The following is a 71,779-nucleotide window of genomic DNA, read 5'->3' on the forward strand; positions in this document are numbered from 1 at the left end:
TTTGTCAAAATGACAGGAAGTATAATCAAAATTTTGAAACTAAATTGAACCTAAATGACCTTGAGAAGCTAACAACTGAAGACAAGATAAGGATGGATGACCAAGACGAGCATGCCATAAATCAAGTGAGGGGGTGGCAGTGGTAGCAGCTGTAGAAACAACTTGTGAAGGAATCTTCAAGTCGTGAACCTCAAACATGCGACCAACCTTATGGCTTGTCCTAAGCACTTGACCTGTCCGAGGATCCTGCACATCTACACCATGATTAGTAAATAGAAGATCTATGCCTAATTCACAAAGTTGACCAACAAAAAGCAAATTGAGGGATGACTTTGGGATATGAATAGTGTCACTAAGGGATAAACAAGGAGAAGAGATTGTTCCTTTACGACTAACAGGCATAGGAGTTCCATCAACAGTGTAAATGATGATGGGGTGTTCTAAGGGTGCCTTATTAGACAATTGAGATTCATTAGGAGTCATATGGTTACAACATACAGTATAAAAAAACTAAGATTGTTTACTTGAGGTGACAGAAAGGACAGTGGAAGTTCGGGATAAAACCTGTTGAATTACTGTAGTAGAAAGTTGTTCCCACATAGTAGAAGTTTGAGAATAAAAATAAAAAATAGACTAACCTATCTCTTGACGCATTTGATAAAACTTTGATTCAATGTGAAACTCTAGGCTTGAATCATTAGTGCAATTATAGCAATCGGCCAGAAATTTCCAAGCAGCCTCAGCAGTCTTAAGACGAGGAAGAAGATTATGAATGGAGGGAATAAAGGTATTGATAAACCAAGACAAGATCTTGCTTTAAATACTTTCCCATTCCTTGAGGCGTTCTTCATAATCATCAACTGTAACAACAGTCTTGGAGGCATCTTCAGCAGTTGTGGCTTTGGACTGAGGTTTTGATACCGGCTTAGGAATTGAACCAGTCACATATCTCCACAGTTTACGACCCTTGAGAAAGACAGTCATATTCTGAGACCATGCATGATAACTAGTAGGACCATACAACATAATGATGATAGGACGTATGATATTTCGTTCGTTTTGTTGAGCCATAATGAAGAAAATGACCAAAAAGTGGGATTTAGAGACCTCAAATGCAGAAATGGAGCCCAAAATCGGAATCTACACGAAAAACTGCGCAAGATAGGCCTTCTTGAAAATTTTTGACTTTGGTAAAAAAGTCAACGCAAAAGTCAATGATCAACAATAATGGTCAACGGTCAAAGTCAACCGCTGACGTGTGCTAACGTAGGTGGATGACATGAGATGTTGACGTAAGTAGGATGACGTCAGCTTAGGGCTGATGTGGTAGACACTGGTAGCCTTAGGCGCGTGGCACACATGGTGTGCATGAAGGAGCATGGCGGCTCGAAGTTTGGCGCATGAGGAGCGTGTTCACTTTTGGTGGCGTGTGGAGTGCGTGTTCGATAGTTAGAAACTTTAGGCCGCACGTGTAGGCACGTGTAAAATCCTTTCCGGCTGTTCTTGGTTGGGTTTTGCTCGGGATTGGCTGTTCTGTCACTCTATATCTTTGCTTTGGCAGTTGGATGAACAAAACAATGAGATCCGAGAGTTGCAGGGATTGTGGGCGTGACGGTAGTGACTCACTTCTGACAATGACTACTGGATAAAGGCGAGGGTAGCGGAAGTATGCCGGAGATTTCCATAGGAACCAAAAAGTCAGAGGAATGGCTCTGATACCCTGTTAACAATATAAAGAGAGAGACTGAATAGTCTGTATATTGATGTGTGTATAATAATGTACAATAGAAAGTCTTATATAGGCTAGGTATGTGTGCAGTACAAGTAATATGAGTAAACTACAAGTACAGTATACTAGGTTAAGCCCAATGGACTAATCTAGTCTAAACTATACACTAACAGTTCTCACCGCGAGTAACACATGGCAAGAACACCCATCTTCACCCCTTCGCCGTTGACCCCCACCGCCACGATCAGAGGTGAATCATATTTATTCCACTTCAAGTGTCGTGATTTCTTGGGTTCTCGACTGCTGCGATTGGGGTTTTTTATTGGGTTTAAGATGGTGTATGTAAACAACTAAATTTCTTGAACTTGTTGTGGAATTTCTTTGTATTTTTGAGTTTCAACTTCTTGAATTGTAGGTGAGTTTGTATCCTGTAATTATTGAGTTGTTGTGGATGAGTGAATATGGGAATATATGCACTGTGAGTTTGTGAAGTCTAAGCTTGTGTGTTTTGATGGATTGTTGGGGTGTTCGCAGATTTTGGATGTGTGTTTGGATTGCAAGATGATGAAAGAAAATCATCAGTTTTAGATTCATTTTGTTTTCAGAATTGTGGGTTTTTTTTTTTTTTTTTTTTTTACATAGCATTTTGTAATTATTAAAATGATGGGTAGGCATTTTTTATTGTTAATAAAAAAAATTTTAATATTATTTTTTAATCCATGTCAACGTCAAGCTTGCCAAATGTGCACACTGTTTGCCACATAAGTAATTTCCGTTAGTGAGTTAACGGTAGGGGCCAGATTAACTGCAATTTAAAAATATCGGGACCAAATTAATTGTTACGAAAATGTAGGGATCAAATTGACTGCGACGCTAAAATGTATGGACCAAAATAGTGTTTTTGCCTAATATAAATTGTGGTAGAAACAGAATTAGTAAATATAAAAATTTTGAAAAAAAAAAAAGAAAAAAAGAAAAAGGACTAACTTTTCTTGAAAACCCCTCCAAATATATGTCTAAATAACTATTATCCATCAAGGACGAGTGGTCTAGTAGCAAATGTTCTGTTGTGGATATTTTAACCCCCTAAAAAAAAAAAAAAGAAAGTTTACTCCCATGTGGTTTGGATTTTGGAACACCTTGGATTTGAATATTTTGGGAAGTTGGTTCTCAAATGCCAATTGACTGATACTACTAAACATGGCAAAACGGGTCGGAATTTTCTAACCCGACCCGAACCCGATTTTTTTTACCTTAAGCAAAAATGGGTTGACTCGTGACCCGACCTGACCCGAGACCCGACCCAAACCCGAACCATTTTTTTTTAAAAATTTTTTTATTGGGTAAAAAAAAAATAGTAAAATTAAGACAATATTGGTTTAATTGTTTGTTGTGAGCTTTAAGGAAACAATTGATACATTTACATAACTATATGTAAATTAATTGAAAGATAAATGGTTGAGCATTCTGTAATGAGTAAAGATTTTTAAATATCAAATAGTAAAGTACATGCCAAGATAATCTAATTATAGTAGAGTTAAAAATATAGATTTAAAATTGTAGACATGTGTGAGAAACATTCACAAGTGTGGAAATAGTGAAGCCAAAAATATCAAATTAGCATAAATTATGAATGCTTAGACCTATTTTTTTAACAATTTATGTCCAAAATAGATGGCTTTTCAAAATAAATTATGATATTTCTTAGTGTGTGTTGCTTAACAATGATATGATATTCATAAAAGAGACCATGCATAAATAAGTAAGCAATCAAACTTTAATGTATATCTCAATTGAAATAGAGTGCCAACCACAATTGATAATAGATTATAAAATTAATTTTGAAGATAGTAAATTTCTTATATGTTTTTATTCTTTATTAAATGGGTTATCCAATAAGTCATTTGTAATTTTGTTTTATATTTTGAAATGTTGATATTGTGTATAAATAAAACTTGTGTATTTGTTTTACTTATCTTTGTATTAATGTTAGGATTTTTATAATTTTAAAATTATTGAAAAAGTATTAATGAGTTTAATTGAGTTCATTCTTAATATAAGTGGTGAATTCAAAATAATGCATTTTACATCAAGTAATTAGTTGCATAACTTTCCAAATGGCAAATACATGTTGTTTTCTTTATAAAAATAAAAAAAAAATCATGTGAAAAATACGGGTCAACCCGACCCGACCCGTAACCCGATTGACCCGAATCCATTTTTAACCCGTTTAAAATGACCTGTTTTTGATCTGTGACCCGTTTGACCCGTAATCTGATTGACCCGACCCGAACCCGACCCGCCCCGCCCGTTTTGCCATGTCTAGATACTACTGAAACTTTAGTGGGGCTGGGATTAAAGTGCGAGAGTTCTCTTGGAATATTATAGTGTCTACAAAAGGAATAAAATGAGTCTAAATGCAAATGAGTGTGCTGATATTTATTTACAAATTTGTAGCCCTTTTTTTGTGTGGTAGAAACCGAATATCATTAAGCTAAGTAGAAACAGCAGTTATAGGCCTAAAATAAAAGCATGTCATAATATAAACCAATGTTATCATAAAATAAAAGTATACATAGGTCCATAGATGGACTATCCAAAAACAAAAGATCCTGACTTGATCCGAATCCCTTCCTAGCCATTGCATTCACGTATTTGTTTGCTTCACAGAAACAATGATTCATCCTCACTTGAGGAGTTTCATAGCGCTAGAAACAAATTATTATACATCAACCCAAGAGTAACAACTTTACCCAAATGTCATATATATATATATATATATTATATAAGATAGAAATTATATTCTACTTAATCTAAGTGTATATATGGATAAAACTCCCTCTTAAAAATTAATACATATGAAAGAGGGTGTGCCATATTATATTATGATGCAATTACCCATTAGGCCATTACTACCACGTACAAACATCTTCTACTTGATTGCACCATAATTAACCGTGATTACATGCATTATGACACCCACAAAACAGGAAGGAAAAAAAAATGGCATGTTATAATTAATGCTAATGAAAAATTGTTATTGCATATTACAAAGTGTACACATCATTTACGTTACACTTGAAAAACGTTTATTCAAAACAAAATTTCAATTATAAATTTAAAATTGTAAAATCATAACTTGAAAACACAATTTTACGATTTAACTTAAATTATGATTTGCTTTCAATTGAAATGTCGAACACACTGAAATTTTTTTTTTTAATAACCTCTTTTTTTATATTATTATTATTATTATTATTATTATGTCAAAATTAATCATAGACGCCAGCTCTCTATAAATAGCTCTGTAGAGCTCATTTCCTCAGAATTCTGATCCCCAGAGAGAAACACCACTCACCAGTCACCACTGCAGAGCAAAGCAAAGAAAAGAAAATGGAGACTAAACCAACAGAGATCAGTAGCTCAAAGATGTTTGGAGGGTACAACAAGAGGTACAAGCATTTCAGCCCCACTCTGGGCTGTTCCATGACCTTCTACATCTACTTCCCTCCTTCTCCTTCCTCTTCTTCCAAATTCCCTGTAAGTCCTCAACCTCCTTCTTCTCTTGTTTTTTCTCCATTTCCTCACATACTCATTTCCAATTTTTCCCTTTTAAGATAAATTATACCCAAAATTAATTTCTGGGTTTTGATTTCCATGCCAATGTTGTACTACATTATGTGATGAATTTATACATCTAAGAATATTTACTTGCCATACGGTGTAAATTATTATGTGGGTGTTTGAAATTTGTGGGTGATCAAACTTGGATGCTTACCTTAACAATCAATATTGTAGTTCAGGGTTTGGCGTGTCCGACACGGTGGACACTCCTGCATGCGTATCCTAAGTGTGTTGGGGAAAAATATTTTTTAATTTAAATAATCCTTTGACTTTAGACATGTTTTTAATGATTTTGATAGTTCTTATTTATTTTAATAGCTTAAAATAAACATAAAATATGCTTATAAATGAATAGAATCGACCTTAAAAACACTTAATTAATTGTTGTACCCCTACCATGTCGTGTCCAAAATTTTCAAGAACTGCCATGTCTGGTGTTGTGTTCGTGTCAGTATCTGTCTCCATGCTTCTTAGCTTATGGAATCTTGTTAGTGTTTTGTGTTCTATTGTTGGTGCAAATGTTGCATGCTTCTTTGTTCATGAAATACGTCTTCACTATAATTTAACTGGTAATTGGTGATTGATGGAGTTTGGATAACTGGTTTTTGATTGAAAATTAGGTGGTGATTTTGATTTTGTTCCCATGCTGTAGCCGTACCTGATTTAAGTTACTGAAGTTATAGCCAAGTTTTTAGAACATTGCTTTATTAGAAAAAGGAAATTAGAAATTTTGTCAAGTTTTGTGTGAAGTTTCTAATTATTTATGTGGATTTTTGGTTGAAACAAATAGATAAATCAAAACTGTTGACTTATCCATGTTTTTTTAATCATTGATCTGAGTTTGTGGCTATATTTACTTTAGTTTAAACAAGATTCATCGTGAATCTTGATAACACTAAGTAGTCGTCAAATCCGGAAAATGATTATTAATCCTCTAATGAGCCTTGTTAATTTGCAACTTCAATCAGCTCCCAAAATACCATTATTTACTGGAGGCTAAAAAATGTGACACATATGGTAAAATTGATTTTTTTTTTTTTAAAGAAAAAAAAAAGAAAAAAGAAAAGAAAAGAAAACTCACCAAATTGTGTCAGCAAAGAGCAATACTTGAGGTGTGTTATTGCACTCTCACATATTATAATTTTTATATAAAGTTACACGTGTACCTGTCGGTCTTGAACCCACAAACTCACCCTCCACATAGCACTTGCAAGGGGAGGAGGTGCTAGTTGAGCTAGATCTCATTGTTCACTACATATTATAGTTAGAAAGCACTTCTGAACCCCACCCTCTCCCTCTAAAATAATGTTCTTAAACATATTTGCAATAAATTTATCAACTTTCTTACTCTTATATACCAATGTAGTATTTGAGGGCTCTAGAATGTATGATAATTACAATTTAAAGGTCTTTCTTTCATCAATGAGCAGGTACTTTACTGGCTCTCTGGCCTTACGTGCACAGATGAGAACTTTATAGTCAAGTCAGGAGCTCAACGTGCTGCTTCAAGTGAGGGTGTTGCTTTGATTGCCCCTGATACATCCCCAAGTAAGTCAGCAACCCATATAGAATCAATCTTTGGGTTATTATTTTTAGACACCAGTTTTACACATTTAGAACTTAAAACCCATGATGTATTTGTTTTGCTTGATGCTATAAGAGTCTCGTGCAACCCATGAAGCAGTGATATGGATATGGGACATGGATACAATATAATATGGACAAAGCAATATGTCAATTCTTGAAAGTTTAGGATATATGGATGGCAGGGATGCAAAATATTTTAAAATATACATTATCTTAGGTTTTTTTTTTTTTTTTTTTTTTTTTTTTTTAAAAGATAATTAAATTTAAAAAAAAAAATCAAAATGCACAAAATATGTGTAAATGATGAAACTAATATAGAGATATAAATAATAAAATGGGGGGAAAAAACTTGATCTATGATCCATATTTGATATAGGAATATATAATTCTGAAGGTCTCTAGCTTTCTAAAACACTAGATCTTGTCTTTTACATTTAAACCCATTTTTATTAATAAATTAAACTTCTACCCCCAAAACCTATCCATGCCCTTTTTTTTTTTGGGTGCTAGCATAGGTGTTCATAGCTCTTCAAGCACCTGATTATCATGCCATATTTATCCCTTCCAATATCCTAGAAAATCTATTTAAGATGTGTACGAGGTGGTTAATCTGAGAAATGTGTCCATCCTCAGTTATGGTGGCTATTTTGAAGTATCCATGCTTTTTAGTGTGCAACTAAGACAGTTACCAAAAAGACTAGAGTAGGCTAAGTGTCTGTTTGGCTAGAGCTTATAAAACCTCACCTTTTCTTACTTTTTCAAAATACAAGTATGCTTTTAACACACTTTCAGCAAATAGCTAAATAAGTTGTTCCCAAACAAACACTAAGTGAAAGCTGAGTGGAACTGTTTTAACATCTGCTGTATTCAAGTATTTGACAAGCCTGTGATATACATCATAAATTCTTTCTTGTATTATGTAACTTGAATAAGCTTTTCACATTATTGTTAATACATCTCTATCTTATAACTACAGAGTGAAATGCTTGAATTTATGAAGAATGGTGTATTTACAATTTGGAATATAGCTTTCCATCCCAATATTTTACGATTTTTATCCAAAATAGCTGAAGTTTGTCGCCTTGTTGGCTTATCATGCCAACTAGCCATAGGTTTTATATTCCCTTATTTTTCTCTCTCTATAGGGACTCTTTCAATTTTCAAAGAATTGGGAAAGCTTGTTAGCTGATTAGCATGCCATGGCTAATGATATAACATATGTACTTTAATTTCTAAGTTTATTTTTTAATAATCTAATCAAATCATGAATCCAAGGATGTGTTTGTTTTGTTTTTGGAAAATTTCTGGTTGAGTTATTGCCTTTGATGTTTCCTAACCAGAAGGTAAAATCTCGTTGACAATTTTTTTTATTGATAAATTAGCACACAATGGATCTTTAACTCATGACCTCACCCTCCACCTAGAACTTATAAGGGGAGGAGGGTAGTTGAGCTAGAGCTCATCAGCAAAATCTATTTGACATTGTTTCAAACTAGACTGCATTCAATGCAAGTATTGGGCTTAGGAAACTCACGGTCTGTGTTATCTTCTCTGTGAGGGGTTGAACTCTCTTGAGGTCTACAATCTGAATTTTTTCGTTTATAATTACAAAGAATTAGAATCAGACTTTATGCTCATGTTCATCTTGTTTCTGTTCAAATTTCTTGTTTCTGAATTCAAAAGAATCCTTTAAAAACAGGTAGACTAGTTTGTCAAATGGAAAATACACACACACACACACTGAGAGTCTGGTAAAGCAAATGTACAGTATGATAAACAACCAAAATAGTCATTTTAATTAAGGTGTAATGTTTCTGTCCAAAAGTTAGCTCTTATAACACTAAGCTTGGGCTTACAATGGCAACCGACTCTGCTTTGTGGCTCAATCTTTTGAACGATTTATCTGCCATATATAGCATTATATAGCATACGAGTGAAAGATATAGTAATTGTGTTAGGAAACATAATGCTCAAGTAATCCAACACTTGGTGAGTATGACAACATTACCAATTGAAAAAAAAAAAAAAAAAAAAAAAACCCTCAATGAGCATGAACAAATTTATTCACTGTTGTAACCAAGCCTATGCAGTACTAATTTTCTTAAAATTATTTTTTTCCTCCCGCTCTTATTGTTAAGATGTCAAATTTTGATTTTAAACTGCCTTATGACTAGTAGTTGCATTCCAGGATGTTCAATGCTAACTGTTTCTTACATGATATTCCTTATTACAGGAGGCCTGAATGTAGAAGGAGAGGCAGACAGCTGGGATTTTGGTGTAGGTATGCAACATCAGGCCATCAAATTTTGTTTTCTGAATTCTCAAATCTTTTTGAAAAATTTAACCATCTGAATTGTCAGATAAATGCCATGGGTTTGACCCATTTGAATATTCAATTTTGGAGTACCATATTATGAACTGTGGGGTAGTTCTTTTATGTTTTCGTGAATGGGGCAGTCCTCAATCATGATGACATGACAGAGATGTTTGATTTCATATATCTTCTATCTAAAGAAGTGTGGTAGTAAGTAAATTGAGTATGACACCTATGCTATAATTGTTTTCAGTAGGTGGCTTGTATCATTAGTTACTATTCTTTAACTATTCATATGTTGTTCTGCATATATAACAAGTAAAACAAGCATATCATTGTCTAACTACTTGTAATTTTACTGTTCACAATACAGCACTACAGTGGTTCATATGGATGTGAGAAATTAGTTTTATTTGTACAATTATTGTGAACTTTGGTGCATGCCTTAGTGTAAATTTGGATGAGTCTCTCTTGAGGATTGTTGCTTTTGTTGTTACTATTATCATTATTGTTCATTCTTGTTGATAAGGACAATTTGGTAGCGTTTTCCTGACACATTACATGATGGAGTTTAACTGATGCTGGTTGGTGCTTCATTTTCATTGACAAATTTTGCATTAAGTACATTGCTAAGTCAATTTTATCAAATAATGTATCAAAGGTTACTGCATATGAATACCCTCTAAATAGTAGGGATTGCAAGTTCTGTTAGAGAGTAGGTTAGCCTCTATTCTTATCCCCCTCCCCCTCCCCCTTTTCCCCCTGTAATAACATTACTAAATTTTACGCTGGCCATCAGCCTACTGCTATCCTCCTTTTTCCTGGGCGTAGGATCAGAAAAACATATCACACTTAAGTACAGACACTGGTGGAGTTGAATTAGTCTTTAATTGCAGTATTTAATTTAGTTTTTCTTGAGCAGGTGCTGGATTTTATCTGAATGCTACACAAGAGAAGTGGAAGAACTGGCGTATGTATGACTATGTTGTCAAAGAATTGCCAAAACTTTTAAGTGAAAATTTCCCACAGCTTGATACCTCACGGGCATCTATATTTGGTCATTCTATGGGTGGGCATGGTGCTTTAACAATCTACCTTAAAAACCTGGACAAGTATAAGGTAATAGATGATAATATTTACTTCTATGCACTTGAAGGTCTTAAGATTTCTACAAATTAAGAGAGTTCTGAAATTGACCATTTTCTTTCAACATGGAAACCTCTTGCAATCACTTTGGCTTTTGATTTCTTCCTTTCCTTCACTCATTTTTCAGTCGGTGTCTGCTTATTCTCCGATTGTGAATCCTATAAACTGTCCCTGGGGCCAGAAGGCTTTCACAAATTATCTAGGCAGCAACAAAGCCGATTGGGAGGTAATTTCTAAGAAATTTTCAGAAATCACAGCAAAGTTATAACATCACGGTGCCTTAGTTGTAACAAATGAGTTTTAGAAAATGCAGGAATATGATGCCACTTTCCTGATTTCGAAGTTCCATGATGTATCTGCTACCATTCTGATTGATCAGGTAGGAGGTCATATTCTTAAGTTAATTTCACATGCATATATAAATCTGTCTTTTAAACTTTCCCACTTTAAGTTGACAATCGAATGAGTAGGTGATTATAGCATGCTGATATCAATTACCAAGGTCAATGATAAGCTAAAGTAGCATTTTTTAAGTAGTAATAATTTGATGTGGTGTTGTTAATTTTGTGTTGTTTGTCACTTTGATTCCGTGTATAGAGGATGGTTTCAGCAATTTCCTTATATGTAAATGTAATTTTCAGTTTTCTCGTATATGACTAGCCATGAAAAACAGTCTTAAAGCAATTTATGCTTTTAGGTGACTGATACTTGGCAATCTATGCTAAATAAAGCACCCTATAGTTACTTTTTCTACTTATTGATTACACTCTTTAACATCTAAAATTTAAAAGTAAAGAATGCAATGAGTCTTTTAACAGATATGGTTGATAAGATTTGTTTATGCATTTTTGTAATTTGTATAAAGGATTGCTACCTTGCATGACAAGAAAGTAAAATTTTTGGAAGAAATTAAGACAATAAACCATTCCTAGTAGGATCTCACTAAAGTTCTTTTGTAACTCTTTTACCCTGTGTTTGGATGGAGAGAGATGGAGGGAGAGGAGAGGGGATTGGAGGGGAAGGTGATAGGAGTATACTCTTTCCTCATCTTCCTTAGCTCCAAATGTACCCTTAGGCCTCGTTTGAGAGGAGGGAATGGAATAGAGTGAAATGGAAAGGAATTAAAAGATTAATTTTAGAATATTTTTCTCTTCCCTTGTTTGGGAGTTTTAATGGAGAGCATGGAAAGCCTATTCCTTTGTTTGGGAATTTAAGTGAGAAAGAATGGAATGAGTAAGAGTGTACATTCCTCTCTATTCCCTTAAAATTTCAAATTTTCATTCCCCTCAAAATTGGAAGAATTGGGAGGAATGAGAGGGAATTGAATTAGATTTAATGATTTTTTTACTATAACTTCCAAAATACTCCTATATATTCAACCCTTTATTTTAAAATTAGGGTCTAATAGTAATATTGTCATAAAATGATTCCATTCCTTCCATGTTGCTCCCAAATAAATTTACTTATATTCCATTCATTTTCATTCCTTTATTTTAAAACATCCAATCAAGATTACTTAATTCCATTCTTTTTCATTCATTTCCCTTAAATACATTCCATTCCATTCCCTTATGATCATTCCATTTCATTCCTTTATGAACTCCCAAACGGAGCCTTAGAGAGTGGATGAGGTGAATAATGTGTACATGACACGTAAATTGAAATATTTCTGTGGATGCATTTAGATTTACCATTTGCAAATATATTATCATACTCTCTTGTTGCTGCTTTCTTTGCTACACATTTGTCCTCTATGTAGCCTAAATGTTGTGACTTCTCTGCCTTTAGAAAAAAGGAGCAATTGGGTTTAAACCATATGGGGAAAGAAAAAAAAGGAAAAAATAAAAAGGGGAGCTGTTTTCAAATCCAATATACATGATGGATATTGTGGCCATTCATTTTACTGTTTATCGCCAAATTTGTGCAGGGGGATGATGACAAATTCTTGCACGATCAACTCCTGCCCCACAAGTTTGAAGAGGCATGCAAGAATGCTAATGTTCCACTCCTTCTGAGATTGCAACCTGGTTACGATCACTCTTACTATTTTATTGCCACCTTCATTGATGATCACATCCGCCACCATGCTCAAGCTCTGTCCCTTAAATGAAGCTTACAGTTTTCGAGAATCTAGAACCATAAAAACTGTTGTCCTGGACTATGGGCACTAGATTCTCATAAAAACTGTCGGCCTTGACGATTGTCGCACTTCAGCTTTTATTTAAGTGGTTTTGATTTTCCCATGGAAATATTTAGTATACATGCACTGGTAAACATGCTGGTACTTGAGATATGTGATAAACATGGTGTGACTTATGCCTCTGTGATAATATGATATATAATTATGTGATAAACATGGTGTGACTTATGCCTCTCTGATAATACTATAGCTAAATGTTCCATATCCAGTGACTCCCAACTCCTTGGAGAAATTTCTACCCCATCCATTCACTGAAGTAGGTAAAATATAGGCAAAAATAACTTTACACCAGTAACTTTGTTTAATTGTCATTTTAGTTCATTAACTTTGATTATGCGGTCACTTTAGTCGTTCTATCTATTGCTGTTAAAAAGTTGGCGCTAACTACCTTCAAATAATGGTGTTTTGCATTTTCAACATTATAAAATAATTTTAGAGATTATGTTATTAATTTATTTAAACCAAGAAAATATAAATTTCAAACTTTGAGTTGTTCAAAGTCAATGGACTAAAAGAAAAATTTTTAAATGAAAATTTATCAAAGTTAGTGGACTAAAATGAAAATTTGTTAAACATAATGGACTAAATTGAAAATTGATTACTGTTATAGAATGTATCGAATGATGCGTAAGAGCATTTGCATTAATCAATGCAAAATAGTAAAGGTATCAATTTTACACATTCAACCTCTAAAATCACCCATGTTAGTCAAGTTAAAAATGTGTAAATTATTACTATGCACCATTGGCACGATAGTTAGTCTACAAGTATAAGTACTTGTAGAGTGTAGGGGTGACAAAGGTCAGGGTTTAAATCTTCAAAAAAAGAGGTTTTCATATATACACACTTAGATTAAATTAGAGTAAAATTTATAATTTATAACAAAAACAAAAAGAAAGGTGTAAATTTGCAATGTTACAACAGTAACTATGTAAATTTATATTGACACTATTCACTTTGCATATAATTTTTTATTTTTTTCTTTATGTATTCTGAGATTGAAAGAAGAGAATGAATGATGATTATTGTGTGTAAAGAAAGAGAAACAATTTTAAAAAATTAAGAAAATTTGATATTTTAATGTAATGTAAAATAAAATAGATAATCTGATATAGGGTATTTTGAAAAGTAAGTATATAAAATAGAAAAAGTAGGATCTTATGTTAAAATAGACAAAACTGCTCTAAAATATACTTCTAGTTCAGATGTTATGTTAAATTTTCATGAAAACAAGGGTGCTGAAAAAATTTAGTTTGTTGCTCTTGTAATTAAAGAGGGAACGACGTAAATTTTAGATTTGAGCTGCTGGTCTACTTTTATTGAGGCGTGCTGGGTTTTAAAAACATGTTTAAGATAATGCAAGCATGGTTGTGAGGTATTAAGTGCTTGACAAATTTCCGTTAAACAATGCTAGAAGATCATAATCTGTTATGATGGTAACAAAACCTGTGAACTGCACTAATTTGGCAAATTGTTCTAGAGGTAGAGTCACCTATGATTGAAAATCCAATTAGGCCTGGCTAAGCCAATCCAAGGGTTTCCTAGTGTTAATTCATAATAATAACAAGTCTTAATCCCAAATTTTTGGAGTCGGCTATAAATCCTCAACAATTAGTTAGAGTCGGCTGTGTAGCCTACATGTATTCTTTCCTCTCAATTTATTGTACATGAAGTTATTCTCTCTATTACTTCCTCAATTGAAAAGTCTTCTTCTTTTTATTTTAAACTACTAATACTTACGTTATTTTGGATCTTCCTTGCTTTAATTAGTAACAGATATTTGCTATTGCCTTAAGTGAACAGCCAACTCAGCAAAGCTACGATTAAAAAATAAAACTCTAAAGAGCCTATTACTTTTAGATAAACTATAATACACAGATAAACATTTTTCCCTTAAACCCCCAAATCCATTGAAAGATGTCAATTCAGCTACGAGAGCCATGACAACTCAATAAAGCTATTGTTAATGTCTTGTGTTAGTTATATGAAACTTTAGATCCCATCTTTATAATATGTTCTTACTTAAAGGGACCAGGAAAACTTCTTTACACTGTATAATGGCATATTGAAAGCTTATGCTCTGGTTTCCGTTAGAATATAATTTCTTGATTTGCCAAGTTTAAGTCACATACCAAGTCTTCAGAAGGGCTTATAGATGATCCGACTCGGGCGCACACACACACATGAGAGAGAGAGAGAGAGAGAGAGAGAGAGAGAGAGAGAAGGCTATGAGATTTCTGTCACTAAACCAACATTTCAAAATGGGGCTGACTACAACATCAAGACTATATAGCTTGTGCAGCCAAAATAATTAGAGAGAGAGAGAACCCATCTATACATGCCCCAACCCTCTTATGTATATAGCCAGTAATCTACAACCTAATCCGTACAAATAGTATATACAATCCTCTGGCTCCACCTGCCTTTGCCGGTTGCTTCTTTCATCTCGCAGCAGCCATAGGCCAGGAAAAAAAACCCTCATTGCTGGTTAAAAAAAGCTACATTGTAATCACCCATTGGATGTACCCACAGCTTGATTGATCAATGCAAGTCTTCTATATTTCATTGAACTATCAAGTGAACGAGTTGGTATGCTGTGAGATATCTTGCCCTGCTCTGAAACCACCAGATCCTAACTCATTCACAGGTAGATAATGGGTCTGTTCTGAAACTACCGTGGGTGTGCCGGTAAATGCTGGTTGAAGATTTTCATTTACACTCTTCGTTGGTCTCTTCGGCCTTTTGGGCTTCTGTGCTTGTGGATCAGAATTTTGAAGGGGGTCATCTAACTCGTAGTCCATTGGTGAAGTCACATTTTGAGGATTCCTTTGCTTTGATGGAGCTTGTTTGTCAGAAGCAGCCCTTCTCTGCACAAAGACATTAACGTAAACAACACTGAATGCCAAGTTTAGAAAAGCTTCCACATATATTTGTGGACAAATGTCCTACGGTGTCAATTTTACCAAAAACATTATTTATAAGAACCAAGGTTCATAATGCTACTCATGAGATTAATTTTAATAAACTGGGTGCATAATTTGCCACCTGAGGAGTTGAGCAGATCCACAGATATGCATATCATCGTTCAGGGGACAGAGTAGTTACTAGACAAACCAGGCCTATTTATTATTTTTATTATCATTCCATTGATAAAGTTATATGGAATGTTGTTCACTACAGTTTTATGAAATGTATTAATGGTTGAGAATTGAACCCATGAACTTTTTCTAATTGTCAAACCCATGTAATAGAACACAATGCAGGCATTGGTAAACCACCACAGTACACAAAGATCTAATAATTTTGTTTCGCTAATATTCTAACAAGTAGTAATTAATAAGGAATGATTTGATTGGATAAATAGAACTAGAACTAAACATAAGATACATAGACAAGTGACAAAGAATTTCAGTACCTTTTTGTTACTGGATTTTGCTTTCTCTGGATCTGGAGAGGGCTCAGGTCCTGTACCCTGAGATCCAGCATTTGTTAGGTCTTCCAAAGATGCGTCACCTTCTGCATCTACCCGAATACCCTTCGTTGATTGTTTTTTCTTTTGTCTATCCTTAACCTGGCCAGAGAAAAGATAATTAAAATTTCTGAAAATAGTTCCAGTAGCTGTTTGACTTTGGTCTCCAAAATCTTTTGTTTTTTTTTTCCAAGTAAAGAAAGAGTAGGTGTAAAACCACGTCTACTAACACATTTTAAGAACTGTTTTTTCCAGGAGAAAAAATCTGCATAGCCTATTTTCAGGGAACATAAAAAATGATGTGTTTTTATTCTCAACATACAGTCTCTTGAAAAGGAAGTCAAACAGGAACCTTTGGTGTGTGTGTGTGTGTGTGTGTGTGTTTACAAGAAAAGCATAAGAGACACTAATCTCCTGCAAAGTGGATTTTAAGTTGGAATAGAACAATAGACAGACAGATAACCAGATTTTAAACCCACCTGTAATGGAATTTCTCTCAATTTCTGCTCCAGCTGGGCATCATCCAGAAGTAAGGATACAACATCCTCAGGGGCCAATAGATCACCCTGAACATGACCACCCGTCATAACAAGTTGCTGCACAGTATTCTTCTGACTTGCTCTTTGAAGAATCTTCTCTTCAACTGTCTCTTTACAAATAAGTCGGTAAACAGTAACCTACACCATGAAATCATTAGTATTTCAAATTAAATTAGAGAATCTAAAACAATTTAAAATTTTGAGAAACCAACATTTGTGTCCAAGTGGATGTGTGCATTTGTGGGCGAGAGAGAGAGATGGACAAACAACAACAAACACATAAGGAAGCAAGGAATCCCTAAAGCCAAGAAATAAATGGCTTTGCTTGGAGGCTCTCAAGCCATCCATATGCCTGTAGCATTCTGAAAAGGAAAAACTAAACTAAAGCAATAAAAATGGAACTAACATCTTTTGTTTGACCCAACCGATGAGCTCTATCCATTGCCTGTAAATCCAAAGTTGGATTCCAATCACTTTCATAAAATATGACAGTGTCAGCCGCTGTCAAGTTAATGCCAAGTCCACCAGCTCTTGTGCTCAACAAGAATACAAAAATATCATTCCTGCAACAACATAAATAAAAATCTTAGTAACAAACTCTTACACCTCACATATATATAATATATGATAAGAACAAGCAACCAAAGACAGAGAAAGAGCAACTTTAAAATTCCGTTCAAAAAATCAGTATGTTTATGAAATCATACCGATGCTGGAAATCTCTGACCATATCTCGACGATCAGTTATAGTGGAGGATCCATCGAGTCTAAGGTATCTATATTTCCTATAGTTCATGTAGTCCTGCACGTAAATGAAAGATTCAAGAACAACAAAACAGAATGTCCAGAGAAGATTGCTAAGCCATTAAAAAAGACAAGTGAAGTAGTGAACTACAGTGCTATTGTGGTAAGATTTCCAATCTGCCAAGCTGGCTTGCAAAATCAATTTATAGACCTGATAATGATTTGAAATTTGTTTCTCATCTCAGATCCTCTTTAAAGTTTATTTTGCTAACCGATATCAAACCAAGGCAAGTCAAACCCAGGTTACCACGAACTTATCTCTTTAACTCATAAGTGAATTATTAAGTAAACTTTTTGTATCATAACTAAACATAAGCATTGCAACACAAATGCAAAGGCTCATCCATAACACTGATGCCAATTTGTATTAGGACTGAACAAAGTTTTCCTCCAAACTGGGTTGGAGGAATCTCCTCCAACCCATTACATGGCAGCTAATATGACCCCCCACGTATTAAATCACATGATTTATAAAATCATTTAAAAACGTCACATGACTATTTAAGTAGGTCATGTGACTAAAGTACGCATGGATAGTTTTTTAAGTCTCACGTAGTGGGTTGAAGGAAATTTCCTCCAAAGGACAACTCTGTCTATTAGGACCTGCCAATATCATGATTTTGACAAAATCTTAAACATGTTAGGACTGATCAGAAATAGTACTGATTTGGCTAAACTTGGGACAGCTTCATGTTAGCTGCAGAAAAAGGTTCAAAGATTAAAGAACTAAAACTACCTCAAGAATATTCAGCATCTTTGTCATTTGGGCAAACAAGAGAACACGGTGATTGTCTGCCCGCAATCGTTTCAACAATATATCAAGTGTTTGAAGCTTCCCAGAGTCCTATTCAGATGTAACATAACCAAACACTTCAGCAATTAAGTTCAACACAAAAGAAAACAATATTCACTAAATAACAAAAAGGACACCAGGAAAGAAAAAGCTTACAGTGAGCAACTTTGCCGGGTCAAAGCTTCTCGTTGGTGGAGAAGATCCCAAAATCTTGTATGTCAACTGAAGAGCAGGTTGTGAAACTGGTAGTTCAGAATCAATCTCTTGAATCAAATGATGAGGAGGACCAACTGGCTTTCTGGGTCCATTACAGTCAGATGTGCGTGCAAACCCAATAAACATCCTCTTTATCCAGGGGTCATGTAGTTCTTCAGACATTTTGTAGGCAAAGTTTCTATCAGAGCAGTGAGCACCAACCTATATAGGGAAAATAAAAATTGGAGATGAAATTTTTTTTTTAATATGATAAATGATTTTTTTTGAATAGTAAATAAAGAGTACAAAACAAATACTTGAAAAACATACTGGTGGAGCTCTAACTCTCGGGATATATGTGTATGCTGAATGAAGAGGCCTACTATTGGATAGAAACCTGTCCTCATGAGGGACAACTAAAGCCTCAAATGGAGCATCTCCAGGCCCCGTTGCATATTTACTTCGCAGTAAGTTTGTATTAGATCTTGATGGCATCAGTAACATCCGCGCAACTGCTCTCACTTTCCCCCTCTCAAGGTAACTGCATTCGGGGTCATCATCCATGGTTTCCATAAGTGATTCTATGAGTCCATCCAAGAAGTGCTGGTCCCATCTCATTACAGAAAACAGTAGTCGCTCCATAAAAGAGCTAGTAGCCAAAAATGTAACCTCAGACGGGGACAGATCCATCAAACGTGTAAAACCAAAAGTTCTTCTTTCAAAAGATAATCCATCTGAATTATCCTCTCGCAGGAATATAGATCGATAGACATTTTCGGGGGAGTATATATTGAAGAGTCTGTGAAAAGATTCTCTGCAGACACCACGCCCAACTGCTGTGAAAAGAGTTTCCGAACTATGGGTAATTTCTTCATGAACTAGTTTCGGTATCTGAGAAAATACAAAAGGAAAGTTAGATCCATAACAGAATGAGCTCAAGTCCCTATTTATCAAAAAAGAAAAAGAAAAAAAAAGAGGTCAAGTTCCTTATTCTCATAAACTAAAGCAGAGAATGAAGCTGGAGCGTGCATTCTCATCACATTGGAAGAGTCAAAATATCCCTTGGGTGGCTGTGGTGCCCACCAAAATTTGAATTCCCATTTACAGCACACACACACGCACATATTTAGAGGCCTGCCAAAGGCTGGGATTCGAAAAAATTGAATTGCCCACCCCTCTCCCCCCCATTCCCCCACAAAAAAATATTTGAGCTCACCAAATGGCCTCCTAGAAAAAAATATTAGCCTGCTGGCCTAACTCAAAAAAAATACAAAACAATCTGCCCTTATCAACAAAAAAGAATCATTAATTTTAATTTTTTTAATTTTTTTTGTACATGTGTCATGTCTATAGCCAAACACATAAAGCAAGTGCAAACGCATGAAGTATTCACTTATTTTATTAAAAATAAATAAATAAATAAATAAAGAAGAAGAAGAAGAAGAAGAAGCAAAGCAACTTTCCTCACTTTTAAAGCTATAAGAGAAACCTAAGAATTGAGTATTTAGTAAGGTTGGCATTTTCATGACAGTGAACCTTAATGTTTTGGTAGTATATATAACAAACAAAAACATTAATGTAAGGCAGAAAAAGCTTTAAGAACGTACCTTGTATGTTATAGGATTGTGACCTCCTGCATAGTGCACGTCCTCCAACTCCCCAAAGGGAGGGGGCAGAAGAGAATTTGGGATCTCCCCAAAGTGGAGGTATGTTCTTCCCTCATTCCTTTCAAACAACTCTGGATGATTACACACCTACCATTGCACCATTGGAACACATGTCATGGACAACTAGTAAAAAGAAATATTCCACATGACAGACAAAATGCATTAAACTCCACAACTTCTTGCCCCCACAGAGTTGATAAGTTATACTTTTTAAATGAAGAAGGGGAACCAAACAGAATGCCAATAGAATTGAGAATATACCTTTCTCAGCTGAATGACAATATTCATTAAATTTAGTATTTTCTTCTCATTAAGATGCCCACGATTGCCCTCAAACAACTCGGCAAGAGATATCTTGTTCTTAATAGCCTGATAAAAAGCTTGCTGGCGAGAACTCAACTTGCAATGCACTGTAACCTCAGTTTTCCTGGTCAGCTCAGAAATTACATCTGTTTTAACTCTTCGCAGCATAAAAGGCTTTAGAATTGAATGCTGTAAGAAAAAAGGCAACCAAAATACAAGTTAGAAAGATATAGTTATATTAATATCAAAGGTCAAAAGTGAAGGCAGAAGAGATCATGATCTAAAAAGAAACTGAGAATTATTGTAGTTATTTTAAATAGCATACATATATGTTAAGGATGGTACGTGGCAGCAAGTAGACAAAAAAACTTTATTGCTCACTCTCACAATGACAATACTGAAAAAGGCAAACTCACCAATCTGTTAAGCTGGTGCTCATTCAAAGTACCCCCGTGCTCTGCATGGTTCTCGATTCTGATAGAACGCAGTAAAAGATCATTGATAGGAAAATATTATAATTCTGTAGACTGCAGGCTACACTCACCGAAAAGATGAACCAACCAAAGAAAAAATGCTTACCCTTTTGAAAACCACTCATTAAATTGTTCGTGGCTGTCAAATAAGGTTGGCATAATAAAATGCAAAAGGGCCCACAACTCTGCCATATTATTCTGGATAGGTGTACCAGTCAGCAGCAATCGGTTCCGACAATTGAAGCTAAGCAGTGTCTTCCATCTTATACTGCCGAGTCGAATATCCAATGAATTAATGATGAGAATATAAAGGATTAGAAACATAAACTATTCACCAGAAAGATGATTCATGAAACTTTAGGAGGGCTGTAATGGCTAAAACTGAATTCTTATGTGATACTGTAGACATGTCGATACTGCAATACTAAAAAGATACAATTTATCTGGATGACGTTTTATATTGAATCTTAATTTCTCTTAACAAAATAATTCTAATAATAACATCAACATCAACAAGAATGATGATGATAAAAAAAAAAGCACATTGAAATAAAAAGAACAGAATGGATATGAAATGAAAACTAAAGTAACAACAGGTATCAATTTATTAAAAGAAATAAAAGCAGAGTTCAAAAAAGGAAAGGAAAGATCAGATGGATGAGAAAACTTGTTCTTTATGTGACTACATATTTAATAAACGAATGCTGAATAAATAAATGATTTCAGTAGATTCTTGGGTTTGTTTCAATTTTTTTATGGTACTACTCTAGATGGCAGGCTTTGATGCGATGGCAAGTGCCTTCAACCAAAATCGACAAGTTGCAAGATTGAATCTAGAAGTTAGTCTCCAAAAAGAAAATTTTGGAGGTAAGATTGCCTGCCAATCACCTCTCCCAAACCCGCAAAAGTGGGAGTCTTGTGCATTAGGTATGACGCCTTTTTTTTTTATAGGTACTAGGTATGACCCTTTTTTTTAATGGTATTACTCTCTTCCCACTATATGTCCATTTTATTACATACACACAAAATAAGATAACTCCCCACGGTTGACTCTTTAGTAGGATGCAAGAAACAAAATGATAGCAACAAAGACCAAAGAATAAAAACATCTCAAAAGAATAAAGCCACTACAACAACAAAGAAATAAGTTAGAACCTGTTCGAACTTTTGATTGCCTGGGCTTCATCTAACACCATGTATTGCCATTTCACACGCCGAAAGTACTTCTCATCAGACACTAACAGCTGGTAGCTGGTAATGAGAATGTGAAATCCAGCTTCCCTGGCAAGAGAAAGAAGCTCATATAAAATAAAAATTAAAAAAACGATATAATGCACTTCATTTATGAAAAAAATCAGGTTAATGGATTTAAAAAAAAATATTAAATTAAATAATGGCAAATGTTTTGACCGCTCAGCTATCCAGATAAGAAGCATTAAGAGCTGACAAGGCAAAACAAAAAGTTCAAATACTCTAGAAGACATGGACTATACGGAGGAAGCTAGTTTATCATCTGTTTACTATTAATATTTCTTTATCGGTGTTAAAAAAAAATTAAAAAGGAACTAATGTTGCTTTTGGAGAAGGCATGAGGTATATTCAAGATATGCATATTTGATAGTTGTTTAACCATGTCCTCAAACGAAGTGTTTTTCTTCCTCAATTCTCCACACTCCAAACTGAAGCAATCGAAAAGGAGGATATTTCAGAAGACTTATTTTCTCAATCTTTGCCTTCAAATATACCAGATATACCAACTCATAAGCATGTCAGACACCATTTCAGGCATCAACATCAAGCTGTTCCAGATTTCCTTATAAGCTTACTCATTTCAGTGGTAAAGAATCTCATGTCTATGCTCAAATACATGCTTTAACAAGAAAATTATCAAATATATACATACACCTTTTTTTTTGAGAAAATATATACATACATATAAATACTTTAACAAGTTTCTTTACAAAAATATAAAATTTAACAAAACATGGCACCATCTAAGGCACTTAAACACATCCAAAAGCCAGCATATCATCATCATTTGTTCTTGAGAAAGTAAAATAACAACTGTGAAATAGAAAATAACCTGCGGTACAGGTCCTTGGGTTTGATCTTTTTCCTAAGTACAGTTCGATCTTGAAGCCCACCCCAATATGGAAGAGTTTTCAAGTCAGGGCAGAAACGATTAATTTCATCATTCCAGTTATTCAATACAGAAGCTGGAGCAACAACCAAAAAAGGGCCCCATATATTTTTTTCCTGAATGGGACAAGCAACAACAGTTACTATAAAGAAAATCTATATGTACAAAACACTAGGCTCAATACTTACCTCTGCCAAATGAGCCAAAAATGCCATGGCCTGGATGGTCTTTCCAAGGCCCATCTCATCAGCAAGTATGCCATTTAAACCCTGAAAGAAAAGAAGCCAAAAGAAATGAACTCAAGCTTGCAGCCACTCTTAATTACCATTTTTTTGAGGGACAAGGGATCTCCTAGATTAACAATCAAGAGAAAGATATTAAATTATTAATGTAGAAATTGCCAAACAACCTGCTCATAACAATTAACTAGCCACTGAAGGCCTTTTAGCTGATATTCTTTAAGGGAACCTTTAAACATCTGCGGTGTCTGAACTGTTGATGTTACAGGCATTGTAGTGCTGTAAATATAAAATATAAATTTTGTTAATTGACAAGAAACGCTTTTCCCCAAGTGCTTAATAAGGATGAGAGAAGTTCGGGGGAAGGAAAGAAAAGAATAACTTACGGGTTATGTAAATCTATGTTACTAGCTCCTGCAACCTCAGGTGGATAAGTCTCAGATTCAGAAGCCTGTCGCAGTCTCAAACATTCATTATCAAATGCACTTGTTAACTTTTTCTGCTTAGAAACTGCATCTTGAGCAGCTCTCAAGGCTTCCTTCTTCAATTCAGCCTCCTCAGGATCTACTTCCTCATCAGGTACAGCATCTGAAGAGCTCAGAACTACTTCTTCGTCATTTAGATTTTCATCTCCCACAGGCAAAACTTCAGAGGGCTGTGCATTTGACTTGTTTTGCATAAAATGACTGTAGAGTTCTGTTTGTTGTATAAGAAAATTGAGCCTTTGCTGTTGTCTCTTTGCTTCTCGTAGCTCTTGTTCGCGCCTCAGAGCTTCAGCAGCTTCTCTCTCCTCTCTTTTCCTTACTTCTGCCTGCAAGCAAAGAGATTGAATATTACTGACTCTTTGAATTAAATTATTCACTTGAAGTATTTATTTGAAATCAAAATAACCATAAATTATGATCTTTTTTTTTTTGACACATAGATGATCTTCCAACATATTCATAAGATAGGTATTCATTTTTTTTCCCTTTGATTATGCATAAATGGAACTCAATGACTCATAGGCAATTACACCTCTGACCTCACCCTCAACCCCTTATTTATGGGAGGAGAAGATGCCACTTGGTTCAAAGACAGCAGAGAATGAAAGAGTTTCAGTCGTAAATTTTTACTAGTATGCAGTGCCATAACACCAAAACACTCTTGTTAAGTATCAAACAGAGACCTAAAAGACAGCTACAGATTTCTATTCACAACTGACAGCCTTAATCTCCTTTTATTCAAGGACTCTGAAGATTCCCCTCCAGCTTAATAGTTAATTAAGATAAGATAACATATTAATCATTTTGAGATATGGGAAAATTTAGTCAACAAAGTGAGGATTGGCAGGATATTTACAGAACCTACGACGTAATTTGTATACATAACAGATTCAGGTGATACACTAATCGCTGAAGATGAAGAACTTAGCCCATTAGATGAACATGAATGTATATGTGGATTTATGTATATGTTTTTTTCTTTCCTTTTGATTGATATAAATAATCAGGTAAACAACATTCATGCATATGCATAGAACTCTAAAAACATAAATATGCATGAAATAGACAGAAGAGAGAGCATGTGTGCACCTGCATGTTGATGCACACAAATACTACATTTTGCCTCCACAGAAAAACTTATTTCTCTGAAAGATCGTGTTTCCTATAGTGCAGTTATTTGTAATGTATGTTAAAATAACTTCATAAAGGACAATGAGAAAGATACCATCTCTTTATCTACTCGCTTCCAATACAGCAGCATGTCTCGAGCTAATTTCCTAGTGCGAATCGCAGCACCCTTCATCAGTTTATGCGATCTGCCCATCTTCATTTTCACCTGATAAAAGAAACAGATGATATACCATTTCTTCAAGATATATAACAGCAAGGACGTATGAATGAAATTAACCGTTGCTTTTCTTTTCTTTTTTAAAGACAAGTAACCACTATTGAAGAAAGTTTGAAGAACAGAAAACCACATCCCACATGTTTATCAAAAATGGAATTTGTAAATCTACATGGACCAAATAAGATTATACTTGCCTCTTTTTGACAGCTCTCTACGAACCTCTTGGCATCAATTAGTTGCTTTCGGTGAAAAGCTGTAAAAATCCTGTGATGCTTTGGTAGGTCTTTCTTTACAATGTTTGCCCACACTTTCCCTATCTTCTCCATTTCCTCCCTTTCAATCACAGCAGGGTCTTTCTTTACCTTGGGCTTCTTGGGCAGAGCCCGTTCAATGATCTGCAGCCCAGAAAGAACCAAAACTGAATTTAGTAATAATAATATTAACATTCACCAGCCCCTTATGGAAAATAAAAGGCAACCTACTGTGATCCACCATCCCCCTTTAAAAAAAAAAAAAAAAAAAATCATTGAACAATCAGGAGTGGAATATGAACCTCATATGAGTCTCCTTTCTCCAAAACCTTCACATAGTAAACCTGCAAAACGCCACCCTCGGACAAAATAGATCGCTTTATGTTTCCAGCTGCCCCCTCTGGAATGGAGGAATTCATATCAGAAACTTTGAGGTTGAACTTTTGGGGCGATTTAGAAGCTGACAAGGCCTTTAATCTTGCATGAAGTGATTCATACTGGGGCTGAGGCTCCCCCATTCCTGCCTGGCTTCTAGGCCCAAACTTATTATTATTTGTCATCATTGATGCCAAGGACCCCAGATCCAATGTACCCTTTAAAAAAAATTCCTCCACCTGAATATCTGGAAAGCTTGGCAAGTTCAGTGATGCCGCCACCTTATCATAAGTTGGAGGAATCTTATACGTGATACCATCTCCAATATCCACAAAAGCAGGTTCATAGGTTGTTCTACAATGAGTATATAAATGAAAATATATCACCCAAAATAATTAGTGAATATTCCCAAAATTTTGGGGTTAAAAACTCTCATAAAACAACCAGAGAAGATGGCAAACCTTTCAGTGCCATTTAGCGGTGAAAAATCTGCTTCATGATAGTTCCCTTGTTTTTGAGGATTAATATCATTGAGCCAGTCGGACGTGGATTCAACTTCATGTAGTGCTCCTCGATGCTCATTCCCTAGTTTCCTAGCTTTTAAACCCATATTACTCCTTGGAACAGAGATTCCCATCCTGGTTGATGCAGGACTTGCTGAGGAATCCTTGAACCTCCTCTTGTACTTCTGAATGTGTTCTCCAAGCATTGATCGATATCTCTCCTCTGTAATGCGTGTCCCGTAATAACTATCCTCCTCGTCCTCACTATTTTCACCCTGCCTCCTTTTCTTCAACAAACCCAATTCTCTTTCACGCATAACCCCGTTACCGTGTTTCAAATTCACTCCACCTGTTTGTGTAACCAGCAATAAACCACAATGCAGGCAAACATACATACATAAGTGCACACCCCACTAAACCAATAGTGCATACATACATAAAGTGCATAATTTGCGCACTAAAATTGCAATCACAAGCATCAATCAAACAGGTCATTGCAATTTCAAGTAAAAAATAATAATAATAATAATAATAAAATTAAAATTAAGAACAAAAAAGCCTACCTTGGCTACCTCTGCTCTCATCCTGACTACTATTCCCATAATAATCAAAATCATCATCCTCTTGTGGAAGTTGAAAGTTCACCAAAGACTACAGCACAACCCAACACACAAATTCAAAAAAAAAAAAAAAAAACCACAACAAAAAACAAAAACTTTAAGCTTAAAATTACCAAACCCAAAATTCCAAAAACAGTGAAACATCAAGAAACCCTCAAAATTCTCCACTGAACAACACCAAATTAAACCTCAAACTTCAAAAGGAGGCAGTAACTGGAGAAAAAAAAGAGAACCCAATTGAGAAAAGCGAAAACCCATGTGGGAAATACCTCAAGATTGAAGAGATTCGAGTAGGAATGCGAGTCCTTGGATTGTCTCCTGTGTTCCATGTGTTTCTGTGGCTATTACTGTAATATTAAAAAAACCTAGCTCCTCTTCGAAGAGCATGGAGAAGAAGAAGAAAAGAAGTAATTGTGATGTAATAAGAATGAGAAGAAGAAGAAGACCTAACCCTAATGGACTCCTCTGCCTGAAAACGAAAGGAACAGAATGGGAGGGGTGCGTAGGATAAGGTGGGGGAGAGAGAGTGTGCGTGTTTGGGATGGCTGTCACAGGCGACGTAGGACGCATCGGATCTTGCTAACGTGCGCTGCTAAAATTTTTTTTTAATTACTTTTTTGGTTTTATTTTTTTTTTAATGGATTTTTTTTGGTTGGTCTTTGGGAAAGAGAGGCAGTATGGCTGCGGGTGGAATTGAATTAACGGTAGGAAGCAAGCCAAAAGGATTTGGAGTGTGAAAAGGGAGAAAATACACCCGTTGGTGGGACCCATAAGCTATGGGTCCTACCAGCTTATGAGAAGGAGAAAGTATATACTCGTAATAGGGTATACTTTATCATGCAAAGGAGTGTGTGGGTTTTGCTTGTTTGTGAGTTGCAAGGGATTGTTCGAGGATTTTGGGAATTGGGTTTATAATTTTGGAGTATTTTTCCTTTATTTTCTTTCCATTTAAGATTGTATTCGAGCCAAGCTAATTTTAGTATTATAAGTTCAAGTTTGTTCATTTATTTTTTTCCAAACACGAGCCTAACACCAAATAAGATTATATATTCAAGTTTGGCTCATTTTCTCGTTGAGCAAGCTCAAGCTACTTGATTAACCTATTTTTTTCCTATATATTGTAAAATCATGACTAAAATATTTTACCTCTTTATAATTCCATGAATTTTTACAATGAATAGATTGTTTATATCATTAATAAGCTACACATAAGAATTTAATATCATATGAACCTATCGACAAACTTATACAATCTAATTTCAAGTCTATATAAATATATATATATATATATATATATTTGGACAAGTATACATATAAAAGTACATTATTATATATAATTAAATCGAGCCCTAATATTCACAAGTTTGTTCATGAACACATTATTATATTCGAACTTAGGGTATATTTGGTACATTAAATGAAGATTATAACAGGAATTGTAATATTTATTACTAGGAATAAAATGTGTTATAATGTAATAACTAGACATTTTCATTAGTTTGGTTGTGAGTTATAACATTAAAATGAAACTTAACATTTATTTTAGGAAATTTATTACTCATACAATTATATTTCCTTAAAAATTGTTATTTTTAAATTTAAAAGAGACATGTGTTATTTTTTATGATTTTTTTATTTTTATAATTGTTAGATGTATATAGAAAGTTTGTTTACTTGGAAACATATTAAAATTTGAAATTATTGCACTTACTAAGGAATAGCTAATATAACATTTTAAAGAGAAATAATTATTCCTCATTTTGAAGAATAGCTATTCATCAAGAATGATTATTCCTTGTAATAAAAATATAACCAAACTAAAGAATAACTAAATCATAGGAATAACTATTACTTTACAGCACCTATTACAGTCTACTAAACATGCCCTTAGACTTTAGGTTTGAACTTGGCTTGTTTTCTAAACAAACATAAACAAATTTTTTCCTAAGTAAGCCTTAGTTGTTCATATACATATTAGTTCATTTATAGCCCTACTTTGTTCATTTCCCTTGATTTATAATTCATTCAAATACTATTACAGGAATCTTTAGTTTGGTTGGATGCAAAAGAGGAATGATAAAAAATGAAGATTAAAAAAAATGAGAGTTTTCAATTATTTGGTTTGATGAAAATGGAGGAGGATGGGAAATGCTGTGGGTGGAGTTTTCCAGGCCAGCAAATTCTATACTCCCAAATTGGGAGGAAAAGAATGGGAGAAAATATTTATCACATTGAATTTACTATTTTTTCCCTTTTTTATTACAATATTTTTATCATCTTCTGATATAATAAGGGTATAGCAATAAATTTATTCAAAATCACATTTTCTATCATTTCACTTTTCCATTATCTCTATTGAACACGAATGATTAAAAATTGAAACATTTTTTCTATTATTCTCACATTTTTTATTCTCTCACTTTTTTCATCTGTCCACCAAACAAAAGAAATTATTTAGTAATATTAGTAAATGCAGCCCCATCTCTAATTTAGTAGGACCGTCACAAGTCACACCTATGGATATTGTGCAATGCAAAATAAAAAGGACCCATATGTTGCGGCCAATCTCACAATATAATTTTTCCATAATATTACTCTATTGTGAAACTCTTACAAAAAATTACCCACCAATATTAGAGTGAGTGGCGACTTAATTTCACCACATCATCAACATTTAACTAAACATTGACTGCAATAATTTTAGTATCTATCTAAATTATCAATAACTCATTACAAAATAGATTGATAGTATTTTCAGAAACTTGGTAGTAGAGTAAAATCTCTAGAAAAACTAAATCTCATTTCCCTCATCTGAACATAGAGTTTAAGGAATTTCAAATTTTACACGGATGGTGGAATTCATAGTGAAGGGTTTGAAAGAAAAAAATGTTGCTGTGAAAAATCTGCAATGTAAAAACTCCTGTTTCTTTTTAAGAAGTCAATTTTCTAAAAGCAACCCATGGATTATGATTTGAAAATGTACTCTTCAAAACTGATGGCACCTAACAATTTCAATCCTAAAATTTGAAAGGGTAAAAAATTAAATTCATAACTCATATTAAACCCCATTCACAACATCATTCCGCTCCATTAGACTGAAATTGATTTTTTTTTTTTTTACTTTTTAAAACCTTAAAATTTAATTCATTACTCTAAAAATTATGAAGTTTAATTTATTACGCAAAGTACGATTTAAAAGGTAACGTTTCCAAATAAATTGGTCTGAATTCGAAATATTGGCCCAAGGCCCTCAACCAAAACTATTAGAGCCATGAGAACTAGACTAGGTTGCAGACTTGCAGTACTGGGCAACACAAAACTAGGCCGAGATGGAACAATGCTTGGGTCTGCTCATTGAAGTATGGACCCTTTGAGCTTCTCTCGGGCCAAAACTCTCCATCCCCCTAGCCCTAGCACTAGCAGTCTCTCTCAAAGAATTGAGTTCAATCACTGTAACATTAGTAAGCTTATAGAATAGATCCATTTACATCAATAGTAGGAGCGTACAAGCTATTCTAAAATAAAAAAATGCAAATTACAATCCATGTTAAGTTCTAATTATGTGATTTTTAAAAACCTAAATTACAAAATTATATTAGAGATATATTATTTTCACAATTGTTGATATGATTTATTATGATTGAAGTAACGTCACTTTTACTTTGGTCAATTATTGAAATCACAGTTGTAAAAAAAAAAATTATGTGCCTTGATTTATTGAACCGGGATAAAATTTCTCTCAAGCAAGGTTGTCAAAATCGGGATCCTATGTAAGATCGTTGAAGGTAGGTAAAATCGTAGATCGTAGGATCGGATCGTGAATCGTAAGATCCTACATATTTTCAGATTTAAAGCAAAAAACACATTGATAATGACTTTGTATGTTGAATAATTACGTAAATTATAAATTCATCCATAAAAAAACTTAGATTTGCATCATATGATGTAATTTGCATGTCATACATCGCTAAGTCTATACTAACGAAACAAATATATTTAAGTTTTGACTTAATGTATCTAAAAAGTTCAATAAACATTTAATTAGCAACCAAATACGAAAATATTTATCAAAACATAAGGAAAATATTTTTAAGTTCTAAGTTCCAAATTTGAAATCCAAAATAAGTTAGCAAATGGAAACTAGCTAATTACAATATGAAATTCAAAAGTAAGATGAATATTAAGATAAAGTGAATATTTAATTATTCCCATTCTAAGGTTCTTATAACCACCGTCCTAAATTCCTAATCATCATCATTCATTTTATCATCTATGTAGACATTATATATTTGTATACTAGAGTTGTAAAAGATATTAAGATACAATTTCACACTCAACTATTCAAGTTATACCACTCAGCAACAATTAAAGAGTATACTCAAAAAAATCAATCAATCTATATACAAATACAAGCATAACTAATAAAATTATATAAAAAAAATATTTTAGTAATATTAGAACACAAATTAGTATATTAATCAAACAAATTTAACAATATTATAGCTTAAAATGCAGCAAAGCCAAGTCAAATTCTTCATTTAAAAAGTCATACCATCACAACATGAAAAAATAAAAATCTTTAAAGCTTCATCAAAACAAAAAATTTATCCAAAAAAAAAAAAACAAAAAAAATTATGTTTTTGGTAGGATCGGTAGGATCGGTAGAATCCCATACGATCCTACGATCCTATACGATCCTACATACGATCCTACCATTTTTACGATCGTAGTGCGATTCTAATCGTTTTGGTGAGGTAGGATCGTGAAATCGTGCGATCCTACGATCCAGATCGCGATTTTGACAACAATGCTCTCAAGACCAATTTGGACGAAAGTTCTTCCAACCAAATATGTTAGAATTCAAATGAGTACACATATACTTAATTACATAACCAACTTAATAGTCACGTGACTTGTTTAAAAATAATTTTATAAAACAACACATTTAGAAGAAAACTCTATCCATTGAATTGAATAGTCCATTTGGAGACCATTTGAGAAGGTTTAAAGGATAGCTCTTTTCGTGCATGCAAAAGTGCTCTGGACTTTTCCTGCGTTTGACAAAAAATTTTAAAACAGCTTTTGCACCAAAACTTTGTTGGAGCAGCCCATATTTATTAATTTTAACGAAACTCTGGTTGTATTTCTTGACAAATTAAATATGAACATTTGGGGTCTGCTAAATCCAAAGAGAAATTCGACTTTTGATGAAAAGTCAACAAAATCGTGCCTTGCTTATGTGTCCCTTTGTCAATCTTTTTGATGGAAGACTCATCATCAAGTTGTGGATTTGGTTACCTGAAATTTCGAAACCTCAACGGCGGCACACTAGAAAGATAATATTCTTGAAGCACTACTTTCTATATACATGAATATTAATATTTATTTGAAGTTTGAGCACAAAATAATAATAATAATAATAATTACACGTTCAAACTTCAAAGCATTTTCGAGAGGCTGGCTGAATGATTTTATTTTGGTCAAACAACACTCTGTATTTTGTATATTAATTACCAATTTTCATATCAAATCAACCTCTTAAAAATCTTCTGCATGGGGAGCTCTCTCTCTCTCTCGTGACAACGAGTCTTGCCTCCCTTGGTATGTCCAAGGGCTTTCCCTTGATCAATTTGCTTCTAAACGATTAGGGGTTAATAGTTAAACAATGGATGAGGATGTGGCTGACTGAATGACTAGTCTCAAGTTAACGGCTGAAGAGGAAGAAGATATTTAGGTCTCTAAGGAGGGACGACTGGATGAACTCGAGGGTTGTGTTCTGAGTTTGATAGGAAAGTTCTTAACATGCAAACCTTTTAATAGGAAGGCAGCAAAGAACATGCTCCGACGAGCGTGGGGGTTAGAGAAAGGGCTACAGATCTCTAAGGTGGGCAATAATCTTTTTCAGTTTAAGTTCTAGTCGGAGTACGAATTAAACCGGATCTTGAAGGGTGGCCCGTGGACGCTCGATAATCAACTTCTAATGCTCACTCGATGGAGGGCGGGCATGAGCGCTAACAATGTAGTCTTGGAGCATGCCTCATTGTGGGTCCAACTCTGGGGAGTTCCTTTTGACTTGATGTCTCCTAAAGTGGCGGCAGAGGTGGGAAATAAAATGGGGTCGGTTGAGGATGTGGAGCATCGACGGCGCACAGATGACCAGAAGCTGTTCTTGAGAGTTAGGGTGGCCCTTCCTATATCCAAACCGGTTCGGAGAGGTGGTTTCTTATTGGGATCGGATGGTAAACGTCACTGGGTTACGTTTAAGTACGAAAGGTTACCTATGATATGCCATTTTTGTGGAATCCTTGGTCACGATCTTCGTCATTGCCCGGCGCACTTTGCAGCAACTAAGGGGACAGACAAAGTCGACTACCAATATGGCGAGTGGCTTAAAGCAGACAGTGGTAGGACCAAATCTCCGCCACAGCAAAGCAAAGAGAATTCGACGAGGTCTAATCCTGTGGGTAGAACTGATATACCGGCGTCGGAGAATGATGATGAGACGGAAGTGGTGATGGCGGTGACTAGGGTTTCGAAGTACAGGGCAGGCCAGGATGCTCGGAATGGAAATTGCGTGATTGAAGGGAGCGTTGCAGAATCTCAGGAAAAATTTTTGGAAGTTAATGATACCATAAATTCTAAGGAGGATGATACGGTGCCGTTACTCACGTTGAATGAAGCTGGGAACAAAAATTTAAATCCTGTGGCCAATGGTAAGTCCAATATGGATAACTCTAGATTGGGCCTGGCAGAGGCGAAGCCCAATAAGCCAACACCAACGTGGACAAGGTTGAATAGAATGGATACTGGGCCTTTAGTGTCATCTAATACTAATTTAAAGTCCATTATGGGTAAAAGAGGGTTGGAAGAGTTTTTGTTTGAAGATGATTCCAGAGAGGCAGAACCTACGTCTTCAAAACGTTCTAAGGGTGACAAGGAAGATGGAAAACCAGACAACACAGCGGCGGGGGTGGATGACCATCCTTGCTGGGAGCAATGAAACTGTTGAGTTGTAATTGCCAAGGGCTTGGGAACCCTTGGACAGTTCGTAATCTTCACAAAATAGTGAAGGATCAAGCTCCCGAAATATGTTTCCTCATGGAAACGCGGCTCGATATCGAAGGAATAAAATACTGGTGCAGGGAGTTACCGTACAAGAATAAGTTTGCTGTGAAAAACGCAGGAGGAGGTGGTGGACTTGCTATGCTTTGGAAATAAGATATAAGGTTGGAGGTGTTTAAATTTTTGGCGAACCAAATTTCTGCATGGGTGACCGAAAGTGATGGTTTTCGTTGGTTACTTACCGGATTCTATGGATGGCCAGAAACAAAAGACCGCTTCAAGTCTTGGCTCCTTCTTTCTCATATTTCTTCTTTCGTTGATGGTAGCTGGATGTGCATTGGAGATTTTAATGAGATGTTGTGCTCATCAGAAAAATTAAGTAGTCGACCAATTTCATCTAGACAACTTGATGCGTTTCGGGATGCGCTAGAGAGGTGTCAACTTGTTGATCTAGGATTTATTGGCTACCCTTATACTTGGAATAATAGGAGACCAGGGGCGGCAAATACTAAGGAAAGGCTGGATAGGGCTGTAGCTAATGAAGCTTGGAGGTTGAAGTTCCCTGCAACTACTGTTACACACATTATTTCGCATGCGTTGGATCATCTTCCATTGATACTCCAGAACCATGCAGCTCCAAGAAGACATGCAAGGAGAGAACGTGGTTTCAAATTTGAAGAAGCATGGCTTTTGTGGGATGACTGCACCAAGGTTGTCCAAGAGGCTTGGGAGAACAGTGGGGTTGGGGAGTCGGCGTTGGAGACAGTCAAATTAAAAATAAAGGGGTGTAGTGCAGAGTTGAAGGCATGGGGTGCTGCTAAAACCCATCCAGGCACAAATGAAATAAAGGCTTTACAAAAGCAAATAGAATGGCTAAATAGTGCTCCTTCCACTATACAGCACAAAAGTGAATTTATCCAAGCTAGCAAGGAGCTGGATGAATGGTTGAGAAAGCAGGAGGTATATTGGGCTCAACGGTCTCGAGTAAATTGGATGAAACATGGGGACAAAAATACAAGCTTTTTTCACTCAAAGGCATCTCAGAGAAGGCAGAGAAATTATATTAAAGGAATCCTTGACCCACAGGGCAGTTGGTGGGAGGATATAGAAGAAGTGGCAGGAGTAGCTGTGGATTATTTTAATAATATGTTTTCTACAGGTGCATGTTCCCGGATTGAGGAGTGTCTAGAAGCAGTACAACAGAAGGTGTCCACTGAAATGCAACAAACTTTGACCAGCGAATATACAGCAGATGAAATTAAAGTAGCCTTGTTCCAGATGGGACCTACAAAGGCGCCTGGACCAGACGTTATGAATGCCCTTTTTTATCAAAAGTTCTGGCATATTATTGGGGATAATGTTGTGGTTGCTATTCTTGAATTTCTTAATTCTGGTTACATGCCTCCTGATTTGAATCATACTTTTATTGTTCTTATTCCAAAGATTAAAAATCCTGTTAAGGTCTCTGACTTTAGGCCTATTAGCCTCTGTAATGTCTTTTATAAAATTATTGCAAAGGTGATAGCTAACAGGTTGAAGCAAATTCTGCCCCAAATTATATCCCCAACCCAGAGTGCATTTGTACCAGGAAGACTAATTACAGATAATGTGCTGGTTGCCTATGAAGTCCTACATGCGATGCAGGGAAGAAAGAAAGGCAAAACTGGAGCACTTGCCTTGAAGCTGGATGTTAGTAAAGCCTATGACAGGGTAGAATGAGATTTCCTAAAAAGGGTTATGATCAAGATGGGATTTCCAGAAGTTTGGGTGAACAGAGTTATGAGTTGTGTCTCTTCCACTTCATTCTCAGTTTTGATTAATGGAAAGCCTTACGATTTGATTCATCCTTCTAGAGGAATCCGGCAAGGTGACCCTCTATTGCCTTACCTGTTTCTTTTATGTGCAGAAGGGTTCACATCTCTCTTGCAGAAGGCTGAATTAGATGGGATGATCCATGGGGTCTTTATTTGCAGGCGAGCGCCTAGCATTTCTCACTTGTTGTTTGCAGATGACTCCTTACTATTTTGCCAAGCCAAAGATAGGGAGACAAAGGTAGTTATGGAGATTTTGAAATTATATGCCGAGGCGTCGGGCCAATGCATAAACATGGACAAATCATCTGTCTATTTCAGCGGTAATACTTCACTACAACTGAGAGATGCAATCAAATCTTTATTGGGGGTGCAGGAAGTGGACATATTTGAATCATACCTTGGTCTACCTACTCTAGTGGGCCGGAAGAAATACCAGACTTTCTCTTTTATTAAAGATAGAGTGTGGAAAAAGTTACAAGGATGGAAAGGGAAAATGCTTTCAAGAGCAGGTAAGGAGATACTTATTAAAGCAGTAGCTCAATCGATACCAACTTACACGATGAGTGTATTTCAATTGCCGGTCAAATTATGTGAAGAACTCCAAGCCCTTTGCGCTAGATTTTGGTGGGGGCAAGTTGGAAATGAGAGGAAAATCCATTGGTTGAGTTGGGAAAAATTAACTAGACCAAAGATGGATGGGGGAATGGGATTCAAGGATTTACGGCAATTCAATTTGGCCATGTTGGCTAAACAAGGGTGGAGATTAGTTCAAGACCAAGAGTCTTTACTTAGCCAATGTTTGAAAGCACGCTACTTTCCTAGAAGTAGTTTTTTGGAGGCCACTGATTCTCCCAATTGTTCGTTCACTTGGAAGAGCATTGTAGTAGCCAAGCCATTGATTCAAAGGGGGTCTTGTTGGAGGGTGGGTAATGGAAATTCAATCTGGGCTCTTACGGACGCGTGGATTCCGAACTATCCTACCAATAAAGTGTTACATCCAGCCCAAGTTGTTGATGAAGACTGTATGGTTGCCGACCTCATTGACCCGGAAACGGGGTGGTGGGACAGAGAGTTTTTCATGCAACATTTCAACCAGGAAGATGGGAAGGCTATTCTGCGTGTGCCGCTTAGCAGAAGGTTTATCAATGACACTCTGTTCTGGACTTTCACCAAGTCAGGGGAGTACACGATAAGGTCTGGGTATCATGTAGCTCGGCAAGTACAGAAGGAAGTGAACTGGGCAGAGAGTTCTAACGGAGTGGTGGGAGGTGCGGTTTGGAAGGTTTTGTGGAAGTTGAAAGTGCCAAACAAAATCAAAGTATTCGGCTGGCGTGCTTGTCGCAATATACTACCAACCCGGGTCAATTTGGTGCACAAAAAGGTAATACAGGATAATAGATGTGAGTTGTGCAAAATGTAAGCTGAAACGGGTTTACATGTACTCTGGTACTGTGGTGTGGCGCAAGGCGTTTGGGCAGGTTGCTCGGCTAGGTTGCAGAAGTGTACTGGAGTCCAAGGCGATATACTTCAGCTAATGGAGCTGCTGATTGATCGGTTATCCACTGAAGAATTGGAGCTTTTCCTTGTCCAAGCGTGGATCATTTGGAACCAGCGAAACGGTATAATGCATGGGAAACAGATTCAACCACCTGAGATGTTGATCAAGCGTGCGCAAGATTTTCTGGCGGAGTTTCGGCAAGCCAACGCTCAGCTCTCCGCTTCACCTCACACACCGTGGTCGTCGAGATGGAGACCACCACCTGTGGGACGTTTCAAGTTGAACTTTGATGCGTCCATATTCCAGGATGGTGAAAATTCCGGGGTCGGAGCCATCATCCGAAATGACAGAGAAGTTATGGCGGCGATATCGGCAAAGGGTCCATCGGTGACAAGCAGTGACGAGGCGGAGATTTATGCTTGTCGGAGAGTAGTGGAATTTGCGGTGGAGTGCGGCTTTGCAAAGCTGATTCTTGAGGGTGATAATAAAGCTCTCATGGATGCTTTGCGCACGAGACAGGGGAGGTCGTCTTGGCTAGGCCATATTCTCCAGGACGTTTTATTTTTGCTTGATGGTCTTAGGTGGGTTCAGACTTCTTTTGTTAAGAGAAGTGCAAATAATGTGGCCCATGTATTAGCTAGATGGGCCAAGGACTTAGTGGAGGATATTGTATGGATTGAGGATTCACCTCCCCCTGTGGTGGAGGCTTTGTTATTTGATTCTTCTGTTGAATGAATTATGAGGATGTTATCCTCTTCAAAAAAAAAATCAAATACATGGTGGTCATTCTTTTTCTCAAGTAACAGGAGGAGGAGAGTCGGTGGAGTTAGCATGAGCATCCTCAAACCCTAAATACTTGGCGGTCATTCATTCTTGATATTATAAAACCTTCATAACTTTTCATCATATTAACATTTTGTTAAACTCACCAAGAGTTTGTGGTTATGTACTTATTTGGCACTGTTCGGTCTCTTTATAAGGAAATTTGGATTCAAAAAAAAAAATCTTCTGCATGAAGTTGTCAATGGACGCGGCGTCACGTTGTTGCACATGCACTTTCCAGAAGCTTCGCCAACTTTGTGATTATTATTTTTCTTAACCCTATCCAAAATAATACTAGTCCTTTCTTGTGGCCTAAGAAATAAATAAGATACAAACCTTTTTTCTGAGTTTTTATGTGGAAGGACATTACATGTTTCTCATTTTATATATCAATCAGGCTGTGCCACGTTGAGGTTAGAGCAGTCTTGGGAAAAAAAAATTATATATAATAATTTAAAATTTTATATTTGCCCATCCTTAAAATAAAAAAGTTGTGATCACTCTAAATTTTTTTAAGCCCAATAAAAACCTCCAAATAGATATTAAGGTACCGTTTGGGTACCAATTATTGTGTTCACGTTTTTCAGCAAAACGCGTTTCAAACTCTTTTTTTTTTTAACTAGCGTCTATTGCACTGTTCATGGGACATGAATAGTGCAAATAGGCATATATACAGTAACCCTTTATTGAATAGTAAATTATTATTATTTTTTTATTGTTTTCAGTTTTCAGCAAAATAAACAGTATCCAAATATACCCTAAATTTCGGAAAAAATTTAAAAAGCACAAAATTGGTCCTCACTTTTCAGACAGATTTTTAAATCAATAAAAAAAATATATAAATTAAATTGCAATAAACCAAATACCCAATTAAAAAAAAAAAACCCAATCAAATTTTAAACCAAAAAATCGTAACTTGGGAAACAATTTGAACTCCAGCCCTTTCATCTCCAGGCAACAGACCCACTATCCTAACTGCCACTAACCCCAAACCCACTTACCCAGCCTTCATCGCCTCAACCTCATGGCCCGTTTGGTAATGTTATTCTAATAACGTTGTTTATGTTTTTCGAAAATATGTGTGGATAAAAAAATATTATAAAAATACATGTTGTATTATTTAAATACCCCTACCAAACATCCTCTCAAGTGCTCAAGATACCCGATCTCAATTCTCTTTCGCTTTTAATTTGGACCTAAACTAAATATTGAATAATTGTGCATGTGATATACTGAATACTGATGTCCTTTGTAGCTTTGCTAGCAATATATACTTACTGTATTTCTTCAACAGTTTAACTTGACCCACTGGCTATTTAAAAAAGAAAAAAAAAACGACTTGACCCACTGACTCTTGATTGTAACTTTGCCTTCGGCTTTTGTGTTGACAGTGTTGTTTGTCTCTTGAGTAGGGGATGGGTGGGGGCCTTGGCCCTTGGGGTATGCGTTGGACAATTAGGGTAGTGGTCATAGTTTAGTGGACTCACAAACTAGAGTGGGTAGTAAAATAAGTAAATAAATAATTATAAAAGACAAAAATTATACTATGCAATTGCAAAACAGTGAGGCTGACTCGGGTGAGGCAGTGTATGGAGTTTTCTTTTTATTAGATGGTAGTTTCTAAAGAATCCAAAAAAATACGTGGGCATTACTTTTAATAAATTTGAAGGGATTTAAAAAAAAAGAAAAAAGATTGGATAGTTATCACTTATCATCAAAGACCTCAACCCCAAACAAAATCTCCTTTCTCTTGCTTTCTAGAAACTTTGATCTATTAATTTTCAAAATAAATCAATTCACAACAAAAACAATGATTTATAGCATCCCGACAAACCTTATATATAGGTAAATAAGACAATAAGATTTGTATAAGTAACTTATAACGATGTGCTTAAGTCAATTGGACTTATATTTTAACAATTAATGATAAAACCCACATTATCATAAGCTAAGAGTTTTTTTTTTTGGGGATCTTTCTCTTGATTCCACTTTGCATGAAGCTTGAACTTACTCCTTTTTTTTTTCTCTTCTTGTGTGTGTGTGAGAGAGATCTCTCTCTTGATTCCACTTTGCATGAAACTTGTACTTATTTTATGTATTCCGTGAAGAACATTACAACAACTTAAGCAGTATTTTGTAGTTAGACTTTAAAAATAATAATAATAATAATAAAAGTTAGAAGCTCATTTGATTTTAATTTCTTGTAGGGGCCCTTCGCATTTTACCAAATTTTCTATTTGCATTTGGCAACGTGTGTTGTTGATCCACTTATTTGCTTTGGTCAGATATATCCTTCTTTTTCCATTGTTGTGCGATGGGAGCCTGAGAAAGTAAATACGAAATATAGTAAACAAATTAGTATAATGTAGTGTTTACACATTCATAGGTCTTAATTCTTTCTTAAGTTAACTTAACCCATAAGTAAATAAATTGAAAAATAAATATAACAGTTTAATTTCATGTTAATTTAAGAGACACGTCAAGTTATTTAGTAGATTCTAAATTTATTTATTTCAAAACTTTGAAAACCAAATTAACACAAAACGTAAATATTATGAGTACTTACTCATCCTTGACCATAAAATTTAATGTAAATATAATGCGCATGAGGAAAAATAATAGAAATGGCCTATGATAAAGTACCCCTTATTCAATGCAATTCGCCAACTTAAGGATCCCCTTATGCAACAGCTAGGCAAAGCAAAATCTTCCTCCTAAATAAAAATTTCTTAATTAATAAGATATAGATTAAAATGCATTTAATTAATATCTTATTATTATTAAATAATTATCCTTACTCCTTACCGAAAATGAGGTATAGCCGTATTGAATGTATACATAGGAGTATAGGACAATGTACCTTTTCTTTTAAAAAATATCCATTATAGCTGATAATTATATATTTAATATTATTTAGAATGTGTTCATCCAAAAAAGAAAAAAAGAAAAAGAAAAAAAAAAAGAGGACACAATTAACACAACCAAAAAACAGACTTGTTTGTTCCTAGTTCTATGATATTTCCTTATTGACCCAAAAAAAGAAAAAAAAAATTAGATCTAGAAATTTTAAACCCAACTAATCACCTTGGGCTTTGAGCTTGATTTGGCATAGCTTAACATTTTTGTTATTAAGTTATAAAAACAAAAAAACTGGCAAATTTTACCTTTTCAAAATTAATTATTTTTTCTCAATTGTTTTAGAGACTAAATTAGTTTAGAGATCAAATTGATTAGTTTTGAAAAGTGTTAAAATAGTTGGTATTAACCCAAATCTTAGAATTTACTAAATAAAATATGAAAAAAACACAATTGTAGCTAAAAATAATTTTTTGAATCTTGCGTAGGACAGTGTGGCTCCTACTAGTGTCTTGTGACACTAAACCCATTGTGATCATAAAACATTTTTGAAAATAGACACGTGTCATGATTATAATGGGTTCAATGCATGGAGACACTAAACAGAAGTTGCACTTGTGTAAAAATATTTGTTTGGAATGGACAACATAAATTTATAAATTCTATTGTATCTAATTTTTTTACTTATTAAATTTTGAATTTTACTAACATGTGCCCTAAAGACACATAATAATATATTATTTTCAAAATAAAATTTATTGGGAATGGAAGAAGTTTTGATAAATTTTTTCTAAAAACGATTTTATTAACCTATGCCCTAAGGTAACGATGGCAGTTATGTAAATATACCCTTCTTAGAGTCCAAGCCTTGACATTTACCCCTTTATAAAACCCGATACCCAACAACTCAAAAGGAACGCTCACAAAAATTTCCATCCGAAAACAAAGAAACCAAAAATCCATGTCAGGCTATCCACACCAGCCCTCCGGCTACGGTTACGGCCAGCCACCGCCACCAAACCCCTACGGCTCTGCCACTCCCTACGGAGCACCGCCGTCCCAACAACCCCAAGGCTACGCCGCTCCCTACGGCGCTCCACCCCAACAACCCCACTCTCACTCCCCTTACGCTCCCGTCGCCGCCCCCTACGGCTCAGCTCCACCGTCCGCTCCTCCCTACGACCCTCACAAGCCTCCAAAGGAAAACAAGCCACCTAAAGACTACTCCTCCGGCTCCGGCTACCCTCCCTCTGCTCCTGGTTACGGCAGCCCGTTCGCGTCTCTGGTACCGTCGGCGTTTCCTCCCGGAACCGATCCGAACGTCGTCGCCTGCTTCAAGATCGCCGATCAGGACGGGAGTGGCTTGATCGACGACAAGGAGTTGCAACGCGCGCTGTCTTCGTACGATCAGAGCTTCAGCTTGAGGACCGTTCATCTTCTCATGAACCACTTCACCAATTCCAACGCCAAGAAAATCGGTTAGTGTTTCCCTTTTTGGAAAATTTATTATTGTAACTGAATTTTGTTTTTTTTCAATGGTGTAACTGAAATTTGATCAGTTAAAAATTCAGTTTGGGGGAAAAGAAATTGAAAAATCTTTCTAAATTAGGTTTTGCTGTTGAATGATTTCCAAGTGAAATCACGGACTTCAAAACAAATTTGCAATTAGAACCTATAATTTTTGTGAATTGTGATTTTAGTCCATTAAATTTAAATTTAAGGACAAAAAGTAAAACATTTTCCAGGGGGAAAAACGAAAATTTTTTAAGTTTAGGATGAAAATCAAACTTTTTGATAAAGTTTAGTAAACGTTAAGATGATTTTTTTTTTTATTATAAAATTTTGTGACTAAAAAGCAATTCACTAAATTCATAAGGTGTAAAATGTAATTTTGTAGAATTACTTTCTTTTTCCATTGAGAACTGAAATCTGAAGTTTTGAGTCTTGACGCGTGGCCCGATTACAGGGGTGAGGTTATAAACAAAGGCGTGCGTTGAAATGTCGATAATGCCCTTGTTCTTTCGTCGATAATGTGTTGGACTTTTTTGCGGAATATATACTCACGCGCTTTGCTTTGCATTTTGAACAAAAATAAAATAATAAATAAAGAAACGCGTTTTGCGTGTTAGGAGTTTCGAAATCTGAGCGCAGTTTGATTGGTTTGGAGGGCATATCTGTCATTCAACGTGGCAATGATTATTTGTGAGGGCCACTAGTATTGTGCTTTTTCACATCCAATAATGATAATGTTTCGAGATTCCCGATTATTATATTATTATTGGTTCTTATTTGGACCCATAACTCATTTTAAGTACCCGATTTCACAACTTGTTCGCGGGCGATGTATAATGGTGGGTCACAGAATTGTCACTTAAAGCCGGACAAGTTATCAAAGTTGTAAAATTTGATGTTTGATTGGTTGTCTTTGGAAGAATTATTATTATTTCAACAACTTTCTACGTTGGTTGTGGAATATGTCGGACCCTTTTTAAGACTTTTTATCTTGTGTAGTTGTCTAGTAGGATGTGGAATTCTATCCACTTGCTTCATGCATGTGATGTGTTGATATGAAATTCATCACTTTTTCATGTGTAGGAGTGTATATATGTATGTTTAGTACTAATGTTACATAGTGAATGACTACATTGCCTTTTATTATATTGATTATGTTGTTAGGTGAGGGTAACATTAAGGAATTCAAATCAGCTTTCATTTGCTTTGATATCTTCACACTTTTGTTTGTTTGTTTGTTTGTTTTATTTGTGATAGTTCCAAGGACAAATAAATTTAATATAGCTATGTGTTTGAATTTAATTACCTAATGTATTACACCTAGTTAACTGCACTTAAGTTAAATCTGACATGTTCTTATCAAGGAAATTCCAAATTGACTTGGTTGAGCCCAAGTCATATTGACTTTGTTTTTTTTCCTTTACTTAATAATTAACTTGATTTATTAAGAAGCCAAGAGCGTTATTTTTTCATAAAGGATATCTTGGGTTCGAATCCACTCCCCCACTTTGTTGTTAAAAGAAAAAAAAAAGGATATTGAGAATTGTGGAACAATTTATACTTTTCCCAAACAATTAGTGAAAATTGTATTGAATTTTTTGACTTTGCATATGAAGAATTCCTCTTTCCATACTTTGTAGGTATTTGATCATTTTGGGATTGAAGTGGCTAAACTACTCAAATCTAAGCTTTACTTCCTTTGAATCCATTGGTTTTCCTCCTACAAAAGGTTTATTGACTTGTTTAATTTGTAATGTTAATGCAGGACCTAAGGAATTCACTTCACTATTTTACAGTCTACAGAGTTGGAGGGTAAGTAGGAGGTGTTAAATTATCATTGATATTAACAATACATTTTTTTTCCTATTCAAATTTAATTTCGTTTTTCTAATTGTCTACTACTCTTTGGCAATTGCCTCAGGATATTTTTGAGAGATTCGATAGGGACAGGAGTGGCAGAATTGATTTAACTGAATTGCGAGAGGCACTTTTGAGTCTTGGATTTGCTGTCTCACCAGTGGTTTTGGATCTGCTTGTTTCTAAGTTTGACAAAACTGGAGGCAAAAGCAAGGCCATTGAATATGATAATTTCATTGAGTACGTTCTTTTTATTGTTTCACTTTTTTGTTGGTTGGTTGGAGAATCTGATGCCCTTCTATTTCATTTAATTCATTCAATTTGAAGTTGTCAAATTTAATATATTTTATGTTTATTATTGACCAACTTCATTGTTTTTTTCAATTTTTATGCAGGTGCTGTCTAACAGTTAAGGTGAGCTCATATCTTTTATTTAACATTATCATCATCATCATCATTGTGATAAAAATAATGTCTCCACTCTTGCTAATGTACTAATTAGGTTGGATCTAGTGGGGCCTTTCTGCTGTTTTACTTGGTTTCAACACTAGCAGAAGAGGGAATTCCACATTTCCACCCCCACCCCCTCCTTTTTTTTTTTTTTTTTTTTTTTTTTTTTTTCTGACTTTTATTCAAATTTCTAAAACTCCATTTATGAAGAAGCAGCTGGATAGCTGCAAAATGAACTTGAGATTTTTTGGCAGTTTTAAATGTCAGAGTGCAAAGCTAGACACACCTATTTCCGTATTTCATTTAAAATCATGTTTACACTGAAATTGCGGGGGCCAAACGCCCCTATACATCAGAAGTAGTTGCCTTATCTCCTTGAATTTTTATTAACTTGAATATCTCCAACACCACTGAAAGTTCTCATATTGACAATAGCACCCAATTGTGGAATGCCAAGAACTTTTCTTTGCAATATGATTTCATTACCAAGAGAGTAGCAGAAGAAATATATATATGCATATATATATATATATATATATATATATTTTTTTTTTTTTCTTTTCTGAATTATGTTTTTTTCGTCTTTGATATTTTTGCAAACCTTCGTTTTTATATTTTGTAAATTTGTATTAAGTCTTTAAATCTGAGTTTTCCCTCACTTGAAGAAATTGAACTGTTTGCCTCTTTGAATGTGAAATCGCTGGTGTTTGGGTGGGCAACCAAGGATTGCTCTTTTTGGTCATGGACCAGGAGATTTCCACTTCCTTTACATGGTTTTTAAGATTGCTGTTAATCATGTGTCTTGCAGGGACTAACTGAGAAATTCAAGGAGAAGGACAGAACGTACTCAGGTTCAGCAACTTTCAATTATGAGGAGTTCATGCTGACTGTTCTGCCGTTTATTATTGCATAGGATGTTAATGGTGTGGATTCGGCTTTATGTTTTGATGTAATTCCTGATGGCATGTTTTCAGCATAGCTGATGTAGCTGTATTTGTCAACTTTATTATAGTCGTATTATCGTATATGTGTTTTTTTGGAATACATATCCTCTGTGCCATTTGTTATGTACCACTCTATGTTTCTCCAATTACAACTCGCCATTTGTTGACATTATTTTCCTTGTAAAATAATTGAAGATTAAAATGGAAAAAAATCAATATATGACAAGTTGTGATTGGTGGAACATCAAGTAGTACACAAAAAATAGTACAGAGGATTTGTATTCGTTTTTTTTTTTTAGTTGTGTAACTCTTTTTAAGGTTTTGTATCTTGTAAGATTTTAAATATAACATCTTTGTGCTGAAACTCAGACATCTTTGTATTATAATTATCATTGTCCTTCTATCTAATTTGCATTTAGGGTTGAAAAGAGAAAAAGGTAATGGTATCATTCTCATAAAAAAGTTGCATGGTTTTTCTTCAAGCGAAAAAAAGTGATAATTTTTTCTTAGTTTAGTTGAGACTTGGTTTCATTATAGGCAGACACCCCAAGTTATCTTTCTTGTAATCTAAGTTAAAATGTGTCGGGTATGTTTTTGTGACGAGGGTCGAAACTTTTTGTGATGAGGGCTGAAAATGCTAGAACGAGCCCAAAACTTCCCCTGGGTTCATTTAATTTGTGATCAAATGGAGAGATTCAAGCCCAAAATTTCAATATCCAATGAATTGAAGTGAGTGGTGCATCACAAGCAGGGATGGCTATGCTTGTTAACTAGGGCCTGGCCAGCCTGACTAGATTTTTTATTTATTTTTATATATCTTAAAAAAATTAAATTTTAAATTAATATGGATTGTGGACCACCCTAGAAATTTTTTTTGACCATCCTAAAAAACACTTGAACAACCTAAAAATTTGAGCCAATTAAAAATAAAACTTGATCTCTCCAAAATTTTGATCCGTTGAAGATTGAACCAAAAAATTATGAAACATGTTATATTCACAATATTTTTATAATACTTTTATAAGTAAATCTTAAATGGTATGTTGTTACTAACTGTTATTAGTGGACAAAAAGATAATTTTAGTGGTAGGTTCACATTAAATTCAATAACAAATTTGTTGTATAAATGTTATGAAAAATTGAAAATGTTGTGAACATATGATTTCTCAAAATTGCCCAAACAAATACAAATTAGCCCAAATCAAATGGTTAGTTATGATTTTTTAAAATTGTATTTTCAAAAGGCATATTTTAAATTTTTCTATTTTTTTCTTCAAAAAAACACACATTTTCAAATAGTCAGTTTGTTAGTGCTTGTTTTTAGTCTTTAGTTGAATTTGTTGAATTTATATGAGAAATTTGTTGAATTTATGTGAGAACATTTTGTATAAACGTATATGCACTAAAGTAATACCTGAGTACTTTATTGAATATGATTAATGTAACAATTGAATGCTTAAATTGAATGAACTTATAGTTTACACTTCATTATTTTTTTACTAGTACTATGACCATATTCCTTATAAGGAAATTACCTGTATTGCAAGATTCATCTTTTAAGCAAATTCATATTGACTTGAATAATATTCTTTTAAATCCTAAGCTATGATGTCTCATATATTTATAAAGAGATTCTTGTCAACTCTTGGCCATGATTTCCCTAAAAAAGAAATTAGTGGAGCATTGCGTCTATTTAATCTTAATTAATTTAAGAGAAAATTATAGTAAACCCACTTGTGGTTTGGTCCAATCACTTTGCTTACCCGTGATTTAAAAAATGTCACTTTGTCCACCTGAGATAAGCTTCGTTAGGACTCCTTAACCCACCTTTGTTAAAAATAAGGGTAAATATGTATTTTTTTCCCTTTTATGTCGCTCTCATCCCAAAAAAAAAAAAAAAAAAAAAAAAAAAAAAAAAAAATGCAAGAGAAACAAGATCAAAAACTGGTATCAGAGCCGTGTTCTAGTTGGAAGTGTGGGTCCCACATGCGAGGACGCGTGTGCCCGTAAGGGGAGGTGGATTGTAGTGACCCAAAAGGGGGTCTTGCAATCCATGAAATCCCATATTGCCTAGGGAAGCACATGGAGATGTGCTTATAAGAAGTAACCTCCCTTTAATGTGTCGAGACCTGTTCCCTTACTGCTGTGTGTTTTAGGGGAGAACAAAACCGTGAGGGGTATGAGACCCCAAAGCAGACAATATCTACACAGGTGGGGTACCCAAATCTTGAACATGAAGAATATACATCCCAAAAAAATCAAACCCAAATCAACCTTCACAAATCTTTTATTTACATAATTAACAATGCAAAAATAAAAAGACAACAATAGAAGGCATTAACCCAATAGAAGACAAAAACATGTTGATATCATTATTCATTAACCCAATAGAAGACATTAATTTCAATGAAACAAAAACAAAAGCCCAGCAGCATGGTTCATATCTCTCTCTCTCTCTCTCTCTCTCTCTCTCTCTCTCTCTCTCTCTCGGTGGCATTAAGGAGGTCAATTTGCCACTATAGTGAAAACCCAGCAAAACCCAGATCAACCACCACCGTTTTTGCTAGGAATTCATGCTGAAGGTTCATATCGAACTGCATCTTTTCTCTCTTCCCGTTTTTGCTTCATGGGTTTCATTTTTTTTTTTTTATTTATTTATAATTTTTGTTATTATTATTATTATTATTTTTATAGTTTTGGGTCGTGGATTGATTTGATTTTGGTGGTGGTTGTGGGTTCCAATGTGATGTAGAACAAATCGCCATAGCCTTTTTAGACTCCCAAGCGCGCCTAAAATCGCGCAAAACAAAAAGGCACTAGTAGCAATTAGTTAGGTGATGGAGTCGAAATCGCATGAAATTTGGCAGACTGAAGCGAAACGACCTTCTGAAAAATAGTCATAGATTCGCCATGAGGTACCCCTAAAAATGACAAATTCCTCCATTTAGGTCTCGAAAACTATGATTTTGCCATTTTTGGTAAATTTCAGTATTTTGTCACCTAATCGCGTAATTAATGCAAATTAGAGTTTTAGATGTTTTTTTCAATATTTATATATTTTGTAGCTGTCAGAGGCAAATAGATGATTATCAATAAACACAAACGTTTTGTCAATTTTGTCAATTTTCTTCTTTGGTGAATTTCAGTTTTATCACCTTGTGGATTCAAGGAATCCCTCGCGGATTCAAGGTTTACTACCTAGAAACTAACAATTTAGTTTCTGTCCATCAAAGAGAGTATCGTGTGTGTTTTCTTCAGGCTTTCGTGACATCACAATGGTTGTTGCAATGACTACAGTTGATTTTGTGTTGGGTTTGAAAATGAAGGTGGTTATGAAGTTTTGTAGATTCATGGGTTTGAATGTATCTATTAAAAGTGTTTGTGTTTTGATTTGGATTTTTGATCTATTGGAATGAATATTTAGTTAAAAATCTGTATATTTGGTTGAATATGTTTGAGAAATTTCCTATTATAATAGGAATTTCGGATGCATTTTTTCTTATTTCCTCTTCAATTTTTATTTTTATTTTTATTTTTTTACAAAAAAAACTTTCTGATCTTATTTTCTCTTAGTTTTTTTATTTTTATTTTTTGTATTTTTTTTGTTTGGGGAGGAGAGAGACTTAAAATAAAAGCAAAAATACATGTTTACCCCTATTTTTAACAAAAGTGCTAATGGAGCTTATTTCAGGCAGGTAAAGTGTCACTTTGTAAATGGTAGGCAAAGTGATTTCAGGCCAAACTACAGCTAGGTTTACTGTAATTACTCCTTAATTTAAAAAAAATACAAAAATTGGTTGGAACAGATTATAAAAAATTATGATGCATTTTGTTTATATAGTTGCTTATTTAGGTAAGATGTTAGTAATTGAATGAGAGATCAATAGTTTAATGATTGCTTGGTTGAATACATCAAAATACATGTAGGTGATAGCATTGATAAGGGAGCTATCGTACAATGATTTCAAAATATAGAAACTCATAGAAAGAAATTTTAACATTTTCTATATTTGCGAGTTTTTTATTTATTTATTTTTTAAATTTTTTCCTCGTTTTTTATGTTGATTAATCAAGTTTTATTTTTATTAAATTTAAGTTTTTTTTAATGATCATTCTAAAAATAATTCATAGTGCCACCACGAAAATAAATAACTTAAGTTTTTTAATAAACACTTTCTTAGACTTCATGTCCACGGCTAACTAGGGAGGTCAGCCAGTAGCCGTGGTCCGTGGACATGAAGTCCAAGAAAATCGAGTTGTAACCAAGTGATCATGTCAAACTTGGAATGCTCCTTGTAGCTTTAGACTCTTTTTTTTTTTTTTTTTTTTAATTGCGTTACCACCATGGTGATAGCATTTTGATAAGGTACCTGACGTGAAGCTTCTCTACTTTGAAATGTATATATGGCCTTTGACTTTCAAGCTTTCTTCCTTTATGCACCTACATGCAGCATTAGCTTTGCTCCATCCCACTCGCTTAGCTTTTAGGCCAAAAGTTTTACTTTCCTCTTCACTCTTCAGATGGAAGCTAAAATGCCATTTCCACCACAGGTCCACTTTCTTTAATGTCGCTTCAGCAAACACACCATTCTTTTCTAATAGCAGGTCAGCACCACTTTCTGTAGGCACATCATATATATATATATAGGAATGTCAACTGTGTTGGGTCCATCATCTTTTCAATCGCCACGAGCACATTGAGCAGATTCGCATGGTGCAAGGCTAAAGTTGCATCTCCTAGCGTGGTTTGTTGGCAACCTTTAGATGCTTTGTGATACTTGTTCACACTGATGTTGGCTATGCCGTTGACGAAGAGGAACGAACCTTCATCAGTGAAGAGCGGGGCTTTGATGTAGGAGGGTGATGTGGTGACAAGTTCTTATATTGTCCCAAAAGCTTAAACTATTAAGATAAGATAAATTTAATCATTAAACCACATACTTTTAACATTCAAGAGGTTCATCCATTATTGTTATTAGGGCTAAAGTTCATGTTGAAGTCCGATAATCTCAAAGCATGGAGATTAGTTTGTAGAGCAAGTAATGTGCTTGGAGGAAAAATTCGAAGAGGTGTAGCCGAGTCTTGGCTTGGGTCCATTTGGGAGGATGAAAATAAATGAGAGACTTTCTTGTACCTCTATGCAAATTGGACCACCTTAAGCATGTGTTCAGCTGTGAGTTTCTTGTTTGTCAGCCAATTCGGTGTATTTGTGTTTATCAAGAGTAGTTTCGACGAGCGGTGTCCGGTAAGCAATACTGCTGGCTGCCTTGGTACAACAAGTTTGAGATGGAACGGTGTGAAGATATCACTTGTCATGCCGCTGTATGAGCTGGCAGCCTCCAGTGTAGTGTTCTTGCGACCAACGCAAGTGAAAATGAGAGTTACAAGTTGTTGCTGCTTCTTGATTCAGCAAGCTTGGAAAAAGTGTAGGAATAGTACTTATGAGCTTCTAATAGAAGGGAAAGAAAAGAAAAAAGAGGTGCTCTGCCAACAGTCTTTTGATAACAAGATGTTTTTGGTCACAAGTTGAACTCTTTTTTTTTTTTGTTAGTTTCAAGGTCAAAAAAAAATTTTCCAGTTGAATTTATTGAACTGCTAATGGTAAATTGATGATCCAAACGTCAATAAAGTGCATTCTTTTGTGCTTAATCCCATATGAATGCCCTTTTGTTGTAAAACAGTTTACGTTATTGCCTCACTTAAGTGTAATTAGCAGTTACGAACAGGAAGTGATATGAGCTGCAACGTAAGGGTTGGACACAATCACCAAGAGTCTTATAGCTCGGAAACATAGCATGCTCTATTTTATTAAGGAAAACATGGTTCAACTCCCTCTACCCCATTGTATTATTGAATAAAAAAGAAAAGAGTGGAATACCAGACTCGATCGATCCTTTTGCATATTGTATTGTCATGCTAACCAAAACTCTGCCAACAAATTTTAGACGTCCTTATTCTGCGTTTATTTTTTCATTTACTGTATAACAACTCTGACAAACATTTTGTGGTTATTTTTCTTTTTCACTTTGGTTCTCCTTCCATTGTAAGAATAAACCTTCTCTAAAAGTTCCCTTTTCCAATTAGCTATCCTGTTTAATTTTCATCATTCACTCATTGCTTAATGTTTCTACTATCACTCGCTTTCTTTCTTGGGGAAAGAAATACCCTTTAATTTTTTAGAATACTAGTGTTAATTATGCTCTGCTGTGTTTGACAAGGCAAATATTAAGCATCCAAATAGCCATGAAAAGAAATCCTTGTGAGGAATGAATGATAACAATGTATGCATGAATCACATGGTAAACTGCTCTTAATTTCTTAATTCAAATTGTGTAACATTAACTTTTTTTTTTTTTTTGAGAAATAAGTATAACATTAACTTTGAAACTTAACAGAAATGTCAATTTTCATATTTTTATTTCATTTACCTGCTGAACATGTAACAACATCTTTGTTTCAAGAGACACAGGGAAGGTATTCTAGTTGGTGTGTGTAAAAGTCTCTTATTTGGAGACACTGCAGTTATGTGGTTCAGCAAGTATTACTCCTATATTCAAATTATGGAAACCTAAGAAGAAGCTTCACTTTCTTTTGGTATGTAAAACTGAACTGGTCTTTTTGAATTCTGAATTGGCCTTGCATTTGACTCAAATCCCTGAAAAAAAGTACAAACCAACAATCAAATTCATACCATGATACCAATGTCTTTGAAAATGATTTTGCTTCTTGCTGAAGACAAAAGCAAACACATTAGCTTAAAGTGAACAGGCACTTTAGAGGAAAATTGTTTCTGTTACATTTACTTCATCATTTGCTAGTTTTTATATTGTTTCCCTTACTTTATGACTGATTTATTCACTGGTTCTTGCATTAAGTATCTCGAATGATGTGCCATCAGTAGCTTTCCCGAGACCAGCAGTAAATGTTACAGAAGATTCAAACCTATCTACCTTAATACATATTATTGAACAAAAACAAACATTATGGATTGGCTTCCCACTTCTCTTTTTAGTTTTTAACTTAAAAGCAAAGTAATTATTAATTTTCCTCTTTATTTTGGAAAAAGTTATTCAAACATCAGCAGTTAAGAGTTCCATTAAAATAAGCCAAGAAGCCTAGCTTCATGTGAAAGAGTGAAAATATGTTGGTCCAGAATAAAGCTTCATCTTTGTAATTATCTTTTAAATCTCAGAACAACTATTATGACTTCTTCCAAAAAGCAGGTGATAGCAACCACTCCAACTTTGAAATGCCTACTTTGATATATAGGATGTATAACTGTATAGGACTACCATCCACTTCAGAGATTCCAATGTCTAAAAAGACACGTTGATTAAATCAACTAGGATATTGTATAATGAAAATTATCTTGCATCTGAGAGATATTTTTGATTTAGAGTTGGTGGAGAGAGAGAGAGAGGCAAGGTTACTATAATAACTTGTCAATTAGTATATATACTATTTGTCGAAAAAATTGACAAAATGCTAGGTCAGATTTGGAACTCGTAAGTCATATCATAATCAGTTTTTTTTGTTAAATAACAAAAGCTTATGATTATATCATCATTCCTTAGGGTTAGTCCTGCACATCCTTAATTTCTGCGGAGTACTTAATCAAAATGATGTCATCCCAGTTCAGAAACACTTACATCATGAACAGCTTCCCTTAATTCTCTCACTTGCTCCCTTGAAACTGTCCTCACCTATAAAAGAGAGGCATGTTGGAAAGTGCAATTATGGGGTAAGAAAAAGGTAACAGAACCAATATTTCATTTATTGGTTGAGAAAATTGTGTGCTTAGCGAAGGACCTTCTTGAGTATTGTCCAAGTGACACCCTCAGTGCAGGGAGGAACTGTAAGAGAACCAATGTATCTGTAGTACTTTCTGCTCCCAAACCTAATCAATCCTGGGTCAATGATCCCCAAAGGTTTCTCTTTTTTCTCAGCTGAATTTATGTGGTGGAACAGCTTTGGAAAAAAAAGGGAGAGGGCATAAAGAAAGTCAATAATCAAGAAAATTCATAGGAAGAAATAATCACATGTCAATTGAAGATTTTGATTCATTCATGAAGAACAATACTCTTCTAATGAATGTGTGTCAAAAGTATGCTATTACTTTTGCATTCCAAACCATTTTAAATAACCTATAAATGGATCCTTATGGATGCTTTCATTTTCTATATTTCATTGCCAAAGAGATAAAATGAAGGGTATGTAATGACTTCTGGGGAACTTAAAACCTTAGCTCTTGAATGAATACTCTTTAATGGGTGTTATAATGAAATTATTTGGTAAGGACAACTATAACGATAACTTCAAGTATTCATAGAAAACCTATGGAAGGTTAGATTGAAGAACTCCACATCTGTGGCTTCAAGGTGCTCCAAAAAGGAGATATTTGCAATAGTTGTACATTTATAAAATATACTCGAGGCCTAACATTGTCACTCATGACAAGGGTGTTTTGGTTTAGACAACACAATTGCTAGACTAACCTTTCTCGTCCCGCATAAACTAAAGGGTTCTCATTATGATTGTTCACATCTATAAAAAAACTGCAGATAGCAGGCATACAATTATCTTTTCATCTGTTTTAATGTAATAGATTATAGATCTCTTTGAACATAATTCTTGCGTAGTGTAAATCTCATTTGACATAAATGTGTCACGCAGCTATTATGAAACACATGAATTTTTCAAATTGAAATTCTTGGCATTGTTTGTGATGTTAGGTCCCTTTCTACATTGAGCTCTATGTTCATTACTGTATTGACAAATTAAGAAGATCATGGATACATGTACTTTTTTAAGTATGTGCATGGTGGTATACATGCATATAATATATAAAAGCATGCATTTATCTAAATAATACTTATGTGCATCATATTATGAATGTCTTATGTATATATGCATGAGAGAGAGAATCATCTAAATTCCATTGAAAGGAAGGGGCCAGGGTGCCAAATTTGTCACAGTTGCAATAACATCCATCTCATAACTATAGTTTTAATAAACAATGTGATGCATTTATTTCAATAGTACATAAATATATGCATATGCATTTATGCATCTCTAGAAGCAGATGAAAAGAAAACCATCTAAATACCTCTGTAAGCAAGGGATCAGGGCGGCCATATTTGTAAACAATTCCAATAGCAGCTATCTTGTTAGTAATGGGGTTTGTATGAACTATATGGAGCTCCAAGTCATACCTGAAAGCAGAAGATTAGATTTTTGTACAGAAACAAAAGCAAAGTTTGGAGTGGGTTATACAAAAATCAATTTGCCATCAAATGAAAAAAAGAAGGCAAACAAAAACCTTGATCCATTGAATGTGTGCTCAGATGGTGAATGCCAATGACCCTGTAACAGATTGTAACGAGTCCCATTTATGTCAATATATCCAGCATCCCCCTTCCAGCTTACCTGATGAAACATCCATTATAGATAATAACATGGTCAATATATTTCAACTCATTTGGTACATGTGTGTTTTACGTCTTGGGCAATATTTGTGTGCATGAATGGTCCAAGTTGGTGGGTATGCAACTCAACATTCATTGGATTAAGCTTGCAAACATAAACTGAATTGGTACATAATAAAAATCATAACTATGAAGAAGAATAACAAAGTATATAGTCTCGGTGGCAGCTGACAGCTCACCATAATGTCATGTCCTCTGTTCGTCACAAAAGCCTGAGCTGGTTTGTAATTCCTTTTCAAATTGTTGTAGTTACGAATAACTTGCACCCTTCTGTTCAGAAGATCAATAGGAGATTGCAATTTTCCATTACCACAAGCTTTCCAAAGTGGATCTATGTTGCCCCATTTCGTTGGACCATTACCAGTGTCTTCAAGGTAAGCAAATGGAGATTCATCCTCTGCAAGGCATGAAAAGATTATTTAAATACAATGATTCAAAGTAGTCATGATCTGATATTTTATGATCTTGCACTCCGGCTCGATTGGTTAGAAGTGTGTTAAAACTTCCCATTTTATCTTCCATATCTTTTTTAAGATAAAAAATAAAAAATTTTCTTTCTAAATGTAGCACCAATTGTTATTTTGTCATATCATAAATAGGATGGTTGATAAGTACTGATAACAAGTCCATTTGCGAACATACCCATTCCCCTGCCCCAAAGAAAAAAAAGGGAAAAAAATTTTGGGCCCCCCTGGCCTAAAGAAAAAAAGAGAAACTTTTTTATTGGTAATATATATATATATATATATATTTTAAAATTTCTAAAGCTTCACTTCCCTCGTCCAAAAACTAAGATTCCCTTCTTTTTAATTAGCCTAATCCAATTAGTAACTATCAAACTTAAAAACTTAACAAAAACAAAACTTTAAAATAAAAAATAAAAAATCCTAGTTAGCCAAATATTAGAGTGCTAGCATAAGGTGTTTTAAATGATAAATATTTAGTATTTAGAACACCAAATACCAAAAACACTATTGTATGTGACATTTCAAATGCTATATTAAAATAGCAAAAGTAACTTTTGGTTTGTGAAAATAAATTTATTTATTTATTTTTTCTGCAAAAGCTAATACTCTTAAGAAGCAATATTATTTTGTATTATTTTGTCTTTATTGGTAGATGATTATATCTTAATATATTAAGAAATAATGATTTTGTGTATTTATTTTTGTTGATATTTTGTTATTACTATATAGATACCTATTTGGATTTTTTTTTTTCCTTACGCTTTGCCTCCTAGCTTGAAATCCTAGGTCCCAATGAAGTAAATGAATAGAGAGAGAGAGAGAGAGCATCTTATTTTCTCAAACACAAAAAAAATAAAAAAAAAGTTGTTTCCTTGTTTTTCTCTTGGCCTTTGAACCTGATGCAACAAGTAAGAAAGTAGCTAATACCTACTTTATTCTAAAACATTAACCGAAAAAAAGGAGTTGGATTTTGTTTTTGTTGTCTTTTTCATGTGTCCACGCAGAAGATGGAAAGAAAGTAAGAAACAATTCCTTCAAATCTCAAATAATAATAATAATAATATAAAAAAAGACCAGCAAAATCGTTATTAGAGTACTTGAAGATGAAGTGAAACAACATTATGTTTGCATTCCTCATAACTTAAAAAAAGGAAAAACTACATGACAGAGAGAAGAGAAAGAGATAACATACCCACTTCAGAGTCATCATCTGCAGAGACATTGTAGAGGTGGGATGAGAGAATGAGAGAAATGAGTAAGAGAAAAATGATACTGGGGTTGGTGTGGAAGGAGGTCATGGTTTTTGCTTTTGTTTTTGTTTTTTTGTTTTTTACTTGGCCTTTTTTGGTGTTTGTGTTTAAAACTTCTGCATTACCTATGTTGTCTTTGTGTCTCTTGCTCTTTATGGTGTTGGAGTTGGATTAGGAGTGCATTGATTTGTATTTTCGGAACCCAGCTAAGCTAAGTGCCCTTTTAGGATGCTCACTCTTTCCCATGCATGGGATGGTTATGAGGGCTTTACGGGATAAACAACTTTCTTCTTGGACTTGGACTTTTTCTTGTTCTTCTTTCTTTTTATTATTATTATTATTATTATTATTATTATTATTTTTTAAATTGATAAAACTTTTTGGATGAAATAAAATTTCTTAAAAAAAATTTAACTTCAAATTGGTTTGTAGGAAAATTTTCCCAATCCAAAGGACATAATATAGGGGGATAATTTACATAGTGCCCGTTTGGATTCAAATTATTGTGGCGTCTGCGTTTTTGTTCTGCGGTTTTCTCTTTTTTTTTTTTTTTTTTTTTTTTTTTTTTGTTGCCCGCATTTGTTGACTTTTCCGAATAGTGCATCCGTGCACTGTTCACGGACCCACAAATTCCACTTTTCAGTAACTTTTTCATTAAAAATGGGTTCCACGACACTATTCACACATTTAAAAATTATTTTGCTACAGTATTTTCAGTTTCAGTTTTTAGTTTCAGCAAAAATAAGCTCAATCCAAACAGACCCATAGTTAATTCATTTTTGACTTTTCATGTCAATTTTCAGAATTTTTGTATTTAGGATTGTATTTCCTTGCAATTTATAGGATTTTTAGTCAAATCAAAGTTCTATATTTTAGGTGTTTTAAGGAATTTTATTCAAATCAAAGTACTATATTTTAGGTGTTTTTAGCTATTTTTAGTCAAATCAAGGTCCTAGTAGAATATAGGAGTATCAATTAGAATCAGAATATTTTGAGAGGAAAAATAAGTCTTTTGGAGCCTATAAATAAGCTTGCAATATGTAAAACGAAATTATGATAGTTCAAAATATTTATAAATGTTTTCAAGAGAGAGGTTTCCTCTTTTTAGTTTTTACAGGCAGATTTCACGTTTTCCTTGATGGTTCAAGGATCTTCGTTTTGTTATGTTAGGACGAGATCTAACCCTTATCACATTTTTCATTATGTGACAACTACATGGTGATTAATAAAACCATCGTCGTGTACTTTTACTCACATGTGAATATTTAATGAGTTGTTTTATTTATTTATTTATTATTTTTTACAAGATAAAATTTTTACTCTAACCTAATTTAAGCGTATATGTGTGTGAAACTCCCTCTTGGAGACTTAAACCCCGGCCCTTGCCCCCCACACCCCACAAGTACTTATACTTGTGGAGTAACCATCGCACCAAGGGTGTACGGTGGTGACTTGTTTTAATAATACATTTGAATGGTTTTGTGTTGGAGGAAAATGGGTTGGACCATGGGAGGAAAATGGGATAGAGGAAAACTTTTCTATTTCACAAATTCATTAAGTGTCAATTCAAATAAGTATTTATGTGCAATTTTAATCATATTACTTAGTTAATAATTACGGGACCTATTAAAATGATTTAACTTGTTAATTTTGAATTGAATATTCACATGTACTTTACTTGTTTAAATGATTTAACGAGTCATATAATTATATACATGTGGTTGCTTTTGCATATAATCATATAATAGATTAGAGAAGATTCTTCATTGGAAGAAAACTTTAATATGTTTTAATTTTCTTTTATTTGGAAACAAAAATCTACAACCTATAGACTTGTTATAACCAATATTATTAAATTGAAATTCACACAAATTATATATTTAAGGTAACTTTGTGATTAGGATTTGAGTTTCTACTAAGTTGTTTATGGACAATTTTAAGATAAAAAGATTTACCTGATCTTCCACCAAAAAGTTTTATGGGAGATACAAAGTATAACATTTGATTTTAACAAAAGTTTAAGTTATCAACTTATCATTGCTCATGTAAAGAGATAAAGATAATTTTGCTTGAAATAAAACGGTAATTAATAATCAGTAAACAGGTGCCATAAAAAGTGTCATGATTCATTTTCTTTACTAAACAAGTGTTATAAATTTGTGAATAGTGAAAATGCTGAACATAAAACACTAGGCTTTGACTCTTCGGTGTTTTATTGTCTTAGGGAACTCGATCTTTTTTTGCCATTATTTTCGGTAACAGGGAAATTTTCTTTTTCCCCTTTAACACCTAATATAGTGTATAAATTAGTTGAATGCCCGTGCGTTGCACGGTTTTGGTCAATAACTTATTAAATACAATATATAATAATGCATTTGAGAAATAATAAATTAAATGAAATATTTTTATTCATAATTCTCTTTAACAGTACCAATTTTCTAATAAAAATAAACAATAAAAATTAATATCAATATTTAACAAAATAATATGTCCATGTAAATTAATATTTAAGCATTAAATCAGTATCAACATAAAATTCACAAATTATAAGCTATCCAAATGTATAAGCATTAAAAAAATAAAAATAAAAATTCCATTTTCTATATATATATAATATAATATAATATAATATAATATAAGAGAATTGATTGAGTATCACAACTCTTAGCCTACTCGATGATGTAGTCAAAATTCTACATTGTATTATACTTGGGTAATGCACGACTTATTTAAAATTTATATGGAAATAAATTATAATCATATTGATAATAAGTGAGCCATAAGATAAAATTGATTAATTTTATAATATATATAACTTCGTGCAAGTATGGTATATAGTATAAAAATTTTATTATATATATTGAATTAAATTTATTTGAACTGCCATAAACATTTAGTAATAGAAGTACAGTTGAAGAGAATTTATATTTTAGATGATAGTGTTTTATGTAGAGTAAATTATTGGTAATATTTTTTAATTTTCAATAACCAAACAGTTTAAACACTTGTCACAAAGAAAAAAAAAAGTTAATAATGCTTTCTATGAAACCCAAGAAATATCCTTGGTGTAGTTATCGAATTATAAAAAATAAAAAATAAAAACCAATGAAATAAAATGGGAATCTACCTCAAAATCCAATATTAATAATAAGTAAAAGGACGGATATTAAAATTGAGTTAAAAAACAAAATTGAGATAAAATGGGAATCTACCTTAAAAGCCTATACAACTTTTTCTTTGCATCCTTGGGATTGAGTGTCAAGAGTCTTCAACAATCTTAGAACCCAAGGAATCTTCTACGACAATGTTGAAAAAGAAAAGAAAAGAAAATATAAAATAACAATTATATAGCAATAACTAAAATTGAAAATACAAATCAGAAAGAAATTAAAATCTAAGTTAAAAAAATAGAATAACATAGATTACAACCTTTAAATTGTATGTCAATTTAGGAGTCTTCAACAATTTTATAGGATGCTTGCTTGGAATGACCTATGAAAAAATTGAAAATAAATTTTAAGAAAAAACTATTACAACATATAACAAATGGAATGAAACATATACCAATAGCTAAAACTGAATATATAAATCAGAAAGAAAATTAAACTAAATTAAAAATAAAACTGTATATTATACAACCTTTGAATTTAATATCAATTTAAGAGTCTCCTATGACAAAACTGAAATAAAAATAAAATAATAGATCTAAAACTATATAAAAGAAAGCGAATGGAACATGAAGTTCATTGATCCTTTAAGAGATCCAATTCCCTAATGAAAAACAGCAATATTTGACTCCATAATGAAAAACAACACTATTTCAAAAGTACTAAGAATTAGCTTTCAATTCCTATTTAAAAAAAAATAAGAATGAGAATCACTAACCTTTGTTGTTTGTTGTTGGACCGAGATTGTGATAGGGTGATAGATTGAAAATATTAATAACATAAATTTCCATACCTTTCCATCTTAATGTTACAAATTGCATCTAGATTGTACCTACCTTTCGTGATGGCATAACATATGTTATCTTAGATTCATTGGATACAATAAACGATTTTTGCCCATGCAAAGTAGATGGAACATAACCTAATTGATACAGAATTTTAAGATAGAGAAACTGTACAATTTTTTTGGAAAAGATTATTACAAATTAGTTGTACTTTTCTTTAGTTGCTTTATAACTTCTTTGGATAAAGTTATGTTGATAACAACTTCTTCTTCTTTGTGGGTTTTTATTTTATTTTAATTACAATTATTTTTTAGATAAATATAACAAATTATTTGTTCTTATCAACTTTCTTCTATTGTTTTATCAATTCTTAGGATAAATTATTTTTGTTCTTTGCGTATTTATTTTATTTTGTTTTTAAATTTCTACTTTTGATAATTAGTTTTAATAAAAAAAAATCATATCCTATTTCCTTACAGATTAATCTTTTTTTTTTTTTTTTTGGTTTTTGCCTTTCATTCTATTCATTAATTTCATATGACCTTTATTTATTTATTTATTCTTTTTTTTTTTAGTTTGGTAATGTAGGGTCATGTTTTTTCAGGCCAGGTCCAAGATGCATGGAACCTTAGACCAGTGAGCCCAATACAATGAATTTGTAGAGAGTGGGCCAAAGAGCTGGGCTTTGGCGTGTGAATGACGATCATTAAGGTATTCCCCATGGGCCAAGTTTAACAGAGAGAATTAATCCTCGGCAGAATCTGAGGAGTTTTTCCTGGTGCTTTTGGTGTGTTGGGGGTTCCCCCCCCCCCCCCCCTTTTGTCTCTCTTTACTCCCCTTTTTATAGTTGTTTTCCTCCTCCTGACTGGGGTCCCTAGCAGTGGCGGAGGCAGAATTTTAGTCTAGAGGGGGCAAAATTAAAAGATGATATTAAAAGTGAAATTAATCTAAAAAATATTAACCAACAATAATAACAAAATAAATAAACAGTTGTAAGCGAATATGAATATATTTCATATTATTAAAATAAATAAACAAAAATAACCAATTCATAGCTACTAAAAAATTTATAAACTGAAGGAGTAAGAATGTGATTAGCTAGTGTTACTTAAAAAATATAATGAATAAATGTTAGAAATTATTTTTTGTGATTGGTGACATGCCAATTTGTAAGATATAAGTAGTAAAATTTGTAATATTTTTAGCATCATTCAAGAATAAAATGCTGTGAAAAGTATCATAAATATTAAAAATGGTGTAAATAATGATATAAAATAAAAAATAAAAAATAGTGAAATAGGTGCAAGTTGCAGTAGGACAAGACAAAAGCAATGGTTTGGTAACTTTCAACCAAGTAGAAGTCCTTTTTTTTCAATTTTTTTTTTCCTCCATGTCAGAATGTAACTTTAGACTACTATTACTAAAATTTTTTTAGGAGAAGTCAGGGGGGCAGGTGCCCCCCCTCGCCCCCCTCTGGCTCCGCCAGTGGTCCCTAGGGTAGGTATTTGTCCCATCAGCCCCTACCTCCAGTTGTTAGGAGTGGTTGTAAGGACAGAGAAGTATGGTTGTGTCAGGAACAAGGCATTGAATGCAATAAAGGCAGCCTTCCCTTAGACGCTTCCGTTCTATCTGTTATCTTTCTCTACTTTCGTGCTTTCCCTGTCCCATGGAACAATCTGGAGTCTCGCCACCGATGGTCTGTTACCTCTTTTACCCTCGACTATATCCATCTGAGGAGGATTTTTCCATGGCCGAGGAGGGGTTTTTCCATGGGCTGGGCCCCTGGCCCAGTATAGATATTGAAATGGGCCTATTAGTCTTTTACCCCCCACAGGTAATATAACACATTGATTAACAATTCTATTTTCAATAAGATTTAAATTTTAAATCAAATGGGACCATAACAATATATATTCTTAAAAAAAAAAAAAAACTCTATCTTATCTCCTTATTGCCTCGTTTACGTGTTTTTATTTTTATTTTTACATTATGTTGATATCAACATTTTTTTTTTCATTCTATCCATAAAAATATGACCTTTTTTATTCTATTTTTTTTAATGGGATAACAACAAACACGTTAATTAGAAATCCTAATTATAATAAGATATAGTGATATATTTAATCAAATTAAGGTTTTTATCCACTTAGAAGTTATAATTGAAGAAAACTCATATATTTTTTCTTAAAATCTAAAAATTTAAGAAAATTTCTGCAATTTGGTGCCGCCACTGGGCGCAACTACGGCGTTTAAGCCCAACTTTTATTATATATAATATAATATAATTGCCTCGTTTACGTGCTTTTATTTATTTATTTATTTTTTACATTATGTTGATATCAACATTTTTTTTTTCATTCTATCCATAAAAATATGACCTTTTTTATTCTATTTTTTTTAATGGGATAACAACAAACACGTTAATTAGAAATCCTAATTATAATAAGATATAGTGATATATTTAATCAAATTAAGGTTTTTATCCACTTAGAAGTTATAATTGAAGAAAACTCATATATTTTTTCTTAAAATCTAAAAATTTAAGAAAATTTTTGCAATTTGGTGCCGCCACTTGGCGCAACTACGACGTTTAAGCCCAACTTTTATTATATCTAATATGATATGATATGATGTGTAAGGACACGATTCTTTTGCGGCCCAATAATGATGTTGGGCTCGCACATGAAAGATCCCTTACAATATGATTTGTAGAGAGTGGGCTTGAAAAGCTAGCCGTTGGGCACGGGGCGATGTTCCGGTCTTGATTTTAGAGGAATTCATATAGAAAGAGGAGTTGGATTTGAACATTTAAGCCCTACAGTGTCGCATCCTATGGGGTTGGACTCCTCGGACTTGATCCGAGGATCATTAAGGTCTTACCCCGATTACCCGATGGTGGGTTTTTCTGTGATGTGCAGGTGTTCTCCTGATGTTTTCCCCCATGGAGTCCTTTTTTTTTTGGAGGTCGAATCAAAGCCCCCTTCTAGGTTCACTTACTTTTTCTTTTATACTAGCTTGCGTCCGCTGTCCTTCGTCCACGTGTAGGGTCAACCTTTACAAGACTGATATTTGTCCCATCAGTCTAATCCCAGAATTGTTGGGGATGGTTGATAAAGCTGGAGAATACGGCTCTGTTAGGTGCAGAGTCTTATCTGGGAAGGGTAGTAAGGATAACTCTCCCAAGATATTTTAGATCTCCTTCCACATTTGTTCCTTTATCTCTTTTTTACCCCTCCCCTCAATGGAGCTTTGGGTCTGCCGAGGACGAAACTGTCCTCGGTTGCATTTCCGGGCCGTTTTTTACCTTATAGTTTTGAGCTCGGGCCATAACCTTTTTTCGGCTTGGGCCTTTGGACTCCCCATGAGCAAGTGGGTCTGGCCCATAAATTATTGGGCCCCACATGATGTATTTAAAATTTTACCTTTTTAATAAATTTCCTTATTGAAAAAAGTCCATTTCATTTTTTTTTAATTAATTTTTTTTGGAGAAACTGGCCTAGAAGCCCAGGCAGGACTTTTATTCCAACTGAAAAACCATTAAACAGAGTTAGCAAAAGCCAAGGAAATAACTTCCCTGGGAAAGTCTTCTAACCAAGCTTGGGACACTGAACCTACTCTAGCCTTCTTAGCAAGGAAGTCTGCTACCTTATTACGAGTACGGGGAACATGACTGAAATCACAAAACTGTAACTGGGATGTTTGTTGCATAACATCATCAATGGTATTCCCATACATGGACTGGTTTGCTTGGCCGTGTTTGAGGGCCTAAACAATGATCGCGGAGTCACCTTCAAAGACTACCTCGCTGATGCCAATCTCCCTGACCAGTTGGGCAGCTTGACGGCATACGAGAGCTTCCACTTCCTCCACTGTTGTGGCAGTGGTATGCATCTTGAGAGGGCACCAATAACTTCAGCATTATAATCTCGAATCACCACTCAAATTCCAGCCGCATCGATGTTGCTGAACACGGCTCCGTCGAAGTTAGCTTTAAACCGTGGATGATCTGGAGGTCGCCACTGATGCGCGATAGGCAGTTGGTCAGGTGTGGGCAAAATTTGGCTGCGCATTGATGTACTCCTGATTCCTGAAGCAAACCACCGGCCACCGAGAGTGTCTAATCCAGCGGATGTGTTGGGCGATTCAGGCGTACTGCGTTCCTTCGATTCCACAGAGACCAGGCAGCGAGAATGAATATTTCAGCTCTGTAATCCTTAGTAACCTGCAAAAAACTAGCAAACAAGTTAGAAAAATTGCCCGGCTGGGCATGCACTTGGGGTTCGTCCAACTTAGTGTCTGCTAGACCCCTTCCACTACATTACAGCTCCACACCGCGTGAACAACATCTTTTGGGATAGAGTTACAGCTGCTGCACAACTCCGAATTCACCACCTGTCGACGAGCAAGATTAACCATTGTGGGAAGGGCATCATTACAAGCTCTCCAAGCAAAATGCTTCACTTTGGCAGGAACACGTAGCTTCCATAGACCTCTCTAAAAAGACTTCTGGGGCCCCCGATTTGAGCTACTTGGATTATTGGCTGAAGCATTAGATGCCAACAATCTGTAAGCACTACTTCTGGTAGTAAATTTACCGGAAGGATTTATGGACCAAATCAATTGGTCGGGGGTAGTTTGATGCTCAATGGTATGCTCAATATTTTTTCGGCTTCTTGAGGCGCAAACACCTGTTTGATCAAGTCAGCTTTCCATTCTTGAGTGTTTGTATCAATGAGGCAGCTCACCTTCAAATCAGGTGGGATAGAGGGAAGGGGAGAGGTGACCTTCCTGTAGCATTGGTCTGGTAGCCATTTGTCTTCTCTAATACCCACTGAATTTCCATCACCAATACACCATACCATCCCATTCTTCACCACTTCTCTAGCACTAAGGATGCTTTTCCATGCATAAGAACCGGCTTTGGACTCATTTGCTTCAAAATCGAACAAGTTGGGAAAAATCTAGCCTTAAAAACTTTAAAGCACAAGGAATCAGGATTGTTCATCATATGCCACACTTGTTTAGCCAACAAAGCTTCATTGAACTTCTCAATCTCCTTAAAACCCATACCTCCATCCTCCTTAGGACTACACAGACGCTCCCACTTTACCCAATGAATCTTTCTAGTATCATTGTTGTATCCCCACCAAAATTTTCGAATCATCACTTCAATATCCTTAATCAAACCTTTTGGAAGTTTGAAACAGCTCATGGAGTAAGTTGGGATTGCTTGGATGACAGCTTTTATAAGCACCTCTCTGCTTGCCTGAGATAATATCTTCTCTTTCCATCCCTGTAATTTTTTCTAGACACGCTTTCGGATGTATATAAAGCTTTGTTTCTTTGCTCACCCCACAAATGCAGGTAGACCCAGATGTTTTTCATAATGTCTTATTGAAGGCACACCCAAAATCTATTGAATGCTAGCTTGAAGATCAGGTTGAGTATTGGAGCTAAAGAAAATGTTGGTTTTGTCTCGATTAATCTTCTGACTTGACCCCTTCTCATAGACAGATAGGATGTCAAGAATTACCTGGCACTCTGATTCTTTAGCTCTACAGAATAGGACACTATCATCGGCAAAAAATAAGTGAGAGACACGCGGCCCAGTTCTACAAATTAAGACCCCCCGATGAGTCCTTCACTTTTGGCTTTGTGTAACAGACCCTATAACCCCATAGCATACACTAGAAACAAATATGGGGAAAGCGGATCTCCCTGTCTTAGCCCTCTGCTAGGCTTTATATTACCAACGGGCTCCCCGTTAAGGAGAATGGAGAAAGACACCGAGGTTATACAAGCCATGATCATGCTAACAAATCTGTCACCAAAACCGAAGTGTAGCATAGCTCTCCTCAGAAACTCCCACTCAACTCTGTCATAAGCTTTGCTTATATCCAGTTTAAGTGCCATAAAACCTAGCTTGCCCTGTGTTCTCCGTTTCAAATAATGCAAAGTTTTAAATGCTACCAAAATATTGTCAGTTATAAGTCTCCCTGATAAGAAAGCACTCTGAGAATTAGACACAACATAAGGCAAGATCATTTTTAGACGGTTAACCAACACCTTAGCAATAAGTTTATAGACCACATTGCACAGACTAATAGGGTGATTAGAGGCCTTTTTTGGGTCCTTGATTTTTGGTATAAGAGCAATAAAAGTGTGGTTTAAAGATTTAGGCACATACCCATAATTTAATGCAGTTAAGACAGCATTTGTAACATCACCTCCCACAATGTGCCAAAAATATTTATAGAAAATAGGTGGCATACCATCCGGTCCTGGGGCAGTGAGAGGGGCCATCTAATTGAGGGCTTTGTGAACTTCCTCAACTGTGTAAACTCGTAGTAGTCCTGCATTCATTTTTGGAGTGACAGTTAGGAGCATGACATTGAGAACATCGTCAAACCCAGACGGATTCGAAGAGGTGAATATATTAGTGAAATAGGCCATAACCAGCCCACCCATGTGACTTTCATCCTCAGTTCAAAGTCCATTATCATCCTCAAACCCCAAAATATAATTATGCTTATTCCGCTGATTTGCCTTGCAATCACCCTCCCTTAACCAATTCACACGGGATCATTGCTTCCACATTATTTCTTCCTTGTACTTAAGCCCTTGAATTTCCACTCTCAATTTGTTGATAAGAGCTGGATTGGACCTGTACATACCAGCCTCCTCAGCCTAATTCAATTCCTTCAATTTTTTTGCCAATGGAATCCGAATATGCCCAAAAGTCTCACGGTTCCAAATTCTGAAATTGTCTTGGCAAGTGGATATTTTTTTTGACAACACACCAACCGGATTTGGGTCATGCACCTCTACCTAGGAATTTGCAACCACCTCCTTACAAGTGTTGTCCCGTAACCACATAGCTTCAAATCTGAAAGGCCTCCCCATCTTGTAAAACCTCTTTTGCTCGGAATCTGATATGAGGATAATAGGTCTGTGATCCGAATGGAAAGCTTCCAAGTGATGAATTTGGGTAGTGGAAAAATGAAGGATCCAGTCTACTATGGCCACCCCATGGTCAAGTCTCACCTAAACATTCTGATCACCCAGTCTCCTGTTACACCATGTAAAAGGGTAGTCCGTGAAGCCAAGGTCCTTTAAGCCACAATAATCTAAAGCATCCCGAAAACCTTGCATTTGCCTCTTAGGTCGATCCAGCCATTCCTGTTTCTCATCTGCAAAAAGAATTTCATTAAAGTCCCCTACATAGACCCATGGGAGGGACATACTATGGCTTAAAGATCTAAGTAAGGACCAGGAATTTTCTCGGTTAGCGGTGTCAAGGTCTCCATAGAAACCTATAAACCACCAGGCGTCATTCGTTCCATGGTCAATAATAGCATCAATATAATGATTAGAGGAATTACAAACAGTTACATTTATGTCATTCTTCCATAAAAAAGCAAGACCACCACCCCTAGTAAGCCGGGGTACCACATAGAAATTAAAATTCTGCAACTTACGACATATTCGAGCAATACCATCTTTATCCACTTTTGTTTCCATCAAGAAAACCAGTTTGGGATCTTTTTTGCCAATTAAGGCAACAAGCTCACCTTCTGTCTGTGGGTTCCCAAGCCCACGACAGTTCTAGCTTAAGCAATTCATTGAGAATGGTGGTGTTGAGTACTAACAACCACCTGAAAATTTTCCTTATCATCACAACCTACTGTTGACACACACCTCTGTTTCGGCATAGTTGTTTCAGATTCATTCAGCTCAGGCCGTGGACTACCTTGGGAACCTGGACTACCTTGGGAACCTGGACTAGGACATGAACTGTTAATGCCTTCAGCCTGTGCTAATTTTTTCCAAGTCCTAAGACTCCCTCCCTCAAGTAAATTTGCATGTACATTATTTGAAATATCGTTCAAGCATGGCTTAATTGCATTAAAACTAAAACTAGAAAACTGTTTAGATACTTGACTGTCGCTCTCAAGTTGAATTAAGCGCTTACCATCATTGGGCAGACCGAAGAGATCCCTTACCAACATGTCTGTATCCTTTGGCACCCTTTCCACAATCTGGTTAGCCCCTCTAACCACTCCATTCCTTGGTGTATCCATCCCTGTTTGAACTATTCCATGGCTGTCACCGTCTTCCATCATTGGCTCACCAACCTCCTCAACAACATATCTAGGTTCTGGTTCAGACACTTTACTAGTTGCGGATGCTAACCCCTGTGCAATTTACTTTTTTTTTTTTTTTTTTTTGTGTGGATTGGTTGGGCCTTTTTTCCAAGCAGGTAGACCCTATTTACTTCCTGATACCATAACCAATGACTTCTTGTTTTGCCATAACGGTTTTGCACACAACCACTCACCGTATTCCTGGTCTTCCTTTTTGAGAGATCCCTTTCCTTTTAGCCAAACCTCACAATCCTTTTCCACATGACTCACCCTTCCACACCAATAACAGAAATTAGGAAGGCGCTCATATTTGAGTAGCGCCCACCCAATATGCTCACCCTCAGCTCATAGCTTACAACATCTTGGAAGCGCTTTTGTGATATCCATGGCCACCCTAATGTGTAATACATCCCCTCCAACTCCATCATCTTTGGGTTCAGCCACTTGGACAATGGTGCCAATTGAATTTCCCACTGCCTCACCCGTTTCCGGCATTAAACTAGTGGCAGGGACATTGTGAAGCTGCACCCAGAAACAGACCGAATTGAAAGCCAATAACGGAGCGGACTCGGCATCGACAGTGTGTTGGAAAACCACCAAGCTCTTGCCACAAGTCCAAGGTTCAAACGGAAGAACTCGTTCTAAGTCCATAGCATCATCAAATTCAAACAGCAACAAGTTCCCCCCAATGTCACGGATTTTGAGTTCCCCACAAAGTTTCCACAATGGTTTGAAAGTGCGAGCAACTGCCTCCACATTCACGACACGTTTTGTAAAAAACTTTGCCACTAAACGAAATAGGCACGGCTTGACTTGTTTGGGCACATTAGCACCTTGCTCTTCTTCCTCCGTGATAGGGAAGCAAGCCTAGAGATCGTCGATGTGAGCCATACCAACAGACCGAAACTAGAAGACACAACTCTGAGAAAAAAGAAATGTGGAACAACCAACAGCTGAATAACCAGAGGATACAGCGATCCACGTCCATCCTATTAGTCAAGGAAACTGAAGGGAAACGAAGACCTACAGAGGAGTAGGGACGAAAATTCTACACGCCTCACAGGATAGCCCTAGCAAGAGATAAACCCTAGCAGAGAAACCCTATGTGGTGAGAGAAACCAGTTGAAAAAGGTCCATTTCAATGTAATGAAATGACCCAAGTTATATCTGATGTGTCAACAGCCTTGTAGCTTAACTAGTTGACAACTTCTACTATTTCCAACAGAGACATTCAAGGTTTTAATCTACATCCCTCAATTATTGAACTATATAAAAAAAAAAAATTTATATCTGACATGTTCTTATCTAAGGAAATCTAGAGTGACTTGATTAAACCCAACTCATCATGACCTTGTCTTTGTTTTTGTTTTTGTTTTTTTTTCTTTTACTTAATAATTAATTAACTTGAGTTATTTAGAAGTCAAGAGCGTTATTATTTATATTCTTTCGAAATTAACTTGACTTGGATTTGAATCCCCATCCCCCACTTTGTTGTTAAAAAATAAAAAACCTTGAGATATCAAGAATTGTGGAACAATTTACCCTAACAATTAGTACTTACATGATAGTAAAATTTTTAATTGAATTTTTTGACTTTGCATATGAATAACTTTCCATAATTAATAATAGAAACATTAATATGTTGCTGGTATTTGATTATTTTGGTTTTGGAATGAATAAACTACTCAAATTTGTGCTTTACTTTGAATCTATTTGTTTTCCTCCTAGAAAGGTTTATTGACTTGTTTCATTTGTGATTGTAATGTAGGACCTAAAGAATTCACTGCATTATTTTACAGTCTACAGCATTGGAGGGTAAGTAAGAGGTTTCAAATTATAATTGATATTAAAAACACTTTTTTTTTTTCTCTTCAAATTCAAATTTGTTTTTCTAATTGTCTACTACTCTATTGCAAATGCCTCCGGATATTTTTGAGAGATTTGATAGGGACAGGAGTTGCAGAATTGATTCGACTGAGTTGCGAGAGGCTCTTTTGAGTCTGGGATTTGCTGTCTGATCACCAGTGGTCTGTTGGCATGTTATCATCACAATTGAGTTGCCACAGGCACTTTTGAGTATGGTCGTATATGTGTTTTTCTGAGTTGTGTAACTCCTTTTAAGGTTTTGTATCCCTATAATATTTTAAATATGACATCTTTGTATTATAATTATCATTGTCCTTCGATCTAAAATAGTTTTAATATTAATTCTATTTACAGGTAGGTTGAAAAGAGAATAAAAAGACGAATTCTCATTAAAAAAAAGTTACACAAATGATTTTTCTTAAGGGAAAAAGTGATATAATTTTTTAGTTTAGTTGAGACTTCATCGATCTTCCATTTCTTTGGTTAACATATCCTTAGCTTTCCACGAATTTCTACTATATGTGGGTGCATTTTGGTCTCCAACAACAAGCACATGAGTCGAATTCTTCAGGTCAAATGCAGCTTACAGGTTTTTTTCTGCTTCGTTGATTATAGGGTAAAAGCTTGGTGAAAAAGGAACGTGGATACTGTTTTTGCTGACAAGCTTCTCAATCCTTTTGCTTTTCCTATTCAATTTAGTATTTACTCCAAAAAAAGAAAAAAAAAAGAAAAAGAAAAAAAAAGTAGGTGCTCTGCCAACAATCTTTTTGACAACAAGATGTTTTTGGTCACAGGTTGAACTCATTTTTTTTTTTCCTAGTTTCAAACGTCAATAAAGGAGCAGTTTTTTGTGTTTAATCCCATATGAATGCCCTTTTGTTGTCGAACCGTTTAAGTTATTTCCTCACTTAAGTGTAATTAACAGTTACAAACAAGAAAATAATTGAAAATTAAAATGGAAAAAAATAATACGTGACAAGTTGTGATTGGTGGAAC

General features: G+C 34.8%; 4 protein-coding genes across 6 annotated transcripts; 2 read left to right on the forward strand and 2 right to left on the reverse strand.

Annotated features, from left to right (window-relative positions):
• Positions 1 to 5,035: 5,035 nt before the first annotated feature.
• Positions 5,036 to 12,764, forward strand: LOC115953142 (S-formylglutathione hydrolase). Of its 2 annotated transcripts, none has more exons than XM_031070666.1 (7): positions 5,036 to 5,269; positions 6,784 to 6,901; positions 9,174 to 9,221; positions 10,177 to 10,373; positions 10,528 to 10,626; positions 10,705 to 10,779; positions 12,328 to 12,764. In XM_031070666.1, the coding sequence occupies exons 1-7, from the start codon at positions 5,123 to 5,125 to the stop codon at positions 12,508 to 12,510; spliced, it is 867 nt and encodes a 288-aa protein (XP_030926526.1). In that variant the 5' UTR covers positions 5,036 to 5,122; the 3' UTR covers positions 12,511 to 12,764. The 2 variants fall into 2 exon arrangements, with proteins under 2 accessions (XP_030926526.1, XP_030926527.1); XM_031070667.1 differs by having other exon boundaries at positions 5,037 to 5,269; positions 10,714 to 10,779.
• Positions 12,765 to 14,815: 2,051 nt separating this feature from the next.
• On the reverse strand, positions 14,816 to 27,491 carry LOC115953143 (chromatin-remodeling ATPase INO80). 2 transcript variants are annotated; one of them, XM_031070668.1, is made up of 23 exons: positions 27,074 to 27,491; positions 26,748 to 26,835; positions 26,143 to 26,533; positions 25,609 to 26,035; positions 25,250 to 25,450; positions 24,933 to 25,043; positions 23,609 to 24,033; positions 23,393 to 23,501; positions 23,172 to 23,252; positions 22,927 to 23,099; positions 21,999 to 22,124; positions 20,950 to 21,111; positions 20,787 to 20,844; positions 20,329 to 20,559; positions 20,008 to 20,154; positions 18,731 to 19,291; positions 18,362 to 18,622; positions 18,149 to 18,256; positions 17,316 to 17,410; positions 17,015 to 17,171; positions 16,549 to 16,746; positions 16,016 to 16,171; positions 14,816 to 15,467 (listed from the first exon to the last, which is right to left on the reverse strand). In XM_031070668.1, the coding sequence occupies exons 1-23, from the start codon at positions 27,131 to 27,133 to the stop codon at positions 15,174 to 15,176; spliced, it is 4,620 nt and encodes a 1,539-aa protein (XP_030926528.1). In that variant the 5' UTR covers positions 27,134 to 27,491; the 3' UTR covers positions 14,816 to 15,173. The 2 variants fall into 2 exon arrangements, with proteins under 2 accessions (XP_030926528.1, XP_030926529.1); XM_031070669.1 differs by lacking the exon at positions 26,748 to 26,835 and having other exon boundaries at positions 27,074 to 27,150.
• Positions 27,492 to 41,755: 14,264 nt separating this feature from the next.
• Positions 41,756 to 46,020, forward strand: LOC115953329 (calcium-binding protein CBP-like). Its single transcript, XM_031070938.1, has 5 exons — positions 41,756 to 42,334; positions 44,134 to 44,180; positions 44,290 to 44,465; positions 44,621 to 44,639; positions 45,484 to 46,020. The coding sequence occupies exons 1-5, from the start codon at positions 41,818 to 41,820 to the stop codon at positions 45,586 to 45,588; spliced, it is 864 nt and encodes a 287-aa protein (XP_030926798.1). The 5' UTR covers positions 41,756 to 41,817; the 3' UTR covers positions 45,589 to 46,020.
• A 5,979-nt stretch (positions 46,021 to 51,999) lies between these two features.
• On the reverse strand, positions 52,000 to 57,013 carry LOC115954034 (alpha carbonic anhydrase 4-like). The gene is made up of 7 exons (XM_031071888.1): positions 56,764 to 57,013; positions 55,284 to 55,501; positions 54,939 to 55,045; positions 54,726 to 54,831; positions 53,429 to 53,587; positions 53,269 to 53,322; positions 52,000 to 52,274 (listed from the first exon to the last, which is right to left on the reverse strand). The coding sequence occupies exons 1-7, from the start codon at positions 56,867 to 56,869 to the stop codon at positions 52,188 to 52,190; spliced, it is 837 nt and encodes a 278-aa protein (XP_030927748.1). The 5' UTR covers positions 56,870 to 57,013; the 3' UTR covers positions 52,000 to 52,187.
• Positions 57,014 to 71,779: the final 14,766 nt, after the last annotated feature.

Source organism: Quercus lobata, chromosome 7, assembly GCF_001633185.2.
Source record: "Quercus lobata isolate SW786 chromosome 7, ValleyOak3.0 Primary Assembly, whole genome shotgun sequence".
Lineage (NCBI taxonomy): Eukaryota > Viridiplantae > Streptophyta > Magnoliopsida > Fagales > Fagaceae > Quercus > Quercus lobata.

What these genes read in the sequence shown, in the direction of transcription:
- LOC115954034 (XM_031071888.1), bottom strand. Translation starts at nt 56,869, where the DNA reads ATGACCTCCTTCCACACCAACCCCAGTATCATTTTTCTCTTACTCATT. An exon ending in AGATGATGACTCTGAAGTGG is followed by an intron (nt 55,502 to 56,763) that starts GTATGTTATCTC and finishes CATGCCTTGCAG; the next exon opens with AGGATGAATCTCCATTTGCT. An exon ending in CACACATTCAATGGATCAAG is followed by an intron (nt 54,832 to 54,938) that starts GTTTTTGTTTGC and finishes TTCTGCTTTCAG; the next exon opens with GTATGACTTGGAGCTCCATA.
- LOC115953329 (XM_031070938.1), top strand. Translation starts at nt 41,818, where the DNA reads ATGTCAGGCTATCCACACCAGCCCTCCGGCTACGGTTACGGCCAGCCA. An exon ending in TTCCAACGCCAAGAAAATCG is followed by an intron (nt 42,335 to 44,133) that starts GTTAGTGTTTCC and finishes ATGTTAATGCAG; the next exon opens with GACCTAAGGAATTCACTTCA. An exon ending in ACAGTCTACAGAGTTGGAGG is followed by an intron (nt 44,181 to 44,289) that starts GTAAGTAGGAGG and finishes CAATTGCCTCAG; the next exon opens with GATATTTTTGAGAGATTCGA.
- LOC115953143 (XM_031070668.1), bottom strand. Translation starts at nt 27,133, where the DNA reads ATGGAACACAGGAGACAATCCAAGGACTCGCATTCCTACTCGAATCTC. An exon ending in AACATAGATTTACATAACCC is followed by an intron (nt 23,502 to 23,608) that starts GTAAGTTATTCT and finishes TTATATTTACAG; the next exon opens with CACTACAATGCCTGTAACAT. An exon ending in CCCAAGGACCTGTACCGCAG is followed by an intron (nt 22,125 to 22,926) that starts GTTATTTTCTAT and finishes TTCTCTTGCCAG; the next exon opens with GGAAGCTGGATTTCACATTC.
- LOC115953142 (XM_031070666.1), top strand. Translation starts at nt 5,123, where the DNA reads ATGGAGACTAAACCAACAGAGATCAGTAGCTCAAAGATGTTTGGAGGG. An exon ending in CCTCTTCTTCCAAATTCCCT is followed by an intron (nt 5,270 to 6,783) that starts GTAAGTCCTCAA and finishes ATCAATGAGCAG; the next exon opens with GTACTTTACTGGCTCTCTGG. An exon ending in TGCCCCTGATACATCCCCAA is followed by an intron (nt 6,902 to 9,173) that starts GTAAGTCAGCAA and finishes TCCTTATTACAG; the next exon opens with GAGGCCTGAATGTAGAAGGA.